At 36.7% G+C, this 72089-nt stretch overlaps 1 protein-coding gene across 1 annotated transcript; it reads right to left on the bottom strand.

Moving 5' to 3' along the window:
• Nucleotides 1-41434: 41434 nt before the first annotated feature.
• On the bottom strand, nucleotides 41435-45175 carry LOC148034047 (uncharacterized). Its single transcript, XM_087682055.1, has 3 exons — nucleotides 44366-45175; nucleotides 43317-43788; nucleotides 41435-42395 (listed from the first exon to the last, which is right to left on the bottom strand). Exons 1-3 carry the CDS (start codon nucleotides 44793-44795, stop codon nucleotides 41711-41713), a joined length of 1587 nt encoding a protein of 528 aa, XP_087538181.1. The 5' UTR covers nucleotides 44796-45175; the 3' UTR covers nucleotides 41435-41710.
• Between the last annotated feature and the right edge of the window lie 26914 nt (nucleotides 45176-72089).

Raw genomic sequence — 72089 nt, 5'->3', positions numbered from 1 at the left:
CTTGATATTGCTGTAGAATATTTGGGTAATCCTTCATGAATTTTTCATCTACCCACTGTGCATCTGTTGTGGGTAGATTCTTGAATTTTAGCAAGAATTTTCGTGTCACAAGGCCACTTCTCGTGGTTCGATCCTTGAGAAATAAAATCTTTTCAGGTTCCAAGAGTTGCTCTGTTTCTTCAACTTCTGGGGGATCTTCAGTAATGGGTTCCTTTGGTTCTGGTCCTATGTAAGGTTTTAGCAAACTTACATGAAAAGCATTGTGTATTTTCCAATGAGCAGGAAGCTCAAGTCGATAAGAAACTTCATTTATTTTCTCAATCACTTTGAAGGGTCCAAAGTATCTTCTGGAGAGCTTTGGAAAAGATGAATTTTGACCGGAACCTTGTTTGAGCCTGCTTTTATCAAACTTTAGCAAGACATATTGACCTTTTTCAAAAGCCAAAGGTCTTCTTCGTTTATCTGCTTGCTTCTTTTGTCGCTCTTGGGAAACTTTGATAGTGGCTCAAACTTGATCCATTGTGGTTTTTAAATCTGAAGCAAACTCATCAGCAGCAAAAATCTTATCTTTAGTGCGAATAATTGGAAGAGGAATCACTTTACCCTGTACTATTTCATTTGGAGCTTTCCCTGTGGATGAGTGCACTGTATTGTTGTAAGCAAACTCCAATAATGGAAGATATTTCTCCCATTGTGACTTATGTTCACTAACATAAGCTTTCAACATATCCAAAAGAGTGAGATTCATCACCTCTGTTTGGCCGTCAGTTTGAGGATGAAAAGATGAGGAGAACTTTAAAGTGGTTCCCAAATTCTCAAATAAAGCACGCCAAAAGTTACTTGTGAATTTGGAGTCTCTATCTGAAATGATCTCAGAAGGCATACCATGTAATCTGAAGATATGTTGAATGAAAAGTCTTGCAGCTTGTGTGGATTTCAATGTTTTATGACATGGAATAAAATGTGATTGTTTGCTGAATCTATCAATTATGACCCAAATCATATCATGACCTTGAGGTGTTCTTGGAATACCTGAGATGAAATCCATTGTGATAGATTCCCATGGATCTTTGGGCACTAGAAGAGGTTGCAACAATCCTGGAATCTTCTACCTATCATATTTGGATTTTTGGCATACCAAACAAGCCTCAATGAAGTTATGTGTATCTTTTCGTAATGTTGGCCAATAAAAGTAGCGCTCAATTGCACTTAAAGTGGCTGCCCTCCCTCTATGCCCTGCATAAGGGGGTTCATGACTTTCTTTAAGCACCTTTTGTCGAACAGGAAGAGTGACACAAAGGCGATTGTTCATGAGAAGGTAACCGTCTTGGATGGAATAATCTGGATGAGAATCTCCTTGCTGTAAATTTGACCAAATTGCTTTTCTCCACATCATTTAGACGGCGGCTTTCAAAGGCTACGGCATGGCCTTCTTGATTTAGCACTGCACCAATACAATCGCCGCAAGCATCTGCTTCCACCACAAATGGTTTTACCAGATCTGGAATGATAAGAACAGGTCCAGAAGTAAGAGTTGTTTTCAGCCTTGTGAAGGCTGCCTTCTCTTTTTCCTTCCATTGGAAAGAGATCTTCTTCTTTGTAAGGTCATGAAGTGGAGAAGCCATATGTGCAAAATGCTTGATGAAGCGGCGGTAATAAGAATATAAGCCAAGAAACGATCGCACCTCATGTACATCACGAAGATGAGGCCATTCTTGGATTATCCTGATCTTTTCAGGATCCATCTGAATTCCTTCAGAAGAGATGACATGCCCAAGGTAATTTATTTTATGCATGAAAAATTCACTCTTTTTACCATTTACCAAGAGTTGATTTTGTTGCAGTAATTGTAGAACAATTTCCAAGTGTTGAAGATGCTCCTCTTCATTCTTGCTAAAGACAAGAATATCATCAAAGAAAGTACCGACATATTGTCGATGCTCTCTAAAGATGTGCTCCATCATTCGATTAAAGGTGGCCGATGCATTGGTTAATCCGAAAGGGACCACCAAGAATTCATAAAGACCATATGAAGTGCGGAAAGCAATTTTGTGTACATCTTGTGGTATTACCCTAATTTGATTATAACCACTCTTTAGATCAATGCGGCTGAAAACCTTTGAGCCTCCTAGACGATCCAAAATGTCGACAATTCTGGGAATAGGAAATCGATTCTTCACAGTGATTTTGTTGAGGGCTCAATAATCAATGCACATCCTGAATGTGCCATCTTTCTTTTGAACAAGAAGAACCGGTGAACAAAATGGTGAGCTACTTGGCCTAATTAGCCCACGGTTGAGTAGGTCTTTGACTTGCTTTCTGATTTCTTCTTGTTGAGGACGGCTCACACGGTATGGTGCTATATTAGGAGGAGAATTGCCCGAGATAATATCAATATGATGATCTTCTGGCCTTTCTGGGGGAAGCTGATAAGGAAGATCTTCCGAAAAACAATCTTTATACTTTTCCAAGAGCTGGAGTTGCTCTTGGTTTTCAGCATTCATATTATCTTTTACATCAGTGACATAAAGCAGACAACATTGAACACAATCCTTAATTGCTCTAGAGACTTACATATGGCTTACCATAGGTATGGTGTCTCCAGAAACTCCAGCTTGGATTTCGTACTTCTTGCCTTTGTTGGTGAGTTCTACCTTCTTTTTCTGAGAGAAAATGGTTGAATCTACTCTATGATTCCAGGGCATGCCAAGAATCGCATCGCAACCATCAAGGTCTCCGATACAGAAGGTATCTTCGTCACTGTAGCCTTGAATTTGAAACTTGAGCTTGCCAATGTAGGGTATCACAGTCTTCACTGTGTCACCTTCATCAGCATTTAAAGCTTGGCGAACTTCTGCCGGAGTGTCCATCTCTTCATTCTTTAATCCAAGCTCTTTAGCTAATTACAAGGAAATGATATTTTCATTCGCCCCAAGATCTATCAAGAATAGTGCTTGCTTACCTTGCAACTGTCCCCAAGCTTTTAATAATTTGCGCATCTCTGGAGTGTGAGTTGTGTTTGCAACTACATCACTGATAGCATTGATTTTCACTGGTGACTTAGGCTTGTTGTCAGAAACCTTGCTTTGTCCCTTGTTTGGACATTGCTTCGCTATGTGGCCTGTTTGTCCACATTTAAAGCACTTCCCTTCTTTCATGAAGTGTTGCTTTTCCTCTTCGGAAAATTGCTTTGCTTGTGGGTATAGATTGGAGCAAAATTGAGGAGCATTAGGAGGTGCATAGGGCTTTATCTTCTTTTGATTTGATGGTGGCTGCTTTTGCCACTGTTTTTGTCCTTCATTTGGGGCTGAATACTCCTCATCATCAACTACTCTCTTCTTATCATTCTTTTGGAATGATTTGTTGCCATTGTGCTCCATTTCCCATGTCTCAACATGGTCAATGAGTTCCCTGAGACTAGAACAATGATAATGATTAAGAGCAGTACGAAGTTTAAAATGCAAACCTCCTTGAAACTTCCTAAGCTTTTCCGAACTGCTGATCTTCTTGAAATGTTGGACCTTCAAAAGTAGCTCCCAAAATCTCTTGGTATAGTCACCAAGTGACTCATTTTTCCTTTGCCAAAGCCGATCCCATTCCATTTTTACATCTCTTTTGAAATGAACAGGAAGAAATTGGCTTAGTATCAGCCGAACAAAGGACCGCCATGATTTTGGGGCAGCATGATCATATTCCAACCCCGTCCACCAAGTATGGGCTAAGTCGGTTAAATGTAAAGCTGCAAACTTAATCTTTTCTTTTTCTTTATACTTGTCACGACCATACAAAATTTGAAATTGACGAATAAACTTCAGAAGAAGATCAGGATTTCGGGAACCATCATACATACTAAACTTGATCTTCTTTTCAAGTTGAGATAGTGACTTAGTCTTCTTCTTCTTCTTATGCCTTCGTCCATGCTCGGATCTTGAGGTTGAAGATGATGAAGTGCTTGATGGGGATGAAGATGGAGACGAGGGTGAAGAATGTCGACGCCTTTGACGATGATGAGGTTTTCCATGAGAAGGGTGTGACTCTTCATTACTAGAAGAGGATCCATCAGAATAGGCGCCAGATGACTTTGAAGAAGAGGATGAGCTTCGACGCGATCTCTTTCTTTGTCTTGAAGTAGAATGGGACTGCCTCTTAGAAGTAGTTGGACTTCTTGATCGGCTCCTTTCATTGGTATGGCTTTGTCTCCTTGAAGTAGATGGGCTTCTTTCCTTGAATTCTTTGGGATTCTCAACTTTTTCTAGTTTAAGAAGTTGCTCACGAATTTGCTGATTCTCCTCTCTAAGACTTTGAATGGCTTGAAGGATAGCACTCGATTGATCCATTGAGACTAAAGAAAAAAAATATGCTCAAGCACTCAATGCAAGGGCTGAAAACAAACAAACTTATAGTTGTAAGCACTACCAGTGTTGGGGGTGAGGACCAAGCCAAAGCTCTGATACCACTGTAAACGCCCCAAACAACGTAGTATGCTTAACAATTATGATATTCGCTTGTTTTCGAGACTTAATATAAAAGAGAATGAACACTTAAAGCTGAAAGTGAAAATTACTCACAAAATTACAGCCATGAAAATGTAAAAGTAATGGAGACAAGATTGAGGGTTGAAGATGGGCAACCCCCCCCGAAGGAATGTATTTCTGCTCAACCCAAGTCCCTTAGGGAAGAGCTCAGTTACAATCAACCTGAGAGTGAGAAGTAATTCTCACTCTCACAAGATCATGCAAAGATGTACAAACACACATGCATTATCTATTATGCAATGATAAGAACTGATTTCTTTACAATATGAGAGAAGAAAAAGGGAAATTCAGCCTTTCTCCATCGGTGATCAACAGTACATGGATAGGGCTTACTTCTTGTAGCTAAAATGGAAGAAAGAGCTCGAGAAGGAGGTGTTGTAATGAATTTACAGGCTTGTTGTCTTGTAAAAAAAAACAATGATAGAAGAGGGAATATGGAGGAATTTGATAATGGAGAAGTGGGGGATGATGATGGGGATGGATGGGGCCAGTTTCTGGCTATCTGTGGGTGTTGTTCATGAGTTTACAGCAAAGAAAAATGATGATGAATGAGGAAAAACGAGCTCTTATTTATAGGAGAGGGGAGAGCTAGTACAAAAGGGGAAAGTGGAGTAGCATAAGACAAGTGTCCAGCCACATGTCATGAGATGTGACAAGTGGTGGGACACTTGGAAACTTGTGTGACAAGTGTCTTGACACTTGTCTCTTCTCTATGGCCTTCCTTTTTGGGTTGAATACTGTCAAGAATAGAAACAACCAAATTTAGCAAGCACAGTCAGAGTACAGAACTTACTATTTTTAGAATGACATCCCTATTTTTTTAGGACTAGCATTTTTAGGCTAATTCGAGGCTCCTAAATTTTAGGGATCTCCTAAAATTTAGGGACCCCCCCAATATGGGTGTCATATGAAAGCTTTTTCCGTGTACATCGCAAAAATGGTATCCGAATCTTCATGTGACTTTCCTATGCAAAGAAATGTGCATTTCAAGCTTTCAGCCCACACATGCACATTATACAAGCATTTCATGATCATGCCATCTTGTTGATTGTAACTGTTTGTTCTGGTGGATCTAGCCCACACTTCAAGGCATCAATCCTTTCTGTGTGCGAGTCTAACCCTGATATGCGTGAGTTCTAGTCACAGGCGCCCAATCGGGTCATATAGGTGGAAGTGTGAACTATCTTTTCTCTAACCCACCGCGTGGGTCCACCATAACCTGTGACCACTCATCAGTGGCCAACTCCAATGCACTTTTCTTTATATCTAATTAGTGCAAAGGAAATAAATTTAATAAATCATTATATAGACAAATTAATGAAAAAGGATACAAATTCTGTTTCTATAGAGTTGTGACACTTTATTGCGTCATTCATCAGGGGGTTGGCTCCACTATGTTGTTAGTGCTCCACAGAGGGATAACAGAAGGCTTCAGTCTCTAGAGGACTCTCTTGCCAACATTTCTTCTACTTCTTCCTTTTCAACGTCTCTGAATTCTGCTTTCATTCCACTGCACAGATGAAGGTATTCGGTTCTGAAGGTGTCAAAATGCATACGTCTAAGCATTGTGGTGGTGCCATCATCATAGTAATGCCAGCTTCTAATGGTTTCAACAGTGCATGTTGTGAAAAACACTCTGTCTACCAACTTCTAGTGGGTTGCTAATTGAACAAACAGAAGATTGTCAGTGCATCAAGCATCCCATGTATCTTGCTGTTGAGCATCCACCCATAAAGAAATTCCAACTATTTTCCTTCTTGTCTTTGTGAACCTCTACAGACCAAGACTCCTGAAGCTTCTTCATAATCTCCCACTTGATGATGTCTGGAAACTTCTCAATGAATGCCAAATCTTCCATGTATGGTCATTCTCTCTGTTTCTGCTCTTCAGTTTGTTCCCAAACAGTTTGCCACCAAGATGCAAGTTTCTGCTGCTTCAACAGGAAGAGGAAATTGTCCACCACATAGAGCATGCATCATAATGGTGATGTGTTTCTGCCATTGTGGGATGAACTTCTTGTGGAAAGTGGCTTTGATTATGAGAAATTCCAACTCTTCAGTGGAAGAAGGAACTTTACAAACATCCATTGAATTCTTCTCTTCTTGGCAATGTCATTTCCTTCATTTTCAGCCTCTTCTGGTGCTTGTTGAGGGCAAGTTTCCTCGGCTGCGCACCAAAAACATTGAGCCCCAAGAGGAACACCAAGGAAAAGGGAATTCTCTTGCAAGAAAATATATCTTGTAATACCAACAAGCTTGTTTATTAGGTTTTATATGATCACAATGAAGAAAAGAACACCAGGCACAACAAATCTTCATGCAGCATCATGTAGATCTCCCACGGATTTGATAGAATCAACCATATTCTTCAATATCTTCACAAAATCCATCAATAGAACAAAGAAAGCAAAGGAATACACCATCTTTGAATGGAAATACATCACATAGTATTTATCTTCAATATCTTCATAGTCTTCTCTCTCAATCTCTCATATACAATCACTCTGTTTTAGTAGAATTGGCTATCTCTGACTCTCTCTCTCTCTCTCTCTCTATCAATAATACATCATATCCTTACTACAATCTCTCATAATCACTCACAATAATCCTTCTTAGGTCGTGGATACCCCTTCCAAGAGGTATGTTTGATATGAAGAGTCACCAGAGCTACTACAATGTATTTTCATAGCTCACTACTGTCACTTCACTCTAGTCTTTACTTGCGTCTTCAGCAGCTACTTCTTTCACTTCTTTTAGCTCTTTTAGCTAGAAAACTTTCCCAAGCTACACATACATTCATCAAAACACATACAGAAGCATACAGAACAGTCACATTACAGTACCAGAACAGCTACAGTACAGTTATAGTACAGAGACAGAAGCTCTACAGAAGACCTACAAAAGATTACAAAAGGTCAACAAAACCTCATAACTCATACTCAAACCATTCCAAACTCTCAAAAACCATTCAATAAGCTTTCACAAGATCTCAATCTTTATCAATCATCAATCCATCCCTCCTTATAGAAGACAATCAGAACAAAACAGAAGCTATATAGAAGGTATACACAACCAATCAGAACTATCAGAACATATCAGAACCTCATATCTCTACTAATAAACATCATGAACTTCCAAAACATAATCAATATAATCCAAAACACTCTCAAACCACTTCCAAACCAATCAATCATCTCATAAAATCAACCATTCAGCTCTCAAAAACAACAAAAATCAGCCAAAAAACAGGTCATTTCAACACTCAACAATAATTAAGAGGAAGTGTTAGTTTCTTGGTGATACCACTAGTGCATTGCTACAATTTGAAGAGGAAACTTCTTTGTTGGGTATTCAGGCTGAATATGAGCATAAAGTAAGTACTAGATTATCTATGCAGGATGCTACTAATTAGTGGAGAGCATGTGGAAAAGAGAAGAAAGTGGTTGAAAATGCATTATCTTGTAGCGATATGCATGGTGGAGCAAGGTAGATGCAACAATATGGGAAAGAGACTCTAGGATTTATTCTTCGAATTCATTATACAAGAAATCATTGGGCCAGGGCTACCACTAAAATAGTAGTGAAAATAAGAGAATGTGAAACTCCTTGTGTTGCTTTACTTGACCATGGGTCTAAGATTAATGTCATTGAGCCTGGATTGTATGAGAATGGTGCATGGCCTATGGACATTGATCATGGTTGGCGTATGAGGGCTGTAAATAATTCTTCGGTAGAGCTCTATGATGCATGTCCTAATATAAAAGTGACGATTGGTGATGTACAAGAAGAAAAACACTTCTTTGTGCAAGATAATTCCTCATATGCAATGATTTTGGGATAGCCCTATATTACAAGAGTGCATATGGAAACAAATGTGCTTGTTGATGGTTCTGCTCATGCAAGATTTAGAAGCAAGGATGGGAAAAAAGAATTCAAATTTCTTAATGTTTGTGTTAATCATCCTAAGAATCGGAATATGCTTCAAGAGTCTCCTTTGCCTCCAAATGCAAGGGAATTCAAAGACCTTGATTTTCATATTGTCCTAGGCAAAGACTAATTCAAGACTTATCAATATTTAATACTTTAGAGTCTTATATGCTGCTTATGCTATGCATGGATATGTCACATAGGAACTAGATGATATTAACTTCCCTTCATACAAGCACTTCACAAACTTATCCTCGAATATTTGAGATAAACTTTATCAATTTAGTTAACCTATTATTGTGTGGCATAGCATGGTTTAATGCATCTCGTGCAGAATTCAAAGCAAGCAGTCCTTTAGTTTGGAAATACATTACTTATGACCAGTATCGTAGTTGAATTGGCAGTAATGCCCTTGCCCAAATCTCCATTGCTCATTGAGGGATTGCTATCTGCACGTGACAATTTCCACTTGGGGGCCATCCCCGATCTTCTTCTCTCTTAGATGTGCTTCGCACAATACTTCCGCACCTTATACTCAATTAGCCGGGGCCCATTGGGGAGAGAATTAAGCTTCCGGATGGAGGATAATCTCATGGGAAAAGGTATAGATTCGCGGGCAAAGGGAAAAGAAAGAATGTGTGTGGACACCCTCTAGTATGTGCACTTGAACGTGGAGTGTTGCTTGTAGTTGCATTCTTGTTTCCAATTGCTTCCAATTATCATGGCCATGTCTCTCTCTTTGTCAATCTTGGTAGCCTGATAGCCCTTTCAAAGGGGCTTGAAACTCTGCAAGAGAAGAGCTTTGAGTAGGAAGAAGGGCTCATGCATGGAAGAGGTCCTTCATGTGGATGAAAGGAGAATGAAGAGAGTTGGAAGGCCTTTGGTAATGATGATCACCTTCTTCTTCTTGCCTTCACAAATTTTTAACTCTCTCTCTCTCCCTTTTTTCGTAGCACCATCTCCTTCCCTCTCTTTGTCACCCTCTTTTTCTCTCTCTCCCCCTCTCCTCTCTCTCTCTCTCTCTCTCTCTCTCTCTTTGTGCCCATACCAAGGCGTCAAGGTCTTTCTTCTTTCCCTTACGATGGGGAGGGGTTTTATAATAGGGAGGGGAGGTTATTATTGGGGGAAAAGAGGAGTATTATTGAGCTTCTCCCCACCTCCATCTAAGTGGGCAAAAATGCCCTGCTGCTATGCAGTTAGTGTTGGGGGGAGGAAAGAGATAGTGGGGGGTATTTGGCCATGTGGCCTCCCCCTCCATCAATGATGTCATCATCTTCTCCTTCATTGTCTTCTCCGGCATCACCATCTTCTTCCTGTACTCCGTCTTCCACTTCTTCTTAATCTTCTACCTCCACTTCAACGACCTCTTCCTCGTCATCAACTTCCTTCCCTCTACGTGATCTGCCACTTCCTCTTCCTGTCGGCGATGATAGGGGGGAGGAGAATTAGTTTTTTTAATTTAATTTAACTAGTTTTTTTTTTTGGGGGGGGGGATATTATAGTGTAGATCATGATTGTAGTGTCTTAGCCACCATAACAAATGCATATATTTGTAATGATCTTAAGGTATCTCATGATACCCTTCTAGAAAATGATTTTTGACTCTGAGAAGTGCTTAAAAATAGCCAAAATTTCCAAATTTTAGGGGAAAAATAGACTTCGTCGAAGGGGCAACTGCAATCAGTACGATTTTAAGCAGCAAGGCCCAAAAAGTGCTTTAAAGACCCATTCGACAGCGCTCTGTGAATTTTCGTAATTTTTTTGCATATCAAGTGAGACTCAAGGAGATGCTGGGCAGTGGGGGACTTTTAGATGGTCAAGCAAAAATTTCTAGATCGTGAATTGGACACCGAATGCGAAGGAGGGTGTGCCCGAGAGGCCAAGGGCGAAAGGCCAAGTGTAAAGGGGCTTAAGAGAGGTAGAAGGGTATGACCCTTGGGGGCTCCCCTTGGGGCCCCCAAAAAATTGATGTTTTAGGAGGGGGTGGCGTTTTTTGGAAAACGAAAAAAAAAAAACTCCTCCATGGGGCAGCGCAAACGAATGGGGAAAGGAGGGGCCTTAAGCCAAGTCAGAGGTTGCAAATACTCATAGCAACTGATAATAGCCATGGATTGCTAATGATTTCACCTTCCAATCATTGGTCTCCGCGTGTGAAATGGTTTCTTGAAGATGGAGATCCAAAAACAGTCTTTCTCTTTCCTTCCTCTCTCTCCCTTTAAGAGGCTGTTCCTGCCCATGAAGAGGATTGAAGACCGTTTGTCCGGCATGGTTCCCGATCATTCTCGGATTGGTGGAGGGCTAGAGTTTTTTGTTCAGAGGTGGGCTGAGCATTGAATGAGGGTTGATCTGCAGTCCCGCATCAGATTTTAAAACCCACAAAGAAGGAAAAAAATCGGTAATTCTATTTTACAAAGAAAATTTGCTTATTTTTAACAATTGATTGAGTCAAGGTTGTTCTTATGGAGTGAAAATCGTTAGAAATGTTGTTCATTATTTGTTGTATGCTTCCATAATGAAAAAATCAGAAAATATAAAGTCAAAATACTAGAAATAATTTTTAGAAACTTGTAAAATACAATTTTTATGAGGAAAATGGGGTTTTTGGTATTTTCAGGTGGGATAAAATGCTAATCAAATCTATATTTTTGTTGTTCTAAGAATCAAGAGTCATAGCTCTGAAAATATATCAATTTTTAATTGGAAAATTTGAGGGAAATAGATAAAAATTAAAAAAAGAGAAAAAATAAGAATATGGCTTAGAAAAATATGAAAAAATAATAATAAGTGATTGTGGATGTATGGTGGGGCAAAGCATGAGGTTTGACTTCAGTTTTCCCTATTGTTTTGTTATAGTGTGTGATTTATTGCTCTTTACATACTAAATCATGACAAAACAATATCTATACACCTATGCAACGAAGAAGAACCTAAGCGGTGAGGGAGAGTAGAATTTTGTGCAACAGTTTGAGAGCTGAAATAATACAAATTCTGATTGTTTTTCTATGCATAGCATTTAGGAAACAGTTTATTTGGAAATTGGGGATCTAGTAGCATAAGGTTGCATTGGTGCTAAAATCTTGCAATGAAGTATACACATATTAGTTGAAATTCATGGAAAGATTGTTTGTGTACTAGCACATAGGCTGATTTTAGAACATAACTATTTGTGCACGATGAGACATCCACTATTGCATTGATCATACATGTGGTATCAAGTCCTGGAAATGCATAGAAATTATTTGAATTATAGTTGACCCACACTTGAGAGGGCAAGAATTCCCTTTTCGTAGGTTAGATGTTCGATCCTTAGGGAAAAGTATTGGTGACAAACATGGTATCTCCTGGATCTCGCTGACAAAGAGAGAAGTCTTGTGCAAATGTGTTTATATGTAAAAGCAACGCATCGAGGGGCCAATCCCCAAGATGTAGGAGAGCTGCAGTGGGGTCACAGCAATCAGCCGGTGGGTTGCCTTCTTCGTCTGTGATACGTGGCACTTATTGCCAATATATGTGGGATAACCCCTCCTGAAGGGTTTTGGGGAAGGTACCGTTGGACTTTTATCTAGCTACAAACATAATATTAGATGGATCTAGTGTGCATTTAGTTATTACAGATGCTCTTGGACCGCGAGGCCGGGTGGTGGTGGAGTTGTCCATTGTATGTATGAGGTCCGGCTAGTGCCATAGCCAGTGCCGGCCCATTTTTGGTCCCTATCACCTTCAGAGAATCCCAATGTCACCTATTAGAAATCACCATATAATGAGCCACAACTCCTACTACAAATGCTATATCAAGTCTATTGGTAATCATGCCATAGTATCAAGCTATTCTTTGTGGATACATACGAGATCTTGGGCACCTCAGCCTTCTCATCATCCGACTAGAAAGAATCTGTTTGGCTGACTAACCTTTATGCATATGATATCTTGGCCATCCCAACCTTCTCATCATCTGACTAGAAATAATCCACCTCACTACCCTTCATATGAGAAGATAATGTGTAACCAATAGGCTTAATATCTTGCATATGGAAGCACTCAAGGACTTTATGAATATGATCTTTTTGTTATTACAAGTGGGCAAGACTCTTAGAGTGATTCCATGTAATATATATACCAAGTAAATGTGAGATACATCACATGTCCTTCATCTCAAAGTTCTTCTTGAGCTGAGTCTTCAAAGCATTCATCTTATCATGAGCACTCTTAATAATGAACATATTATAAACATAGATCTATATCACTACTATGCAAGTAACCATGTGAATCTATAAAGGCATCTAACTTATGATACCATTTCATAGGTGCCTACTTATATCCATTAAGGCATTTCCTCTAACTTGCACACTAGGTGTTCTCTTTGGCTATTGCATATAGATGTCCTCATGCTAAGTCCCCATGAAGGATAACCAGTTTTACATCCATCTGGTACAAGTCCTAATCCATCTATTGTAACCAAGGTAGATACCAACCGTAGAAAAGTCATATTTTCCATATGAGAGAATATCTCATCAAAATCAACTCCCTTTTCTTGCTTAAAATCCTTAGCAATCACTCTAGTCTTATGTGCTGGGTTGGAACATCCAAGGGTACTCTTCAACTTGTACATCCACTTGTATGCTCACAAGATGCAACTTATAGAACATATCAAATACCACTTGAGTTCAAAATAAAGAGTATTTTAGTAGAGTTTACAAGATAATATTTGAAAAATAAAATTTCAAATTAAAATTTTAATTTTTAAAATAAATTTAGTAGAGTAAAAGGGAGTCATTTGTGGCCTTATAACATATAAAGATAGGGTATTTCTTAATACCCTTTGAATGCATATTATATAGACGATTTCTTATAGGTGCACCCCTCGAGCTTCCATGGCAATGTATATTTTTCATTAAGCAAAGAATCTAAATTCCATATAAGGTTTTTCTATAGTGAATCATATTCAAATTGCATGGTTACTATCAAATTTGTGCATAGTCACCTCAAAAGTAAGAGTCTCACCAACATCTCTCACTATAACATAATGCGATCTTAAAGTAATTAGGAGGATATGAGGCTTTAATGGAGTATCTTAATATTGGCTATGGGGTCTATACGTTATGTTCTATCTATTCAACATTATGATCCTACACATCAAGTGAATCCTAGGCTACAACATTATTAGCAACTACAACCAGCTATCTAATTGGGACTGACTATACTCTAATAGGAGGCTCCTTTTGGAATATTACCTTGCATACTTTAATCACATGCTTTGCCCTCATATGTAGCTTTTTCTCATGGAATACACCACCATGGCTATGGATAACTTTCCAAGTATGCAGATCCCAAAAGCGATTGCCCATCTACCCTACATCATCATGTCTAAGAAAGATGTGTTCGGCGCACTTTGGACCTAGTTTATTGTGCTTATCTATAGGAATATGGTAGAAAGCCTCACATCCAAAGACTTGTAGGTGTACATATGAGAGGGAGGATTACCAAACCATATCTACTTTCCATCTCTACCATTAAGAGTAATGCATGGAGATCTATTGAAGAGATGCATGACAATAGTAACTACCTCAATCCAAAGGTATTGTGATAAGTGTGTTGGGGGTAAAGGCCCCTCCACCTAGCCACCCATGTATTACTACACTAACATTACAGGTGGCGAGCGGCCGTCACCATCACTTTATTCTTTATTCTTTTAGTGAAAATTTGAATAAACAAAGGCCGGGTCACACATTGTGACCATTGGAGTTCCCATTTGGTCTCTCCCTCTTTCTTGCTCTTGCTCTCTTGCCATAGCTCTTCCAAGCAAGCTTCAATCCTTCTCACATTTTAGTGTGCCTAATACTATGGAATCTTTCTTAAATAGTCCTCTTCATGCACTCAAAATTTTAATTTTGGGGTGGGGTGTATGAGACAAGCAATTGACGCTTAAAATATCTCTCATCACAAAGCTACTCAAAAGCCTTGGAGACATATTCACTTCCATTGTCATACCATATAAATTCCAATTTATACCTAGATTGGCTCTGAACCAAAACAACAAAGTACTGAAACATAGATAAAACATTCAAATTTTTCTTAATAGGTAGACCCAAACCTTATGTGAATAATCATCTATGAATAATAGGGTATGATACCACAAATGCCTAAATGCATAAGAGCCAATAGCTCGTCATGCATATCAAACCAAACCTTCTATGAGCTACATATCTGTGTGCCATTAAAAAAATGATCACATGAAGTAAAACATCAATAATCAAGAGGCAAAAGATACTGCAAATCAGTAAGTACTTTCCTTTCATGGACATATATCCAAGATTGTGATATCATAGAGATACATGTGCAAGATTGATCATAGCCAAAACATAGTCAACAAACCTAGAGACAAGTAAGGGATAGAGGTTGCCAAGTTTGGCATCTTTAGCAAAAACAATACTACCATGAGAGATCTTCCATGCAGAATTAGGAAAGGATATATTGTACTTATCATCATCCAACTCTCCAGTTGAGATAAGGCTCTTAGTCAAAGCTAGGACATGGCATACATCATGAAGCACAAGAGGAGAAACATTAGCAAATTGTAGTCTAACATCACTTATGTCAATGATATCCAATGTATTATGATCTCGTAGTCTAACAAAACTCGTAAGAGTAAAATAGCTATGAAACCAATGACAATGTAGAATCACATGGAATGAAGCCCATGAATGAAGATGCCAATAATGAGAGTAAGAAGATGGAGCCTGTGATTAATTGAGTAGCATCAACTCATGAAATAACAAGTATGTAATCATTTGAACTATACTTCAAGGTTTTAATCTCTTTTTTATTCACATTGGATGACTTAGGAACAATGCTACAATAATTAAATGAATTAGCATTATCATGTACATTTTCCTTGTCTTTCTCATTATGCCTATCATTAAATGCCAAGTAGTTTTTCAAGTGCTAGGAGTAAAACAAGAGCCAATAGATAGCTGGGATAGGTATTTTGAACCAAGACAAGGTGTTCTCTTGGTAGTGTGAATTACACTAGTATCCTTTTGGATTCGTGTAGTAGCTATAGACTAGAATAGGTCCTCAACCAATGCTCAATCAATCTCCCTAAAGCACTAGAACTAGATTCTACAAGCCTTGAGCAAGCTAAGACCTAGTGCATAACTTGGAAGGATGAAAGTTTCAAGTCAAGCTCTTCTTCCTAGGATGAAGGAAGTGATGAAGAAGCTCCTTGAATGCCCACTTTGATACTAGTTAAAAGGTGGAGATATTTAAGCAAAGAAGGGAGATCGATGTGTGGGAACTATGATAGTCACAATGTCTGATTTACCTTCCCTTATTCTATTATCATAGTAAGAATAAAGAATAAAGTGACAATGACAAACAATTGCCACCTATAATGTAGAGGTGTATCAACGTAAGGACAAGTAAATTTCAATGGCTAGACATAGGCAAACTTTAACCCCTAACAATTTTGAAGTTGTGTTTTACCACCAAGTATGATGTGTTTTGATGCATGTGATCTATAAACTACATAACCATGATTTTCTTTAGGTTTTCAAAGGTTGTTCAAGAGTGTGTTCAATGGGTATTATAGTGGGAAATATGATTCTGTCATATAACCATTCTTTGAGAGACTGATGAGGAAGAAGGGGTGAATTTATACTTTTCTTCATCAATCCAAGAGGTGAGAAGAGGGGAGCATTCTTAATTCTTGTGTATATGATTGTATTTATATTTTATGTTCTCATGTCTCTCATGAAAATGTGAATATTTTTCTTTATCAGTTCACGTAGCCACAAACACTACATCCTCTTCCATAGTATATGGGGCACACATAGAATCTACTTTTTTTCATTGGTTTTTATCTTCACCATGTCGAGCTCATAGACATTTACCACAAAATGCAATGATCCATTGGATACACAAGAGGATATATAAAATGGCAACTAGTTTCTAGCTCGAAGTAGTCATATGTATCCACATAAGGGTGCTTCAAGCTAGGAATCACTTACCATTTTATGCATCATCTTGTGCACCCAATTCATCACTACATTTACCGTCCATTCCTCTAGTGCAATTCCATTTTGCAACCAATACCTTCTAGTTTTATGATAATAGTTTTAAGTTTATTTTGCAACCAATACATTTTAGTTTTATGATAATAGTTTTAAGTTTATTTTTTTGAGGTTTAAACCCTACACGTTATGACTTCCACCTTTTAAGAGTTTTTCAACTCCTAAGTACATCTACTTGAAGAATAAATACATCAACTAAAGCTATTACTATTCTCTATTTTTTTCCCTCAAGGAAGTTACTATATGTATATCCTCTACATCACCTGTATTCAAGGCCTATTTATAAATATCATTATATGTGAATTTTTAATGATTAAAACATAACCCTTTTCTATTCAATCTGTAAGTAACCCCTTTATATTACACCCTTCTGTATGTAAAAAATGTATAAAATTTGTATTTTAAAAATACCTAATTTTGAACCCATGTGATGCACACATATATTCATGAGTAACTTACCTGAAGTTTTTTCCTACACCTCAACAACTTAAAGAATAAATTAATCAACTTGTTACTATTTCAACTTTTCCCCTAACCCCAAAATAAGTCTCCCTAAAGAATCACCTTATCAATTAAAGTTGCCCTTCTTTTCTTAGTTTTTCTCAAAATATATTTCAAAGTTTTTATTCAAATAAAAAGAACTTTTTATTTAAACATTATTTTTCATAACTTCAAATTTCAAACTATTACACTTAGTTGAATTAATGCAGTTTCTTTTTTTTTTGAATGCTTAAATATTTAAAAAGTAAAATTGTGATTAGTGATTTATTTATTTAAAATATTTTAATTTATTAGATTAAAAATATCATTAATTTAAATTCTTAACAATTTAATTTCTCAGACACTTTCCACTTATACCACATGTACGTCACATGTTTCATACTAGCGAGCTTGACAACGTGGCATACACAAAATAGATCCATAGATAAAGTCCAATAAATATCAATAGGTTCACACGCATGGAGCCACATTGACTCCACATTTCCAAGCTTTACATGAGACCCAATGAGGTTTTGGCTTGGTCTTGCTATGGATGGCATGAATCCATTTGATCTCTGCTCAACTTGTGTGGTCTGTAGTCCAAGTAAACTATAATATCCTACCATGGCTTCCTACAAAGAAAGAACACCTCATCCTTGTCTGACTCATTCATGGGCACTATAAATTCAAGAATATGGATGTTTATCTCCGTCCATTAGTCGATAGTTCAAGATTTTGTGGGAGAAGGAGGTCGATGTGGAAGACATGAGCAAGTATGGTGGTCGATGGTCTACTAATATACGAGCCATTCTTATGTGGACCATGCATAACTTGGAGTACTCAGGTAAGTAGGCTTCCATCCTCATTACCGATATCTAATATGCCTCATTCAAGTTTGTGTTGACTAGATAGGGATATTGTGACAAGTCTAATTACCTCAGGTTATAATGCATGTCCATTGTGTAGGCTACAGAGTTAGCTCTCTCGAAGGTCATGAGACATGAAAAAAATGGTATATTAGAGATACCCCACTTTCTTACTAGAGGGTCGTGAACTAAGGGAAGATTTTCTTTGATAACCTCCACTAGGAATGAATGCCCAAAGCTAGTATGCATTGAAAATGGCCCACTAGAAGCCACATCCAAGCAAAATGCAATAGTTCTTAGTTTTATATGAGTTGCCATATTGACCCACTTACAAATCAACCATTTTTTGGATCCCATGTACATTTTCAAGAAAGTGGGTAGCTTATTATGGGACCATATCACAGGAAAGAGAGACATTATAGGGGTACAAATGGATTTGAAGAAAATAGGTAAGATAGAGGCGCTTCGGTCACAGTCGAGCTTTGATGGTCTCTTGCAACTACCTCGTGATCCTTGGGTCCTATGCACTAAAGAAGAGTGTATGGTGAAGTAAATTGTTAGGTTTATCTGTACCTCGAACAGTATGATGCAGTCCCTTAGGTGTGCTTTTGCTAAAGATGAATAAACTAACATGACAAAAATCCCATGATTGGCATAAGATATGGTTAAAATGCGCTTCACAACAGATTGTGGTATCATGGAAAAGTTTGAGACAAGAGAGTCGACGATAGGCCATAGATTCAAAAATTATAGTAGATGAGATGGAGTATTTTGGCAATTCACAAAGTTTTATCTCAGTGGATTATCATAGCTCCTCCATGATCATATTCGATATAGAGTGGTTTAAAGTGGTATTAGAAGGATCTAGGGCAAGTATTCAACGAGATTGATTTGGATTTCTAGAGGTAGATTGTGAGAAAAAAGGAATGATCTGCGTGATACGTTTGTCCTGCCAAGTCATTATGAATAAGTATATGATCTTTTTTGTTCATTTTTCCACAATACAAAGCAGTCACAAATATTGATTCACTCTTTGCAACACAATTATTTGTAGTATTGAATAGGTAGTCTTCTATCTAAATCCCTGGCAGCCTCGATGGTGATATGTTGTGTCATCAATACCTCAGAGTCTGTGAGTGCATGATAAAAGCAATGTCCCCATAGCATGGATGAGAAGATTATGTAGGTAGAGGGATCGATGTTGTAGGAGGTAGAGGGAGAGGAGAGCTTGGAGCATGCAAAGGAGACTTACATGGGTAATGCAGACTTGGAGGTAGGAGGCCAATAATTGTTTGAGAATGAAGTCGAATTCTCTTTCTATGGAGATCTATATATAAATCTTCCAGTATACGCTGAGCTATATCAAGAGCTTGACATGGAGCCATAGGTTTGATCATATTTATGTCCGCTTGCTCAATTTCTTGATAATTTGCTTTTAAGGGTACTTTAATATATGTGTTTTAATTAACATCCTTTTTTACAAAGTTATGTTGTCGTACTTACATCATATTTGCTCTCATTTTCTCAATTCATTGATAATTAACTTTTAAGGGTACATTAATATATGTGTTTTAATTAACATTATTTTTTATAGATATATATTATCGTACTTTACCTAAATCCTAAAAAATCTTTACACTAGCATCGTTTTCTAGCTATGTAGGTTACCTTTATGATACCTAGAGAGCAGAATGAGTTGAGGGATGATAGATAAGGAGTTATAGGAGATCTTCATGTCGAGGAAGTTAATATATGTATATCCTCTATATCATGTGCATTTATGGCCTATTTATAAATATCCTTATTTGTGGATTTTTCTTGAATAAAACATAACCCTTATCTATTCAATCTGTAAATAACCCCTTTATATTATACCCTTCTATATATATATATATGGTATTTTAAAAATAAATTATGTTTATCCCATGTGATGCACACATATATTCATGAGTAACTTACCTAAGATCTTCACATATATTTCTCTGGATTAGATGGCTGCTTTAGAGATATGATAAACCATGACTAGTCACGGTCATTGTTTGTAGAGTTGGTCATTCTACAAGGTCTACCTCAGTATGCTCTAATGCTTTGATCTCCAATAGGTCGAGTCAACGCTCTAGACTAGTCTCGGAGAGAGTGTGTGATTCTTGGATATGTTGCAAAGATATAGATGTTATGAACCCAATGTCGATTACTATTCATCACTCTTATATTGGTTTCAGAGAGGGTGGCTCATGTGGGTGTTATGGAGGTACTGATGTAGTGTCCCCATCTCATTGATTTGGTGCACACTTGTCATCTCTAGGGTTTGTCACACTTGTAGGGACATCTACTTACATGACTCTGGGTTTCACTCATTCATTTGTAGCTCGAGGGGTTCACTATATATATATATATTCTCTATATAACGTGCGTTCATGGCCTATTTATAAATATCCTAATCTGTGAATTTTTCTTGAATAAAACACAACCTTTTTTCTATTCAATCTGTAAGGAAGCCCTTTATATGACACCCTTCTATATGTAAAAAATGTATAAAGATTGTCTTTTAAAAACCCCTTATTTTGAACTCACGTTATATATACATATATTCATGAGTGACCCCCCCCCCCCCGAGATCCGTAGGTGGCACTGCTATGGGTGGTACTCTAAGAGATACCACCCTCGAGAGTATGCGAGATGTACAGGGATCTCCTGGTTATACCCAAGAGTGTGGTTATAGGTGGGAGAGGGTGCATCTTAGACATACCCCAATAAGGTATGTATATCTTGTAGATGAGAAAACAAGTGTTGTGATTACGATTGATGAGGAGATGAGAATATTAGCTCACATGAGAGATTTGTGTAAGTACTTAAGCACAAAGTTTTAGACCATTTAAAGAATATATCCAAGGGAAGCAAGGACTCTCTGATAGCATCTTTTCACAAGGAATTTCTAGTACATACATCGATGAGACAAATAGATTTTTCACTAGGTGGATGATTGATTATATACATATATACATATCACATAGATGATCAAATGTATATACAACAACTAAGAGTGAAATCTCAATGCCCAAGTGGTTGGACACAAAGGATTGGCGGAGACTCAAGGAGAAGGCCATAGACACTCGAGCACAATGACAACAATAGCAATGGAAGGTAGTGAGGGCATGATTGGAGGTAGGGGTTGTACATCAACTAGGGAGTGGTAGCCATAGAACTTATTTGGAGGATTTTGTAATTTTTCTTTTGGTTCTTCTCACTTTCTTATTTGGAGTATTATTTGTACTAACAACTTTATTTCTAACAATGCTACTTTGTTTTCTTTGTAGCACTCCATCATAAACCACGATCCTACAAGTTGGAGACTCAATATGATGATTGTGTATTCAATATATAATTCCTTTGTGGAACAATATTCAACACATGGTGCTAGGAGGTGATAGGGTAGCATGCGTGCCACCATTTTTTTCTCTACTACCATTGCTATTCCTGTCACTAACTTACTGTATATGTCGCTATCTAAGTTATTATATACGTCGAAAAGCATTGCTAATAGCGATACAAATAGCGATGCTAATTGGGACAAATATATAAAGATATATATATCAACACTTTTACAATCGATGCCAAATTTTTTTATGAATATTTGCATCATTTTAAATGTCAGTATGTGGCGTATATCTTGTAGTAAAATTAATGTAGTCTAAATAGTTGGCGACAAGGTTTTTTGCTTTTATAGTTACAAAATTTCATAAAGTATATAAAGCATGTTAGTTTGATAAGCTAAGAAGACAATCTTTTTCGCATGATAGAGATGTGAGCAAGAATATACTTGATGTTGTGCATATAGATTTTTGGGGGCCTATATATAAAACATATCTGTTGGTGATAGCAAATATCTTGTCAAGTTTGTTGATGATTGTTCAACAAAGATGTGGATGTATTTCAAGAAGAAAAAGAGTAATGTGATTGAGTACTTCAAAACTTTTAATGCTGCTATTGAAACATAAGTAGGTTTGAAATTTAATTACTTGAGGTCACATCGAGGGGGAGAGTACCTCTCTAATGAGTTCAATGACTTATTAAGGTCTCATGCGATAAGAAGACAGTTTACTTGTACATATATCTCACAAAAAAATGGGATTGGAGAAAGAAAAAATAGGCATGTTGCAAAAATTTCATGATTATTGATTGTTGAAAAGAATTTACAAAAACATTTTTTATTTAAAGCTATTGATACTTCCATCTATATTATGAACTAAATACCCACAACTGTAGTTTATGGAATGATCCTTATAGAAATCTTTACACACAAGAAGCCAGATGTGTCCATTTAAAAGTGTTTGGTTGTATTACATATGTTTACGTATCAAATGAGCTACAAAAGAAGCTTGATCCAAAGGTTGAAAAATGTATTTTCATTGGATACTCTTTAGAGTAGAAAGGGTCATGTTTTCAAGTCTTATCACAGGTGAGTTTAGAGTAAGCAAGGATGTTGTTTTTTATGAGATAAGTTGTTTGTATGTATCTAGTGGTGATCATTGGATGATGATGATGATGATCCTCATAGCTATGTGTAGATAGAAAAGCAAGAATCATGGATTCTTAATGGATCAAAAATATCATATGGTACTATATCTATAGTTAGCTCTCAGTCTGGGGAGACTAAGGAGTTGTCCCACATCTTCAAGTATAGCTACAAGTATTACAGGTAAAGAGAAAGAGAAGAAAAAAGTATCAAATGGTAATGATGCATCTATTAGTCATTTGGAAGTTGATGGAGATTCCATTATTTTAGAGAAATTGGATGCTGAGCTTCATATTTCTTCACTTAGATACCAAATGTATATAGAGCACATGGTAATGTAAAGGCTTCACTGAGTGATTTGGTGATATGTAGATCTAGCAAGATTAGATACCTGGTTAAAAGATTTTGTTTTAAAGGTTATGTAGCTCACCGTTATGCTTATATGGTAAAGGTGGTTGAGGATGTTGAGCCCACTTGTTTTGAGGATGATATTGATCATTCTCATTTCGATACATCAATGGATGAGAAGATGGATATATTAGAGGCCAATAAGACTTTGGATCCACTACCATTGCCTAAACGAAAGAAATCTATTGTTTTTAACTAGATCTATAAAATTGAGCATAATGCAAATAGTTACCTTAGTAGGTATAAGGCTAACTTAGTTATAAAAGGCTATGCTCAAACATATGGTATAGATTACAAAGAGACTTTTAGTCTGGTTTCTAGGATGGCAATTGTTAGATGTGTGATTTCTTTGGCAACAATCAAAGATTGGATTTTATAGCAAATGGATGTAAAGTATCCCTTCATGTATGGTGAATTACAAGAAGGGGTGTATATGGAGTAGCCACAGTAGGTTATGAGGATCTAGAGCATCCCATCAATGTGTGTAGATTAGGGAAGATACTCTAAGGGCTCAACAAGCTTCTAGAGCATGGTTTGACAAGATCTAAGAGTATCTTGTGAACATTTGTTGTTTTATTTATGATATTGGTCACTCACTTTATGTGAGATAGGGAGATATAGGTTTGATCTATATGGATGACTTGATTGTTACACGTGATAGTGATAGTGATAGTGGGATTGCTAAATTGAGAGACCTTTTGAAGAAAAAGTTTGAGATGAAGGATTTGGGTGAGCTAAGGTATTTTCTTGGTATTAAGATGATCGGATGTGATGATGGCATATGATTATTCCAAAGGCAATATGGCTAAGATATGTTGTACAAGTATAGTATGCTCAATGTATAATCCTCTTTCAATGCCATTGGAGCAAAATGTAAAGTTGTGTATTGTTGGGGATGAGATAGAAGACCCTACTATGTTTAGAAGGATAGTATAACAAGTCTGATTTATATGATCACAATCACAAGGTAAGACTTTAGTTATATTGTTGGCCTTGTAAATTAGTTTATGTAAATGCCTAGAAAGCCTCATTTGGATGTAGCTAGATGCATATTGAGATATGTGAAGTCTACTTTGCATTATGAACTTTTTTATGGGATAGGTAAGGATATATATGTGTTTGGATACATAGATGTAAACTGGGTTGGTAGTATGTCTGACAGAAGATCTTCCAATAGATTTATGTTTTCCCTTCAAAGTGCAGCAGTATATGAGATGGTATATGAGGTATTGCTATGGCAGTATTTGAGGTGGTATGGCTATAAAATTTATTGGGTGATTTGGATATGTAGAGAGATGGTCTAATTGTCATTCATTGCGACAACATGACCAACATAGAGTTAGCTAGGAACCCAATATTCCATGCTAGGACAAAACACGTTCAGGTGCATAACCGTTTTGTAAGAGAGAATGTTCTTGCAAGAGAGATTAACTTGCTATATGTTAGCATGCAAGATGGAATAGTGACATTTTCACAAAGGCATTGAATGTAGAGAAGCTTTGAAAATCTTGAACCTTACTTGGAGTTGCAGAGATCGAATTGAGCTTGAGGGGGGGTGTTGAGATGGCAAGCTCAATATATGCAGATATTGATGATAGACCACTTGGTTAGATAGGTCCACACATCTATATTTAGTATATTTGTGGTCATTCTAATCCTCACATGGCCAAATTGACTCATCACTTATTATATTGGGTTTGTTGCACCTACCTACAATTAGCATAGTTATAGTGCTTGTCAATTAGTATAGTCAGTTTTGCATTGTTTGACTTAATAGGATACTTTTATTTATGCCATATGTTATCTATGCTTTGTGTACATTATATTTTGTGTGAAAGAAAAATAAAAAACAAGTAAGAAAATGTTTTGGTCTCCATCTCTCTTCTTGTGTTCTTGAATGAGCTTCCTCTTTTGTGTATGGTGTGCATTTGGCACAACAGCTCAAGCAAGTCCCCCCACCATAGAATTCTTAACAAGACTCTCTTAACAGGGTGATGCTTCTCTTAATCTCTTTGTCTCATTTAATATAGTGGTTACTATTGACAATAGAGACTTATTTGATAGAACCCCAAGAAGGCTGTAAACATTTTTAGGAAAGGCTTGGTTAATTGGGGTTACCTATGGGATACTAGATGCTTAGAATGGCTTCCTTGCCATGTAGATTTTCTCTATTAGAGAACGAGAATATGCAATGGCTAATTACCATATTTTCAAGGCTCAAGAAAGATTGGCCATCTTCACATGAATTGAGATTAAAGGATAGCTAGAACCATTTTAAATTGAATTATGTGTAAGTTTCTAAAGTTAGGTCATTGTCAAGACTGATTCGAAGCAACATTGGGTGGTTAAATCTATATGGCATATTGGTCAAAATACCATAAACCTTGTCTTTGAAAAAAGTATGAATTTGAACCCTACAAACTTGGAGCGCTACACCATTAGCATAGCATAAATGGACTCTTTGGAGACTTGCCATGACAAATTCATGACTAGGATAAATTTTCTAACTAGAGGAAGGTGGATGCACACAATTCTCTCCGCAAAAATCTTGAAGAAACTATTTTCTTTATGGTTTGGGCCTGTGGTTTGGTTAGGAGAACTTGGAAGAAGTTGCAAGATTGACTGCTGAGATCCCAACTTTATTAAGTTATCACATGCAAGTTGGCTTTCCTAGGCTAGAAGCAAAGAATGTCTCTGACAGTTTTCAAACTCTGGCACATCATTATATCCAATGTGATGGTCAAAATGTGGGAAAAAAGGAGTCAATTTTTGTTTTAAGGCAAACTATGGATTGGGTCTTACCATTCAAATCATTTTGATAATTTTCACTATGGGTCATAGGCCTTTTGAAAGTTAAAGACAAAAATGTTGGCTAGAAAATAGTCATTAGCACCATCCAAAGCTATACTAGAGCTTGATCACTTTTGTAAGGATATATATATTAATATGATATATCATCAATTCAATTTCTTTTTAAAAGATTACTAAATAGCTCACTCTATTTTACTATTTGGTACTAACTACAAAATATAGTTTATAATAGGTCTTAAAGGGCATTAGTGTTGTATGCATTGATTTGTACCAATATCTACGACATTCTTCAAAAGTCTACTTACATATAATATGCCATGCCATAAGATAAGTGAAACATAGTTACTTCTAGTGTTATTACCTTTATAATTCATTTGTCGAATAGTATGACTTGCACTTCTAGGTAATATACATATTAAAATATTTGTAAATGGTTAATTATGACATAGATAAAGGTTTAAATAGATCCCAACAAGCTTTTTTGAAATCGTAATGGGTGAGTAGGTTTTTCCAAAAGCTTAGCTTAAGCTTAGTGGGCTTTTAGAAAATTACAAGGCCACTATTAACTTTCTTATGATGTTCACGCCCCTAATAATGTGAATAAATGTAAATATTATTAACATACACATTCATGGAAAAGAGATTTGTGATAATGTTATTTAACAATATCTGCTAGTGAACCATTGAGATTTATTATGTACTCTGACCATAAACCTCACATCTATATATACACTTCTATGAGTACTTCTACACAAGTGGTGCCTATTTCATATCCCTCTTACACTCCCTCTAACCAAAAATTACAATCATTTGGAATAGATATAAAGCTTGGACACATAAGGTTGTTTAGATGGTGCATTTTGAGCCACGATGCACCTTTAATCTCAGCTCATTATGTAGTGATCACTACCTTTTCAGGTAAATTGCAAAACATGTGATAAAGCATGCCATAAAGTGGTATTCAAGAATCTAAAGGAGATATCACTTGGATTTGTTGACCTATCGTGATATGTAGTTGTGTATCGAACTGTCCCATATGGGGTTTTGAATGGACTTGAAATGGTTAAGCTCAAAATTTTTTTCTAGTAACTCGCATTAGCCTAGTATACATAGTCAAGAATCCTCGAGTATTGTTGAAGAAAAGAAGACAAAATATCTATCAAGTTCTAGCATGACTTGGCTTTATGAAAAATAGTAAGTGAAACTTGTGGTGCACATTCTAGTAGTTTGGTTGTGCCTCTAGCATGATAGGATTGACGAGCAAGGCTAGTTGTGTTCTTTAGTGCATGTTTTAGAGCTTCACCAAATTGAGGAATTCAAGGGAAATTAAAACTTGTCCTCAAACTTGTAATTTATGTTGCTCAAAATTTGTTCACATGAAAGCTAGCACATTGAAAGTCATTGATATGACCTTGAATGTCCTTTCCTATGGTTATCTTAGGGTACTCCCCGTTGGTATGCAACAAAGTAGTGTGAAAACTCCTTCTTGAGCTCTATGAGGGTTGCTTGCCATTCTTATGGGTCTATTTATTAAGATTTAATTGAATGACACCATTTAAGTTAACTATCCTAATCAAGCTAATCCCATTTATAAAGCTGACTATATTGATCAACTTATCATGACTATTAAATCTTTGTTTCTTTTCTAGCTACAAAGAGTTAAGTACTCGTTAAGTAAGCATGGGAAGGTTGTGTATTGTTTGTGCCTTTAATGGCAATCAGCCATTATAATATTTAACAACCACCCAGATCCCACTCTACCCCTGTTTCTTCCCCTTACCCATCGAGAACATGATTAGACTACTCTAGAAAATGAGTATAATGCAGTCAAGAGTGCAATCATGGTTTATTGTAGAGATTAAAAGCACCTTAATAGTGGATACCAAATTGGATCCAAGTGAAACAACCATTGGTAGTAAAGCCAATAGCGCACTAAAAATGGGCACCAAAGTCATTATCCACCAGCATAATTCAAGCTTCGTGTGAAATTCTCTTGAATTAACCATCAAGGTTAGCTAGCCCAATTGGTAGTAAGAAGGTGTGTTGAACTTGATTTGGTCAATGATTCCATTTTGTTGGGCAGCAATGAAGGCACCATGTACACTAAATGTAACAGCATTGTTTATGGCTCCACTTTCATGGCCACCAAGATGGATGTGGTAATGAGAGCACAAGCTAAGCTAGTGGCTCTAAGACTTTGGGCACCCCTCGACTACAAGTCTCAATGTCAACCCTCACATTCAATTGAATTATCTAAGACTGTCTAGAAGGCACTTTTGAAAGTTAACGAAAATGCCCAACACCGAGGATTATAGTAGAATATGTCATTGTAGTATGCATTGCTAGCTAGGCTTCCATAGCCAAAGCGGCCATTGAGAATGTACTAGGGGGTAGACTAACCTCTCCTCTTGTTGTAACCTCTCTTCTTTATGAGGTATGCAAGGGGCAGCGGCTTATGGGACCACGGTACTCTGCCTCAGGGACCTGCGTCTTGTTCCTGCCTTTTCCATTAAAACTACTGTTTTCCCTCAAAAGAAACCAAAGCTCTGATGATCATCAGATCCCCCGGCCCCCGCGCCCGGTCTGATCATCTATCTCTTCTCACAAAGGAGACGATAGCAATTTCCTGTATGATAAAGTTGACGTGGGATTTTCCCTAATAATCAGTTTGATTGATAAAGAAGAAGGGAATCTTGACCGCTCAGTTTTTATGTATGACATGGGCCGTATGGGCGCCCCTCAGAGAGAAAAACCATTTCAAAGCCACTGGCAAAAGACAGTAGCGTTTTCTCCTTTTAGTTTTGATTATTTGTAAAAAATATGTTGCTTTTGTGGGAACGCAAGTCTCCATGCCTCCGCGCCTTCCAAGGAAGGGATTACGCCCTCTTGACGGAGACAATCGAGAAAAAGAAAAACAAAAGAATTGACGCAAAGCCATAAAGCAAAGAGAGGCTTTTGAAGCAGTCAACCCCCCCACACACACACACTTGTAGCGTTCCAACTTTCGAGCCTTTGATTTTGGCTTTCGCACAACCCCTACAATCTACGTCTCAACTTTCAAGTGGGAGCTAACTTCCCTTACTATAGCTTACGTTACGTTACCTACGACGATCCAAGGTTGAAGTCACATGCTAGATTGCTTCTAGCACTTGAATAGGTCATGGCCCTAGTCTTACCTCTAGGGATGTCTCATGCCATGTAAGAAAATAAACAACACATCTTCAATCATTGAGGGATGCCTTTACATGCATTCATATTCAAAGCAAGTGGTTTAGTTCCAAGGTAGAACAACATATAGAGATGCTTCAATAAAGAGGGTATTTTCTCTCTTGGGGGGTTTAAGAACTATCTCAAGATGTATATATGGGATTTGTTTATAGGGCTTAAACACACGTGATATAGGAATTTTCTTAATCGTGATTGCCCTACACTCATGGCTTAACAAGCTACCATGGAACCCTTTATCGTATAGAGCATCCTAGATGAGGTTGGATACAACATGACTTTTACCTCGATTTATGAAATGCTCTCTTCCATGTGGTCATGTTGTTGCATTAATCTACATGACCATATGATCGTTGTAATTGAAGCTACATCTATGAAAATAAGGTGTTTTGGCATCTCTGATTGCAACTCATATATGAGTTTCTTCCTTCCTTGGAGTGGAGAGATTTATATGAAGATTTGACATGGTGATTTAATACATGCACAAAACTTTACATGGTGTAGAAAGTGCATACTATATTCTAAGCAAGTAACAAAAGTAGTGTGTGTTTATATGCACCACATTGAATGTAGAGTATCAACCAACCAAGTAGGTCTCATCACATAAAGTTGTATTGCCTTGAAGAAATAGGGTATATAAAAATCCCTAACGCGCTCCATCTCATTTTGACAAGGAAACCTATTTACTTTAGGGAGAGCCCTCAAATTTGTCCCTACCCACTTATGCCCATCAAACACAAGTATGACAGTGTGGCTTCTACCAAAGTTGCTCAAGGGCACAACAACGATAATCATGAGAACCATGACAGCAACATGGTCCTTTAGGCAAATGTGTCGACAACATTTTAAGAGTTGCAACGTAAGATAAAAAATTTCCCAAGAAAGAGAAAGAGCCACGAACCTCCTCCTCTAATTTCTATGACTAACTAAGCAATTGATGAAAGTTTGGCCAGAGAAATATTGGTGCCTAATATAGGCTGCAGCCTTACCGAAGGTACCAAAGCAACATCTACCCTTCAATGATTGGCTATTGGCTAAACCGCCCACGTGCAAAAACTGCCATGTTCAAACCCTGTAAGAGCAGCTGTCTCTCTTCTTTTTCATTGGAATCGATAAGCACTCGGAACAATGCAGCGGGTACATGCGACATATCGTGTCTCTCGCACATGCATACACCAGCACGAGTCTGAGAGACTACAGTGATACCTACTGGCCTGCTGGATCTGAGGCCCGTCCGGGTGCATCGACCTGTGGCGCTGCGCCGTCTGAAGAGTCACGTTATATCGAATGGAACCCTGTCAATGCGCTACAGCATTAACGCGTCATCTGATCACATCACCTCGATATGTAAGCATGGCCCATATAAATCAATGGGTTCTCCATTTTTGAATGCAGTTAATAGAGTATGATAATTGCTAGTACATCGTCTGAAGATGCAGCGTAGTGACCATAATGAACATACCAACAATGTCAAGAATAAATGTTGTTAGCATGGCGGTTTACATGAGGATACGTATGTATATCTCTACATACGTATATAAGGTATATATGAGACGATATTATTATGACTTTATGTATAAGTATATAAACGTACATATATGTATGTTATCTACGTATAATCCATGCACCTGAAAATTGAATCGGTTCTCTCTCTCTCTCTCTCTCTCTCTCGGTGTTCGGAGACCAACTGATAAAGTCCGGATTTGTAAGCCAGTGGTGGACTTTGCTTTCCCTCTTGCTTCTGGCCTTTGCATCATAAAGGATGGCCATCATTGCAAAATTTTTTCGCAACACAGGAATCATCATCATCATCATCGGCTTATGTAATGCATGCAATTGTGCCTTACATGACTTTGACAAAGCGTCCCCTTCCTTTTTCTTTGGACATGCAGCTGTACTGTGACTGTAAGCGTCTTCCTCACGAAATCCGATTCACGAGCGCGCGACAGAGAGAGAGAGAGAGAGAGAGAGAGAGAGAGAGAGAGAGAGCGGGGGCGGGGGGAATCGTTTGGCCTGAGACGTCATCCCTCCTCCACTTTGAGCTGAAAAGGTGATTCTCTTATACTCATTGCAACCTTTTGAGTACTAAGGTACTACCAAAGTATTTTTCAACTAGTGTGCACCCGCAGGGTGGGTCTTATCCCCTGCATATTAAACATAAAAGTTGTTTGGGCCCTTTAAACTTTTCACAAAATTAAAATCGAGATTTCATAAGCTTTATCCGTCGTAAGAAACTCAAAGGCTGTAATGGGTTTTGTGCTGTTCAAACACCCCACTATCCACATACCACAAAACCAAGTAAATTGTTTATTTGCCAAAACCAAAATAGGCACATTGGCTTTGAGATCTTACCTCACCCCACTATCGCTCCTCGTGTCATGGTAGGACTAGGCAGACAAAAGAGAAATGTCCCTGACATTGTTTTTGAGTAAATACTATAGAATGTATATATTATTTTATTCGCATTCAAGATACCAAATCTTCCTCTTTTAAGAATCTATAGACATAGGCGTACTTCATGGATTATGTAGATTCAACATACATATATTATGAAGATATACTAGATTAGTTCTTAAAGTGGGTTTTTGAAATCATGACACTTCAAAGTAGAAAACGTTACCATCTAGCCCTACCATTAGCCCATCGTGTAGACCCTGTATTATTAGTTTGATGTATGCTTACCTAGTAGAGAAGAACCTCTTGTCTTATAATGTTAGTCTAATAATTAGCTTCTTAGCATTGGCGACTTACCATGTCATCACACAAGACACACACGCGCACACACACACACTAGATACAATCCATTTTCAAAGGGAAGGATTTTTATATCATATGTGAAAAACAAAGAAGACAGTTTTTGACGCCAAATAAATAAGTATAGTATGTCTTTAAACAATACTTGGGCAGGCAATTCAAAATTGGGGCTTTATTGTGCATTAAACCTGTATATCATGTGCTTTTAAGGGCCATTTATTAAATACCTTATTTGTGTGTTCCTTATCACTAAAATGCACCTCTTTTCTTCACAATAATAATCATCACCTTTTGTAACTATATTTTGGAAATTCTATAGTTTGAGAATTCCCTTAGTTTGAATTGGCATGATAGGCACCTATATTATTCAATTCCCCTTCCCCCACCTAGGCTATGTTGGGGATCAATAGGCATTACTTTCACAAGTTAATTCTAAGTAATCTTGATTTCTTGCTTGACAGGAGCTCTCATAAATAGAACTAACATGTGAAAGTGATACCTAGAGACTACAATGTACCCAAGGGAAGGAAAAAAACATCCTATAGTAGTTGTGATGATTTCTTACTTTGAGAGGAGCTCTCATAGACACAAGTGACTTGTGAAAGTGATATTTAGAAACTAGAATATCAAGGGAAGAAAAACACCTCCTATGGCAATTGTTTTCAAGTTCATCTTATCAACAACAGGCTAGCTTGAAAGAGAGAGGATAGCATTTAGATATTTAAAGATTGCTTTGGGACACTTAACGTGAGAAGTATCAAAGGTATTTATATGCAAGGCTTAGAGACTTGAAACACAATCCCTTAGAAAATGGCAATGCATTTTCCATATCCATGAACAAATATGCATATGTGGTGTATAATGATTTGGTAATGTCCATATTTCACATAAATAATGTACCAAAAATTTTGTTATGCATAGTGTCCATCATCTCAATGAAAGCAAGGCATGTAACATCATGAAATATTTTAGCTTGAATAATGGATGGTTCAACCATAAAGTCCTAAAGTGATCCATGGACATGGTACACAATTCTTTGAGTTGTATAGAAATAGCTTTAGAAAATTTATCTTTTCAACCCATTAAAAGTATTGGTTACATTCGTAATATTCTATATGAAACCAAGTAGAGTGCTGGTTAGATAGATGAGCTAGCCATGTAGATTATCTAGTTGTCTATATGTCCAAATCATGTCCTCAAAAACTCTTTAAATCATGTGTTGATTCAAATGGGGTCGATTGGAGAGTATTTTCTCTATTTTTATCATTAATGTTTAAGAATTACTTTGATTATGAACTTGAAAATCATTATTTTACCATGGTGAGCATTTAGGAAACAGTACTACATTGTATCTCCCAAGTTATTTGTAAACTTTAATCGATTGAAGTGTTATCCAAGCTACACACATCACACTTTACATTTAGAAGTTCTAGTAATGAATGATAATGGCACAATAAAATTAGACACTCACTGTTGGGATAAAAATGTAGACATGTTAGTTATGGACTAGTATTATCAATTCAAGGAACAAAAATAGAGTTGAAACTTTGATACCTCCCCATAAGATTCTTGCTATAAAATTTCAATAAGTTGTAGATAACCTTGTATTTGCCTTGAATAACTTGTACCTATCTTTCAATAGGATTTAAGTGTCCCCTTGGGTACATTGGAGCTATATTGGGGATCATACTTAATATTGATCAATGATGGTTAAGCCACAAAGGGATTTTGTTTCAACATTGCTTCTAAATTTGATGGTTAATGAAGATTTATTGTTGACTAAAAGGGCTGGCTACAACACCCTTCTAGCCACATGGATTAAGAATAATATCTTGCCACATTGAATTTAAAATCAATCCAACTAGTAAGTTTAAAGGACTACACATCATGATTCAATAGACTCTAGACACGTCTCAAAAAACAAATAATATATTGATTGAATATTCAAAAAATACAATGACAATATGACTAACATAGAACTACAGTAAGCAATAGGATAGAATAACAATAGGAAAGCATTGCTACTATAAATATTACTCAATGTGAGCCACATAGGATCAAGAAAGAAAGTTTCTATAAAAGCAAGTTTTATACAATGCACAAAAAAAGTGTATATAGAGTACAAGGCCAAAAAAGAGAACATTGCGTCAAAAATCCAAACTCCTACAAATGTTTGCTATTTGAAAGCTCATATTGACAAAATGGATCACTAAAAGAGCTTTGCAACATAACAAACAGTCAATCCAAATCAAGTAATGTCTAATAAGAACTAAAAATTTGCTACACTATCAAAAGAGTTATGGCATACTAGACCACCACTTGTATATAGCTTGTTGATGAGTGTCATCACACCATGTCTTTTTGCATGTCTTATTTTGAGACTAGTGGAATTGGAATTTGTGATGGAGTGATGTAGAGCAAACCAAACAATAAATTGAGAACTTACAAAATCCTCTAAACAAGTCATATGGTTGCTACTTTAAAGGTGATGCATGATTCTTGCCTTTAGTCGTGCCCTTGTCACCTCTTGGTTCTATTGCCATTGCTGTGGAGAGGAAGAGGGCTCCTGTCTAACCTTCCATTAATCCTCTCAATCTAGATACTTAGGTTTTCTCTGTCATTCTTTACTGCCTTTTACACATTTGATTGCTAGCAAGACAGGTAGATGTCTATCTAATGCTCCACCATCCATTTTGTAGAGAAATAACCAATCTCACATAAGGTATTCAAAACTTCTCACGTAACGATGTTATTACATAGTCCTTGCTAGTCTCTAGCATGTTCTATCTATCCAATAGATTTTGTCAAAGGACTTGTTGATGCAGGCCGTACATGCATGCTATGAGTCTCTTCCCTTCATCATTCATATACACAACATCACTGGATATCTCTACCAAGTACCCTTAGCTTAGTGGAGTAGATCTAATAACATCCCCTCCCACTTAGGAGTAAGCTATTGAGCATAACTAGGAGATCTTTAAACATCAGGTGTACCTATAAGAGTCGCATCTACAAGACTGCCACACTGGCAAAAGGTCATAATAGTCGCAATGCCTATGGATGTAGCCAATATGGGTGATGTGTGCTCATTCGATCTAGAGGAGGGGGATACTGCATTTGTATCTCTCTAGTAGCAACTAGAGCCACCCTCCCCAGAACATCAACAAAAGGTAGGAGTACTAACTAGTTGTAACATCATACCATTTGTATATCCACACCATCCTTGGGAACTAGACCTAGTATGATGAGGAGAGAAAGTCTCTGGGCCTCCATGGCATCCACTAAAGCCATGAGCTATACCAGTCAAGCAATTAGGCATACATAAGCCACCTTCCTTTTTGATGGCCAACATAAAGCATCGACTACCCCTGTTAGAGATTGATATGTCAAAACATAGCAAGGAAAAATGTAAGAATGTCAACCATGATAACTCAATATATGATCCATCTCTAAAGTGCACTATCTAATCTAGACACATATGAACAAAAACATGCTCCAACTCCTCAGATATGAACTATTGGCTTATAGTGCTCTCTTGATCAAGTGTGGTGACTCGCATAACCAAAAAGAAATGGCAATTAATTTAGTGAAGTACAATAACAACATATATGTGTAGTTGCATAAAAGTTTAAAAACATGGAATAAAGTATCAAGAAAAGCAAGGGATCGATTAGTCTAATAGTAAGATATCATAAAAATGATGAGTTCTACAACTCCATAATGTCACTTCACATAGCTCAATATAGACTAGAAATTCTATTCAAATGTCTCCACAGAAAGAAATGTCTAGTTTGCTTTCAAAGAATTCTTGTAGGCTCCTCTTCTCCACTAGTTGTGGTGGATCTTCGGAGCTTGTCTCCTCCACATAATGCAAGCCCTCTTGGTCCTCCACTTCCTATAAGTATTTCTCCCCTACTTGTATACTATCCTTCTTCACCACATCTAGGGATATTGCTTTCATTATATACTCAATCCATTGGAGGTGTTACAAGGACAACATATAAACAATGAGGTTGTTGTGGCTTATCATAGAAGATCAAATGTATGGAATATTCAAGAACTAATCACCAATAAAATGTATTTCATGTGGCCTTCAATCACTTCAATAAAGTTGAAGTAGAGATACGAGAGGGTGATGCAAATTTTGGGATGCATCAAAATAATCACTAAATATCCCATTTATATGGGTGATGTAGCTGGGTCTCACCTAGCTCATGAAATGCTAATTTAAACCCTGGCACTGTCTCCATAAGCTCATTAGAATCAAGAATAGTTGTAATTTGGAACTTCTACAAAGTGTAGTATGCACCATCTAACTTGCATCCGCTAAATGTTGGTGGACGAATCCACCTAATGATATGCTAGCACTGCTACCTGCGCAGCAGATGACATTTCCCCTCTTTGCTAGTGAAGCCCAAGCCTCTAGTATACTCTTCACTCCTCAAAGCCCCATTAGCTCTTATACCATGTAGAAATTACATAACACAATGTACAAAATTTGAGTAAGGAGAAGAGAATGATTAGTAAATATGGGAAGAATAGAAACAGCTTTAATTTTAAACAAATTGAGACAAAGATGACTCTATTCACCCATGTGCTTCCACTATGAAGCTTAGATGGCAACCTAGATAGATAATAGGCAAAGATCTTAAGGGTTAGCTAGAAGAACTATGATTGGGTGAAAGATAGATGATAATGGCTTTGGAGGGGCCTTCCTATTATAGCCTAGGAAGGCCATTTGGTCAGCTTATTAGACCATATTATGAACCTTCCCTAGTCATCTAGGGAATATTCCCTTTACCATCACGTGCTAGTAATATTCCTCGGAAATATTTTCAAGAATGTTCCCTTTACCAAAATAGGAGTTCCTAACAACTCTCACACTCTGTAACTCAATATATTGTGCCTCTAGTTGCTTTTAGCATAACTAGTCTATCTAACCCAAAGTCTAGATCCACAAAGGTTATCTTTTTGCCATCCAATCACTTAGATCTCATTTGACAAACAAGTTAGGAATGTCCATACTCACACATGGCTTCTACTCATAATGGGAGCCTTACAACTTGTCTGTGCTCATACATGGCTTCTTCTCATAATGAGAGCCTTACAACTTAAAGCACCATGGATCATTGGTGGCACCTTACGAGGATGGAGCATTGAGTATATCTAACACTACCAATCTCTCTCTATACTACTATGGCGAGGGGCTCCAACCACTATCAAAACAACCTCTACCATGATGCTGATGCCCATGGAAGCCACTACTACCTATCTCATGGAATAGCTCATGCACTAGGGATCGTACAACACAGGAACCTAGGAAAGGAAAATCTAATATTATTGAAGTTACTAGAGACACTACAACTATTTTTTGTCCAGAAGGTGAAGGGGTGCTCACATACTCATATAGCTCCATTGGGGTGGGAGAGTGCCCAAAAAATGCCCCTACCTCAGCCATCATTCTCTCTCTCTCATCCTCAAGGTTGAGGTCTTGAGATGATGACCCAGGGAGGTCAATCATAAATATATGTATGTATCTGGTGGGTTTAAGATAAGGGATTTTTAAAATACCATTTTTATATAGCTTTTACATACTAAAGATTCCCATATAAAGGGATTACTTACTAATTGAATGAAAAAGGGTTATGTTTTATTAAAGAAAAACTCACAGATAAGGATAATTATAAATAGGACTTGAACACATGTGATATGGAGGATATGTTGCAGATACTAATAATTGTAGGAAACTTTATCGACTATTATATTAAGGTGTGTAGAGGAGAAAAAATCTATAGAAATCTAGCTCTCCAAGGGCTAGATCCTTCTCTCTATGTCTATTATTGTGTTAGATATATGGATCATTGTTAAAACTAGTATAAACACCCATGTATGAATAGCTATAGTATAACACTTAAATACATAGCATAAGAAGAAACTGCAAAGTACGTAAATGTAGGAAGACAATAGAATGAGGTTCTAAAAATATAGCAATAAGTAGAAGTATAAATCCAAATGATACAAGTAAAGGAAACTGAAGAAGATGCCTTCATAAGTTATAACCCCTAATTCTAGAATAAAATATCTAATTAATGGAGAATGACAAGATTCCTAATTGGAGATCTCATCGTTGTGTGATCCATCCTCAACCTAGTGCTACAAGAAGAAACCAACATAGATCATAGGACATCTATAATGAAATATAGAATGCATGCTTGTTATTAGTATATAATAACTTGCTACCTCTTCTCCCCATAAAAATAGCTTGTCCACAAGCCACATGATCCCATGGTGTTGTCATTGAATGACTAGTGAAGCCATAATACAAAAACATAGATACACATAATCTCATGGTGATGTCATTGAATGACTAGCCATACTACAAAAATATAGATACACAAAATTGAATGTTAGATAAAATAGATGTAATATGGAAATGATATATTGAATCCAAACCTATAACAAAAATAGTTTGAGTCCTAAACCTATAATCTAACCATGACTCCCAATATTTGATCATGAGCCTGTTGCAACATAAGCATGATTTTCTTCCATTGCCCCTTATTAAGCCACATAGGCTACTTTCACCCATCATGATAGGCATCATGCGCCTCTCAACAAAGATAGCCTAGGTATTTATAAATGCAATTAGATATGTAAGTGTTAGAAAATTGATTCACTATTGATCAATGGCTCTGGAAACTCTATGTGCTTTCTATATATGATATAATATTTGTGGATCAGGTCTTGCTTTCTCCACTTCTTGATGATGCTATGGTGATATTCCTACACAACAAGCTCACGTAACCTACTGATTAGTTTCCCCCTTCATCATTCGGGATCAATTGACTTGGATATTCACTGATCATGTACCTGCATGCCATGATGAGGGGCCTTAAGGACACTAAGCTTGCGAGGTGTGATAATCTCCAAGCAAATGAGGCCATCACCATATTGGTTACCATATCATCGGATGAAATCTATCTTGGAGCAATATTGATAACCTTGAAATTAAGGTTAATGTAGCTAAATTGAGTGGAGATAGGGATGTGATTTGGGGAGTCACAAATAGACTGGTCAGAGATGAGAGCTTAGATGAGTATAGTAGTAGGTAGCAAATCCTAGAACTAACTCAGTAGAATTAAAACCCATAAATCCATGGTCTTGTAGGTCTAGTGTTGGTTCCCCCTAGTATAGGTAAAGATGCTGAGAAGTCATGGTTAAGAAGAGGACCAATAAAATGATGAGATAACATCATCTCCTCCACAAGAATTACAATTGAAAAAACTATGATAAACTAAGGAGTGGTGATGATGAATGCATAAAAAATGTACAGTGCTATGAGGGAACTATTCCAACACTATGTATGAAGTGGATTAGAACAACGACTCATACACTATTAGGAGAAATCATTATGTGGAGTCAATGTCCATAGTAGTGATAAGGTCATATATCTCCTTGTCATTGTAGAGTCATGTCATGCTAACAAGTATAATAGCTACTTGTGATAAACAAACAAATCAATATATAGTGTTTTCTCTCACTTCTTTCCTCTCCCCTTCATCTCTCCCTTTCATTCTTTCTACTTCTCCCTTTCTCACACTTCTAATACCCTATTTTCTCATAACTTTAGTGGCTAAGATATATTATCACAACATTTTTAGGTTCGCATAATTGTCTCATATAATTTGTCTCATTATATTCAAATATGTAGTTTGTCTTAAGATAATATATAGGTAGCTTGGGTTTCTACCATTTGTAAGAACTTAACTATGCAAGCAAGCACTTACTTATCATCATTCTAATGAACACTTAGGTTATCAACAAACTCTCTCAATTTCATAGGGAGCTTACACCTCTTCATTTGTATTAGTGTGCAACTCAAATATGTTAGTGTACAATCCAACCATTCTAACAAAATAATTATTAGCTTCAAATAAGCTATGTTTCTTATTTAATTTGTGAGGGCATGGAGCAACTTGCATCATGTAGAGCCACTGTTCTCATCTAGTGGATTAGAATGAAAATTAACATGCATACAAAGCAATGCATATGAGAAAGTTGCACAAAGTGAATGTGACTTTAAAAATTAGAAAGTAATAAAGTTTATAATCCTATTCGCAATGTTTGGAGATAAACAATGCATCATGTAGATTTGTCTAGAATTTCATAGAGTCCACCTCCACAAATCCTAAAGGTCCCCTTCATAGTTGTGCTTGGACCCTCCATCACCACTTTGTACCACTAAAAATCTAAGATGAACATTTTGAAACTATGGTAGTGAAGTTCCAAAATCTCTTGGATCTTCTCAAAATAGTCTATTTCAACTATTACTTTCTAACAACCCTGAGGGGTTCACCTTATAGAACATATAAGATACCATGTGAGTTCAAAAGAAAGGGTATTATATTTAGTAAAATTTATAGAATCATATTTATAAAATGGATTTCTAAATTACAACTAGAAAAAAAATCTATAAGTTTAGTAAAGTAAAGGGTGTAACTTTTAAGGCCTTAGCATGTAAAGAAAGGGTATTTCTTATCTTTGAATGCACATTATAAGTAGACTTCCAGGGTAACAACTCTCTTGTTAAAACTTCACCATTACATCACAATCAAATGTGTGTCATATTTTGTCTACATGCTCCACTCAAAAATATCACCCATTACACTATAAGGCAAAATATGACTTCTATAGAAAAAGAAAATCAAAGATAAACCTTCAATAAATGTTTGATCTTATGCAAGCATACATATTAAAGCAACCTATCCCAATTTTTGCTTACCCTATGTATGCAACCCTTGGAGAATTGACACTCCTCTATGCTTGCATTGACCCCCTCCTATGTAGCTTCTCATAGCTCTTCATACAACTAGGAAGGGGTCACAAAGGTAGCTAATGCCTCTAGTACTCTAGATAGTGCACATGTTGTGTTTTTAAAGAATGTGTCGAAGGTGTGCCTTGTGAGCTTTAAGTGCTCCTTTGCAATCTTATACTGAGGTTGTGAATTTATCCATCCAACTCAAGAGTTCCTCCTTCATGAATCAAGTGTACTTAGATGCTCATAAGGGCATACTATTGCAACATTTGAAGTGTGTGTGGGTTAGGTTAATGGGGCTATAGACTATCATCTAACAATTCCCAATTATATCCTTTTCTTCCAAGTAAGTTACATAGAATTTTTAAAATAATCAATCTATATAAATATCAAATGATATTAAATATAAAAAGCTTGGGACATTTTGATATTTTTATCTAGTAGACATAGTTATAAATGAAGGGTTCACTAAAGAGTGACAATGAGGGGCTAGTAGACTCACACTCAAGGATGCACTATTTTAAGGTTTTCAAAAGTATAAAATACAAAGGAAATTGGCATGGATCAACTATTTCAAAGAAATTTAGCTTAATGTTTAAATAAGAAATCAATATCATACTTGGACCCACTTTTAAAAATGGATCATTTTTGCAAAAATGTCACTAAATTGGAGTGGGCTAAATTTTATTGTTGAGGGATATCATGTTATTGTCCTCTTTGTCATAAACCAACCAAGGTAGTCCAAGTCAAGAGGGTGTGTCAATTCAATCTCTCTCTCTCTCTCTCTCTCTCTCTCTCTCTCTCTCTCTCTCTCTCTCTCTCTCAACTTTTTTCTTTGAGGGACAATTTTCTCTTGCCCTTCTCATGCCATTTTCCTTTACAAGCACACACACATGCATGCATGCATGAAACTCTTTTTGGTAAAGCATTGTTACCAAAATATAACCCATAAGAAGTTGAGCCTAGCTATTAATGAAAACATCATAATGAAGTTGCTTTGTTAGAAGAGACGAAAGAATTTGGTTTGACATATATTATTGCAATTCACTTGTAAATGACAAACCAGTTTTGCTTTTCAGTGGATATGTTAATGTTGATAAGCTTGAGTAGATTAGATGATGGAGTTGTTCCCATGTATAGATGAGGTAAGTATATTGATTCTCAATGCACATTATTGGTGCATGCGTATAGCTTATAAGATGTCATAATAGCTATGAGATATCATAATTTATATCATGATTTAAGTACACATAAGAAAGGGTGTAATCCTCATAAAACCCTTTGTCGATAATTTCCAAGGGTTTATTAAATAGAATGATGTAGCAAATGCTGATTTGAACCTCCAAGACTCAAGAAGTCACGCGTGGTACCTTCATAAGTCGTTGTTGGCTGGAGAGTATGTGCTGGGGCAGTCCCTGTTAGGGTAGTATCAACCTGATGTGGCATTGGAAAAATGCATTGATCAGTCGAATTGGGGTGGCGAAGGTCAATGGAATTACTGAATACTATATTGGGGTCGCTTCTGTGATTAACGGAGATATTTGGATGAGGTCCATTGAGACCTTTATCACAAAAGGAACGTATAGCTCTGGAAGGCCCAAGTGATAGCTCAAGCTGAGGGTGAATCAAATCAGATTCATTTATAGCAGTACGCACACTGGAGTTGTTGTAGGTAGCATTGATCAGGCAGATTCCAGCTCCCGTGATAGCTTCTGCAGGCGGCCGGATAGTTAAGGCCAAATCATTGTCCAAGCTGCAGCTGGATGTGATCTCCGGCTTCGAGTTTAATGCAGTGCCTCCATACGAGGCTAATTCTGCAGTATTAATGTCTGCTTCTGCATTCTTCAAGTGATCCGAGGAGTCGTCGCCCGTGCTAATATTTTGGTTTTGGCCAATATTGCTGTCCATATGATCTCCTGCTACCATCAATATGGCTCTTTCATCTGCCAAAGCTTTACAGTAGTCGCGATGCTTATTATAATTGTCCTTCCTGAGAAAGTAACAGAACAGATATGGGTGAACAATGGCAGCATCAATCAACAATCTAATACGGCCTCGACGGCAGAATACTACAGTACTACCACAATTCCCGCCTTTCAGACTTCGAAAGTACACTATCCAAATAATTAGTAGTAACGTGATTTTTGAATGGAGTGGGTTACACTCTCCATCTGTTTAAACGTAACGCAATTGCACACTAGTACTGCAAAATTTTAAATTATGGAGCACTAGGTTAAGAGTTTTCCTATGAGATGAACGGCTAGATATTATAATACATTTGTTACAGCACTCGATTTGAGAGCAAGTTCACATATCTAGGGATTCTTCCCAAGGTCTCCAAAACAGACACAGAGTTCAGATCTGATATTTCGAATGAAATGGGCGCGTGGAGAAAGCTGACTTGGGGGTGCGGTGGGAAAGAGACAGAGACACACAGTGCCAGGCAGCTGAGAGAAGGGGGAAGGAGGGGGTGCGCGCGCGCGCTCAGGGATTGCTTAGAACACGACTTGAACATGGGGTGATGGGTGACCTAAAAACATACCAGAGTCGGGAACACGCTAGGTTATGAGACAAGGTTGCTATGTTAAGCACTTCAGGCCGTCGCAGCTCAGTCTAAGTGAAAGAGGGTAAAAGAGATCGATCATCAGAACTGAAGCATAGCTGGATCAGTGCTATTGTGGAATTAGCAAGCCAGCACAGCGAGGGTTGTGGAGTGTTCTGCACACAGGTATGGGAGAGCGGATGAGAGATGAAGTACGCATGCATGCACCAGCAGGCGCTGCGAGGGAGTGGGATAGACGGTACTCGATTATCAAGTGTCAGCCCAGAAGATATCAAGTGCGTGTCTGGGAATGCTGATGATGAAAGAGAGATGATTGAATTAATTAGAGAATTAAGTTGGGTTAATTACCTGTTGAAGACCTCGCCGCAGTCGCGGCAGCGGTAGTCGCGGCTGCCGCAGATCTTGGAGTGGGCCTTCCAGTCGGAGTGGACGGCGTAGGCCTTGAGGCAGCGGCCGCAGCGCCACTGCCGCTCGCCGTGCTTGCGGCTGTAGTGCTTTCGGATGCCCGTCAGGTCGCTCAGCGCGCGCGAGGGGCTGTGATGAGGGCAGCTTTCCTCCGGGCACACGAACACCCGCCTCGCCGACGAGGATGGCGTACTACTCGCGCCGCCGCTCATCATCATGCCCGGCCGGCTGCTGCTGCCCGGCGCCGGGACGTAGCCCGCCGTCGATACCAGGAGCTTGCCGGGCAGGTTGTGCTGGCGCAGGTGCAGCTGCAGGTTCTGTTCTCTCGGGAATCCCTTGCCACACACCTCGCAGAAGAATCGGTTGGCTGCCATGAGAGTCCGTGGCGACAAAGCCACCACTTCCAGCTCTTCCTCTGCAAGCATTTTGGTCTTTGAGAAACATAAACCCTCTCTCTCTCTCTCTCGCTCTCAAAACAAGCAGACACACAGACACATATGTAGCTTGACAGAACAGGTTTTACTGGGAGACATTCTAGGTTGTTCCCATGTAGTACACGTGCTCTTCCTGCAAGCTTATCAACTCCTGCAAAGGGAGATACACCATTCCATACGTCTGAACCCCTCGTGGTGGAGGATGAGGACCAGACACTGCTTGCGTCTGCTAGGTTTTGGATAGCTTCCTTTTAAAACTCAGGTGTTTGTTAACTCCCTCGCAAACACTTATGCAGATCTCTTTGTCTGATTTCTAGAGCTGAGAACCTGCGACAAAACTCTCTCTCTCCCCCCGGTCCATGATCTAAACCCTTCTCTGTGTTTTATAACCTTCTTGTAAAATTCTCTCTCCCTTCTCTCTCTCTCTCTCTCTCTCTCCAACCGCCCACAGGTCCATGATGTAAACCCTTCTCCTTGTGTTTGTTACTTTCTTGTAATTCATAACTTAAACCCTGTCCATTCTCTCTCTCTCTCTCTCCGTGTCGTCGAGTACTGCACCTGGAGATGTGCTCCGGATCCTCTTCCTCTTTCTCGATTTCACCTGCTGCCCGTCCTGATCTTCTCCCTCGTTCGCCCCTGCCGCCTCGACCCTAATTCGACCGCTGTTGTACTCATCTAGACGTTCCGTCATGATAGTGGCAGCAAGCAAGTCTTTGACCCGAGTGTTGATAGGCTGTAGCTGCGGCGGCGGCCATTCTCGCAGCACATCCCCGTAGCTGAAATCAGCTGGCGATTCGTCTTGCAGGGGCGGAGGATTGATGATGGAGCTCATCATACACTCATTCGGCGCTGTTGAGAAGCACTCGTATGTTCCGCAGCTATGCACCCTCCCGTACGTGTGATGATGATGATGATGATCGCGAGAATCGATCATGGCAGACGCCTGCAGATGATGCACATGATCACGGTGATGATCAGTTCGTATCATTTCTGCTGAAAATTAAGTGGCGTGAAGCGAGTGGCAGCAGGCGCTAGTCTAAGGCTCGAGAGGGAGGTATATCACATGTTTTACAGAGTTGACGTTAATTAGAAATACAATAGCTACACGATGAAGGTTGTCTGTCACTTTGGGATATCGAGAATTTGTGAGAGAGAAACTGTCGACAGTCGGTGCCACAGCCACCGAATGGATGTATTGTGTGTACAGGGCCTTGCAAATACTGCGGTTATACGCATTCATGCATAGATGCATGTCATCCATGCCTTGCTGACGTATCTCTCCGCACTTCGACTAGACACAGAGAGAGAGAGAGAGAGAGAGAGGGCGCATGTCACAGTTCTCCCGAGGTCAGGACTCAGAAGACCTCGAATGTCGACATGTCCTGCTTTTTCAGCTTTGACATTAAGGGCAGGTCATACGCATCAGCTTTCTAGAAGTCTATCTCAAAAGCAAGCCTAATACATACCCAGATTCCATAGGAAATAATACTCGCAACTTCGGTAGCCCTCGCTGCAAATACACCGAGGAAGTGGGTATGGCAACACGTCAAAAATAAATTTTTGGAGCTTCATGTCACTGGATACGAGCATGCATTCAAATACATGAGAAATCATTCAAGATTGAAGAGCAATTTATGTGGTGCCATGCCCTATGGCCAAGGAAAAATTTTTCAAAAGCATGTGACTACTAGAATTTTAAAAAGGAGTTTCTACCTTTCTTATATCTTACTGACATCAATCTTGCCGAGTCAATGATTTATGCATGATTTATGTGTAGCTTATTGATCGTGGTTCTTATGAAATCATGGTATTTATGATATAGTATTAGAATTCACTATGAAAACAAGATGAATTTTTAAAATTTTATTGTGGATTTTGTCTATTTGCCACATGATCAATGAGTTGTTGCACAATCACATGTGTAACATTGGTCATATATTATGTCTAGTACATAGATGGAACGATACTAATGTGTTTTGTATTGCAATAAGTACATTATGAGACAGAGTTATGTGGAATAAGTATTTTGAGGAAGTGCATTTTAATGTGTGAAAATGGAGTGTTTCAAAGTTTAGACATATTGGTTTTTAATAGGCACTCATAAATGCAAGGAGTTTCATATGCATGTATGCAATTGATTTGTTTTGGGATGTGTTTATTGTAAAAAGCCTAGAAAGTCTAAGATATTATTTTATCATGTAAAGTTATAGATATATTATCATGTAAAGTTGTTAGAATATATGATAGTAGATTTATTTTTCCAAAAGCAAGTGGTGCAAGGAAAGAAAAAGTAAAGAAAGCCAAAAACATAAAAGATGCCTTCAATATATTCTAAAAGCTTAATACAATACATAATTACATGCATGGGGGAGATGGTTACCCGTATATGGGGGAGATTGTTTCCAATGATCTTGTATCATACACATCATGTCTATTCTCTTCTCTCTTGCAGTTTATTCTCTCTCAATTTTCTATCGATATTTGGTTCTGGTATGATGAAGGCTAGCAACATTTGTATTAGAATGCAAGCATTGGTGGACACATCAACATCCAAGAGAAGCCATGTATCCATCTTTGAAGGCAACATGCATCATCATCAACATCCAAGATTAGTCTTTTATCCACTAAATGAAGACTTTACACATAGGTTTCTAGCTCAAAGTTATCCATCAACATTAGTTGTATACTTCTCTACAACATTTGGTGAAAAGAACTTCTTCAAGGCTTCTTTCTCTTCTTTTATTCCTAAAAACCACAGTAGGAGTAGTAAAACCATTATCTATAGTGGTAGTTTAAACACTTGTGGAAAGGAAAGGTTGTTTTAAAAGCCACTACATGTAGCCCTGGGCCCTCCCCCGCCTTTACATACCTAATTCTTTTTCAACAAGTTCTCTACCATTACATTATAAAATGCAATTTCAGTGTGAGAAGCTAAATGATTATTTTCACACTTGGGAGGAGTATATATGTCCCTCTCCCTACATGTGGCACTTAGAGATATTATTGTATATCTAATAACCTCTTCACATACACGAAATTCCACTCTATGGGATTTCTATAGGCTTGTCATGCATGCAACTTAATCGCAACTATGTTAGGTCTTATCAGTACGAATGAAGTAAATATGGAATCGCCTCTTTTTAAAAATTACTTTACAAAAACAAATCAATCTTTTTTAACATAATTTCAACAAAGTTACTAAAGTGCTTTAAGAGCATGATTGGCAACAAAATCCAACTACTTAAGATTAAGATAATTACATTGCTCTAATTTTAAAAGGCATATTCGAAGAGGAATAAATGAAGAAGGATAAAAAAAATTAGTTGTAAGTCTCAAACATCCTAATCTTTCAATAACAATTGCAACATGAACAAATCTTTTGTCTTCTATCATCCTAAACTTTTTCTATCAAATAGACCTTTTTATTTCCAACCAAAAAGCGACAATGAACAAAGGTATTCAAACAACAAGGTAAAACCTCAAACAAGAAGTCTTAATGTTCAACCTGAAAAAGCCCAAATTTACTTACCAGCATAGTTGTGGAAAACTAGGTCATTTTCATTCAAATCATGGACTTCAACTTCCACCTGACAATAATCAAAACATAGCCTTGTTGCATAACATTGAGAAGGAACCTAACTATGCTTCTAGCTGGACTATAAACACATTGCAACAAGAGGTATCAACTAAAGAAAAACTAGATGTGGCTAATTCTTTATATGCTTTCCTTAAGATGAAGGGTTCTATGAAAGATTTGGATGTTGGAATTAGAGACTAGTCTTTCATGTTGCAAGGTTAAACCAACATTTCAAGGGATTAGATACAGTGGAACATGAAAAATCAAAGGGTTAGAAATTTTTGCAAGTATATGCATAATGAAATGCCATTTCCTAGTTAAAGTCTAACATCCCTCACCATCCACTTGCAGTGTTGAAATTTGTGTTCTTATTGGTTGATAACTCGAAAATTGAGTGCTGCCTAACTAGTTGTCATAGTTTTCCTTCTTTTAATCGCAAGATTGATTTCTATTAATACAATGTAATGTTTATAGCCACCTAATATAATGTAAATGCTTAAGAAGACTTGTAGCCAAGTTTATCATAGTTTATCTAGCATTGTATTCTACCCCACAAGGAAATTTTGAATCGCCTTAATTGACATGGTATTTGCCTTCCTGACTTGCAAAAATAAAATTTTGGAGCTTCATGTCAGCGGATACGAGCATGCATTCAAATACATGAGAAATCATTCAAGATTGAAGAGCAATTTATGTGGTGCCATGCCCTATGGCCAATGAAAATTTTTCAAAAGCATGTGACTACTAGAATTTTAAAAAGGAGTTTCTACCTTTCTTATATCCTACTGACATCAATCTTGCCGAGTCAATGATTTATGTGTAGTTTGTTAATCGTGGTTCTTATGAAATCATGGTCTTTATGATATAATATTAGAATTCACTATGAAAATATGATGACTTTTTAAAATTTTATTGTGGATTTTGTCTATTTGCTACATGATCAATGAGTTGTTGCACAATCACATGTGTAACATCGGTCATATATTATGTCTAGTACATAGATGGAACGATACTAATGTGTTTTGTATTGCAATAAGCACATTATGAGACAGAGTTATGTGGAATAAGTATTTTGAGGAAGTGCATTTTAATGTGTGAAAATGGAGTGTTTCATAGATAAGACATATTGGTATTTAATAGGCACTCATAAATGCAAGGAGCTTTCATATGCACGTATGCAGTTGATTTGTTTTGGGATGTGTTTATTGTAAAAAGCCTAGAAAGTCTAAGATATTATTTTATCATGTAAAGTTATAGATATATTATCATGTAAAGTTGTTAGAATATATGATAGTAGATTGATTTTTCCAAAAGCAAGTGGTGCAAGGAAAGAAAAAGTAAAGAAAGCCAAAAACATAAAAGATGCCTTCAATATATTCTAAAAGCTTAATAGAATACATAATTACATGCATGGGGGAGATGGTTATCCATATATGGGGGAGATTGTATCCAATGATCTTGTATCATACACATCATGTAAATTCTCCTCTCTCTTGCAGTTTATTCTCTCTCAATTTTCTATCGATATTTGGTTCTGGTATGATGAAGGCTAGCAACATTTGTATTAGAATGCAAGCATTGGTGGACACATCAACATCCAAGAGAAGCCATGTATCCATCTTTGAAGGCAACATGCATCATCATCAACATCCAAGATTAGTCTTTTATCCACTAAATGAAGACTTTACACATAGGTTTCTAGCTCAAAGTTATCCATCAACATTAGTTGTATACTTCTCTACAACATTTGGTGAAAAGGACTTCTTCAAGGCTTCTTTCTCTTCTTTTATTCCTAAAAACCAAAATAGGAGTAGTAAAACCATTATATATAGTGGTAGTTCAAGCCAAAGTGGTTTTCCTTCTACGAAGAAGAGAAATAGATCAAATATTACAAATTTATTTGTACTAGTCTCACAACCCAAAACTAGCAATCATGTCACCTACCCAACCACCAACTCTACTTCATCCATTGATTAACCTCCGTGATTCATCGATGACATATCTTTTTTCTTCTTCCATGCCGCCTCGATTCGAAAAATTTCAGCTTAAATTTTAAAAAACTTATTAGTTTTAAAACAAATACTTGTTTTTTTGTAGCAATCATTTAAACACTTGTGGAAAGGAAAGGTTGTTTTAAAATCCACTACATGTAGCCCCCCCCCCCCCCCCGCCCCCCCGCCTTTACATACCTAATTCTTTTTCAACAAGCTCTCTACCATTACATTATAAAATGCAATTTCAGTGTGAGAAGCTAAATGATTATTTCGACACTTGGGAGGAGTATCTATGCCCCTCTCCCTACATGTGGCACTTAGAGATATTATTGTATATCTAATAACCTCTTCACATACACGAAATTCCACTCTATGGGATTTCTATAGGCTTGTTCATGCATGCAACTTAATCGCAACTATGTTGGGTCTTATTAGTACGAATGAAGTAAATATGGAATCACCTCTTTTAAAAATTACTTTACAAAAACAAATCAATCTTTGTTAACATAATTTGAACAAAGTTACTAAAGTGCTTTAAGAGCATGATTGGCAACAAAATCCAACTACTTAAGATTAAGATAATTACATTACTCTAATTTTAAAAGGCATATTCGAAGAGGAATAAATGAAGAAGGATAAAAAAATTAGTTGTAAGTCTTAAACATCCTAATCTTTCAATAGCAATTGCAACATGAACAAATCTTTTGTCTTTTATCGTCCTAAACTTTTTGTATCAAATAGACCTTTTTATTTCCAACCAAAAAGTGACAATGAACAAAGGTATTCAAACAACAAGGTAAAACCTCAAACAAGAAGTCTTAATGTTCAACCTGAAAAAGTCCAAGTTTACTTACCAGCACAGTTGTGGAAAACTAGGTCATTTTCATTCAAATCATGGACTTCAACTTCCACCCAACAATAATCAAAACATAGCCTTGTTGCATAACATCAAGAAGGAACCTAACTATGCTTCTAGATGGACTATAAACAATACATTGCAGTAAGAGGTATCAACTAAAGAAAAACTAGATGTGGCTAATTCTTTATATGCTTTCCTTAAGATGAAGGGTTCTATGAAAGATTTGGATGTTGGAATTAGAGACTAGTCTTTCATGTTGCAAGGTTAAACTGACATTTCAAGGAATTAGATACATTTCAAGGCATTAGATACATTTCATGGCATTAGATACAGTGGAACATGAAAAATCAAAGGGTTAGAAATTTTTGCAATTATATGCATAAAGAAATGTCATTTCCTAGTTGACCTCTCCAATCATTGAACAATATTATTCTTGGTCTACCATTTACATAACAATTATTCTAACATTGACTATCATTCTCATACTATCACTTTTGAATTTCAAGAATAAACTATTTCTTTGATTAGTGAGAACCTTAAGAATGACTTATTTGCACTTAGATTAGTCATGCACAAGCTAAACTAGCGCTTAGAAAGTAATAGAAGTCATGTATGATTTTTGTCTTTGAAGTAGAAATCCTTGAATCTTTTGTATTGACCCTCACAAAGAAAAAGTTATTAGATTCATATAAGCATTTTTTTATAGATGAATGTCCACCTAAATGGTCACCATCTTGAGGAGACCTATATCACAAGATAGAACTTTTTCGTGGGGTCACTTATCCATACAAAGATCCATATGGGTATAGTCCTTTGTATTAAAAAGAAATCTAAAGACAAGCAAGTGAATTACTAAATAAGGGTTGGATTCATCCTAGCTCTTCTCTATTTTGGTGCACTTATATTTTTGGTTGAAAACAAAGATAAAATGTATAGGATGTGCTTTTAACTAATCCAAGGACATGTATAGCTATGAGAAAACATATAGGATGTGCATAGATATTTCAAATAGTTCACATGTATAGAATGATTCTATCAAAAATTTAAACTTCGATAGTGGAATTGTAATTTAAATACATACTATTATTTTTATCAAAATCAAGTAAATAATGAGATGCAATATTTTTTGTAGTCCTATGAATCAATGCATCAGCAACCATATTAACATGATATGACTTGTCTTGGATCATTGGCTAGATGGAAATTTTAAATGAAAGAAATATATTTAATGGTTGAGGCCATTACTCACAAATATACTCAGGGGATCACTCATGAATATATGTATATATAACGTGAGTTCAAAAGAAGGGGTTTTCAATACACCAGTTATATACATTTTTTACATACAGAAGGGTGTCATATAAAGGGGTTACTTATAGATTGAATAGAAAAGGGTTGTGTTTTATTCAAGAAAAGTTCACATATTAGGATATTTATAAATAGGCCATGAATGCACGTTATATAGAGGATATATATATACTGAACCCCCCGAGCAAATATATAAGTATTCCATGATGGTCGAAAGTAGGGATTTAATAAATATCAATTTTACATATTTTTTACATATAAAAGGATACCATATAAAGGGATCATTTATAGATTGACTAAAAATAGGGTATGCTTTATTTCTTAGAAATTCATAAATAAGAGTGTTTTCAAAATAGTCCGTGAACATATGTGATATAAATGGTTTACATATAGTGGGTCACCTAAGATTTAATGTGTTGGTCAGAAATAAGAGATGGGTTAAGTGAATAATTAATGATTTTTTTATTAGTTTTGGTAAGGACTTTGAATCCCACAAGATAAGATTTTCAAATATCTAAAGTATTAACTACAGTTAATAATTCTTTATCATATGTACTATAATTTTGTTTAGAAGGTTTAAGTCTCGAAGGGCTGATTATATAAACTCTCTATTTCATATGCATTCAATGCCTATTTAAAAATATCATTATTCGTGAATTGTAAAAAATAAATATAATTATTTTCTATTCTATCTATAAATAACCCCTTTAGATGATATCCTTCTGTATGTAAAAAATATATAACAATGGTTTTAGTTTGATAATCCCTTCTTTTGAAGCCATGTACTAGGCTTACATTTTTATGAGTGACCTCCCATAGGTTTGAGTTTGCAACTTTTATAGACTATAGGGTGATCATTTTATGTTAGAACTGCACCTATGCCCAAACCACTAGCATGAGTAATGATAGGAAAGAAAGCTTAGAAAAAATATGGCAAAATTGAAGGATAGATACATGAGTGAAAATGTATTTCAAAGTGTCAAAGCATTTCTGTTGAGTAGGAACCCTTCGAAAAATAATATTTTTGCGTAAGAACATACTTAAAGAGAAAGTAATTAATGAAAATTTTAAAATCCTTATACATATCGTATAGTTTTTTTGAAACCTATACAATTAGGGGAAGTACATTAATTTCATTACAATTGAAGAATGGTGTTCTTACATAATTCTGTTATATAGGGAATTTTGAGAGAACATAGGAAATCTTCATAGTGACCTATGATTCCCTAAAAGTAGAAGTAGGAAATTATGTTCCTATATACTCTTATATAGAAAATTTTTAAGAAGGTAAGAAACTGTCTATATTGACCTTTAATTTCCTACTATTAGATGTGGGACATGTGATTCCCTAGTTGTACATAGGGAATACATGAATTGACACATAGGAAATATTACAACATTTCCTACATTTCACAAGTTTTCCTATATAGGGATTTATTAAAAGTCCCTTGTGCTGGCAAGTAGCATTGGGATGCCATGAAGGGTATTATAAGGTACCTTAAGGGCACTACAAATATTTGTATATGCACCTATGGTGGCTAGGATATAAGAGTTGTGGGATACACCTGTGATTATGTAGGACATGCAGATAGTAGGAAGTCCACCTCTAGCTATGTCTTCACCTTTGCTAGAGATACTCTTTCTTGGATGTTGAGGGTGAAAAATACACTACCCTATATATACTACACAGATAAAGTATGTTGCAACCACTGAGAATTGCAAGAAGGCTCTCTTGTTAGTAGACCATCTAGTCATAGAACTTGTAGTACTTTTGGATTCTATGAGTTCCATCAAGTTGCAATCTTCTATGCAAAGATAAAATGAATTGAGGTACACTATTACTTTATCAGGGAGGTAGTAGAGGACAAGTCTATTGAGATTTCTCAAGATCTTCATTGTCGAGAATCCTATAGATCTAGTCTCACTAAAAGTGATGCCAGGAGGCATATTCCACGGTGGATTCCGTGAGGTTTTACGGTGGTTTCCGTAAACTTAGATGACCGGGGCTCATACGCAAAGAGGATTCTTTGTGCGAGAAGTTGATGGGGACGCCTGTCCTTTTCGGGCGTTTCATTAATTTAGTGTGTACATGGGTGATTCCATAGCGGGTGATTCCGCAAAATGCATATTAAATTAATAAACATTTATGAGTTTAGAGTGCGCACTCGTAATAAATTAAGGTTGGGATTTATTTCTAACCAGTTGATTTATTTATGTAGCTGAAGACTACTAGGTATTCACTTTTGTCGGTTTAATTGTATTATTTTACTAACGATTGTGAATGCTTCAGTTGATGTGTAGAGATAACAGCAGTGGCGGAGGAAAGCATTGGAGTCTAGCGGATTTTCGACTCTTGGACTAGATTTTGATAGGCGCCACGCCTATATTTTGTTATGTTTATTGAGACATCGATTATTTATTATTATTTTGTATGTGCTTATGCGCCCGGATATGTTATTTCTATTTGGACATTGAGATTGGGCGTGCCAGACTCTATGGGCACCGTCCATTAGCTTTATTTTCCTATTTTTGTAGAAAGCAAACTCAAAAGCTAAAAAGCTTGTCATATTTTTGTAATTGGGCTATTATTGAGCATGAAGATGGGAAATATACATAAAATACATGCTTTGTGAAGCGCTCACACAAGGCATGGGGGAGATTGAACCCAATTTGTCTCTTGCCTCTTGTCGTGCATGCTTTTACATGGGTTTTTGTGCAAAAAAAAGTAGAGTACTTTGTTCTTGGGGACCTTCCGGGATTCACCATGTGAGCTATCTGCGTCCGATCTGCGCACCAGTGGTATCAGAGCGGAGCAGAGATCAAGAGCTTCCAATCGCTACCAATCTCGGGCGAAGGCGGAGCTCCAGGAACAAACGGCCTCTACAGTCAATCTCGTCACGAACCGTCGATACAGGCAGACTTCTGGCGATCAAGAACCCCTGTTTCCACTGTCAAATCGCGAAGGACCAAGCTCTGCAGGCGGAGGACCACGCAATCATCTCCATCAACAAGTCATTGAAAACCAGTGAGAAAGCTCTTAATCCTCTTCACTAAAAGCTTAATTACAAAGCTTTAAAAGCTTAAAAGAAGCTTAAGCTTCTCCAAATCATCTCGAAACATCAGAAGACCCTCCGAATTTCACGCGCGGCCAAAAAACGCCCCCCCTCCCCTCACAAAAAAAAACAGCGGCCTGTTAGTCCACCATTAAGCTATTAAGCTTAATTACCCAAGTCAAATTAAGCCAAGTTCTGCAAATCACACAGGACAAGGAAGTCCACAAACTCCAGGTCCTACTCTGTCAAAGTCAAGTTCAGCAAGTCGACGGAAATCAAGTTCTGCAAGTTCTGCAAGTCGGCCTAAGTCCAGCAAGTCAACAACTCTGCAAGTCTGCTAAGTCTGCAACTCTGCAAGTCAGACTAAATCAGAACTGACTAGTGCTTAAAACTCATAGAAGACTTGTTCGTATGCAAAAACTCTAAACTGGAAAGTTGTTCGCAGCAAGCTGTTCTACCTATCTACAAGTTCCTTGAAGTACTTTCAGCAAATGGAGACAGAAATATTGCAGAATTTCTGAAAATTGAAGAAGAAATATCCAAAAAAACACATAGCCTTGTAACCCCAAATTTGAGCTACGCTCATCCCGCTAACTGATTTTGAGTGAGAAAGGTTTGTTGAGTTTTACAGGATGACTACCCCACATATGGATGATCCTATGGCTGAAGACGACCTACCCGAGCCTACCATGGAACAAAAGCTGGATCTTATCATGCTGCAATTGGAAGAAGAGCGAAGGGCTAGGCAAACCTTGCAAGCGCAATTGACAAAGCTACAAAGAGCGTCCACCGATAAAGAAGAACCTCAAGCTGAAGATTTGATTCGCCGTACCATCGACACCACTCTTGAAGCACAAACCATTCGCAAGGAATCCAAGATAAGTAAACGAAGTTTCAAGTTTCGCACTTTCAATGGCATAAGAGAAGGAAAGACTGTTTTATCATTCATTAGCCAGTTTGATGACTATTTCCATGAGGAAACTTATCCCGAAAAAGATAAAATCAAGTGTGTTACTAATCATCTGATAGACAGAGCATCACTTTGGTGGACTGTAGTCCGCAAGAGTATAGAATGTCCTGCTACTTGGGAAGATTTCAAGAAGAAGTTCATGCAAAATTTCCTTCCACCGCAATTTCATGAGAAGGTTATTAAGCAATGGGATTTACTTCAACAGCGAGATCGTGAGCCTATTCCACAGTATACAGAGCGTTTTTGGAATGCACTCCTACAGCTACGCATGCTTGAAGACGTACCAGAGACGACACATAAGCGGAAGTATATGTCTGGACTTCTTGGACATTACTACGCTGAAGTGAACATGTTCAAGCCTGCTACCCTTGAAGACGCCATCTCCTTAGCTCACGACACTGAAGATAAGTTACGCGGAAGAGATCGACGACCACAGCCATTCCAAGCAAACGGTAATTATGGATCTAAACAATTCAATTCCAATTTCAGAAGGTTTAATCCAGGTCGTTTCTCATCACCATCTTTCCGCAAGAATTGGCCTAAACCACCTGCATTACCATCCACTGTCAATTCAAATTCTAAGCCTATTCCACAAGCAAATCCAAATATACCCAGACTCCCAGCCATTGCAAATAATGTGACCAAAGCTAAGCCAATAGTATGCTACAAGTGTCACCAGCCAGGGCATCTCGCAGCAAATTGTCATTCAAAGAAGCCATCAGCACATATCAACTACCTTGGAGCCATGGACGAAGAAGAGCATGAGGATATGCCAGATTTTACTGAAGAAGAGGATAATATTACTACTACTTCCGACACTTTACCAGGTATGCCTACTTCACATTCATTGTTGACTATGAAATGTATGGTGCATGGAAAAGAAAGAACTATATTGCATGATGACGGTAGTACCCATGACTTTATTTCAGCAAAATTGGTAAAGGAATTAAAATTGCATACTGTACCTACGCATTATCGCATAAAAGTTGCATTTTTAGGCACTAGGTACAATGGCACACAAGAAGTTCAAGATTTAGAAATTCAAATTGGTCCATACATTGAAAGAAGAAATTTCTTAGTTGTCCCATTACAGTCAAGCGACATTATTCTAGGAATGCCATGGAGACACCAACATAATCCCAATATAGATTATTTCACACACACAATGAATATTAATTTTCAAGGAAAATCTATTACATTATTTGGTATGCATGCATCTCATATTTTTCCACTGCTTTCGCATACTCAAGCAAAACGTGCACTACGCAAGAATACTAAATCATATCTCATTTGGGTGAATGAATTGCATGCAAGGGAAAATCATATGCACCCTAGGCATAAGGAATTTCTCGCATATTTTAAGGACTGTTTTGCAGAAGACCTACCACCAGGTTTACCTCCATCACGTCCAGAAGACCATAAGATTGACCTAATACCTGGCACACAACCACCTTGCAAAGCCCCATATAGGCACAATCAAATAGAGCAAAAAGAAATCCAGAGTCAAGTTGAAGAATTACTAAATAGAGGCTTAATTCGACCTAGCAGCTCTCCATTCGGTGCACCTGTGCTCTTAGTCAAGAAAAAGAATAATACTTATCGTATGTGTATTGACTACCGAGCATTAAATAAGATCACTGTAAAGAATAGGTATCCTATACCTAGAGTTGATGACCTTATGGACAAACTGCAAGGATCTTCTATATTTAGTAAAATTGACCTTAAGTCTGGATATCATCAGGTGAGGCTAGATAGATCCGACATATTTAAGACTGCATTCAGGACACAGTTTGGCCATTACGAATTCTTAGTCATGCCATTCGGATTAACTAATGCACCTGCCACTTTCAGTAGAATGATGAATCGTATTTTTCTAAAATATCAGTATTGTGTGATTGTTTTCTTTGATGATATTTTGGTGTTCAGTCAAAGTGAAAAAGAGCATTATAAGCATTTATCATTAGTTTTTCAATTACTGAAAGAAAATCAATTGTTTGCAAATCCTGAAAAGAGTGAATTCTTTAAGACACAAATAGAATATCTAGGTCATATTGTATCAAAAGAAGGAATTAAAGTTGATCCTAAGAAAATTGATGCAATATTGCATTGGCCTGTTCCTAAAAATGTACATGAACTACGCTCATTCCTTGGTCTTGCTAGTTTCTATAGGAAGTTTGTACGTAATTTCTCATTACTTGCTTTACCATTAACAAAACTTCTTAAGAAATGCATTGTTTATCAATGGACTGAAAATCAGCAGAAATCCTTTGACTTACTCAAACGTGCATTAACCAATGCCCTTGTTCTACAATTGCCTGATTTTAATAGACCATTCTTTCTAGTTGTGACCGATGCTAGCGGATCAGGAATAGGAGCCGTATTAATGCAAGACAACCATCCAATAGCATATTCTAGTTCTAAGCTGAAACCCTCTGAGCTTAAATATTCCACTTATGACAAGGAACTCTTAGCAGTTGTACAAGCATTAAAACAATGGAAGCATTATTTAATGGGTTCAGAATTCATGATAAAGACCGATCAGCAAAGCATTAGACATCTACTTAGCCAACCCCAAATTTTTGACCGTCATATCAAATGGGCTTCATTCATTCAAAGTTTCCATCCTATCATTCAATACCAACCTGGAAAAGAAAATGTAGTTGCCGATGCATTGAGTAGAAGACCTGCAATTCATAACATTTCTATCATATCTTTTGATTCTTTGATTGCTATGAAAGACACATATCACCAGGATATTACTTTTCATTCTGATTGGCAAAAATTAGTTCAAAATAATTTCATTCCTGTTTATTCATTGTCATATAATGATGGATTCATGTTCTTTGAAAAGAGACTGTGTGTTACTATTCCATTCCGATCTTTTGTTTTGAATGAAATTCATTGTCCCCCATATCAAGGTCATAGAGGTATCATTTCTACATTACGCATGTTAACTGAAGATTTTTATTGGCCGCATATGGATGCAGATGTATCTAATTTTGTTTCTGAATGTTTGATTTGTCAAAGAATAAAGAGACATCATGGTAAACAGTATGGATTATTAATGCCTTTGTCTATTCCATCTAAACCTTGGGAACATATATCTATGGATTTCATTACTGGTTTACCAAATACTAAATCTAACCATGACATGATTTGGACAATTGTAGATAGATTTAGTAAGCAAGCATATTTCATTGCATGTAAGAAAACTTTAACAGCATCACAAGCAGTACATTTATTTTTGAAAACTATTTTTACTAACCATGGATTGCCAAAAGTGATTATTTCAGATCGAGATTCTAGATTTTGTAATAATTTTTGGATTACACTGTTTGCAAATCTAGGCACAAAGATTGATTTCTCATCTGCATTTCATCCAGAAACAAATGGACAAACAAAAGCCACAAATAGCACTATTTTAGATCTTTTACGTGCATACACTATCTCTAAACCTCAGACTTGGGATACTCATTTACATTTATTACAGTTTACTTACAATAATACACCGCACACATCTACAAAGAAAGCACCTTTTGAAGTTATTTATGGATATAGATTATCTACACCTGTTGCATCTTTGTCTAATAGAATTCAGAGTGCTGATGATATTGCTGTTATGCATAATACTATTTTTGATGAGGTTAAGGATATGATTGCTAAAGCCCAACAATCATATACCAAACAAGCCAACAAGAAAAGACAAGCTATGAATTTCAAAGTTGATGATTATGTTTGGCTTAGAATAGAAAAGCGTAGACTGCAAAGTGTAGATAGACATCCAGTTGTCAAATTAGCTCCTAGATTCTACGGACCATTTAGAATCATTCATAAGATTAATGACAATGCTTTCAAGTTAGAACTGCCATCTCATTGGAAAATTCATAATACATTTCATATTAGTTTATTGAGACCATTTAGAGGCCAATTACCTATCCACCCTGTCTATGAAAACCCACCTTTACTAGAAGAAGAGACTGAAATACTTGAACCCGAAGCCATCATAGACACTGACTACATGACCACTAGAACTGGCCGAAGGTATTCTAGATATTTAGTAAAATTCAAGAACCATCCTGTAGAGGAAGCACAATGGATGCATGCTAGAGACTTAAATGCTTTCCCCACTCTATTAGCTCCACATTGAGCTAATAGCAATTGAGGTCAATTGATATCCCACCCCGGGGGTATGATGCCAGGAGGCATATTCCACGGTGGATTCCGTGAGGTTTTACGGTGGATTCCGTAAACTTAGATGACCGGGGCTCATACGCAAAGAGGATTCTTTGTGCGAGAAGTTGATGGGGACGCCTGTCCTTTTCGGGCGTTTCATTAATTTAGTGTGTACATGGGTGATTCCATAGCGGGTGATTCCGCAAAATGCATATTAAATTAATAAACGTTTATGAGTTTAGAGTGCACACTCGTAATAAATTAAGGTTAGGATTTATTTCTAACCAGTTGATTTATTTATGTAGCTGAAGACTGCTAGGTATTCACTTTTGTCGGTTTAATTGTATTATTTTACTAACGATTGTGAATGATTCAGTTGATGTGTAGAGATAACAGCAGTGGCGAAGGAAAGCATTGGAGTCTAGCGGATTTTCGACTCTTGGACTAGATTTTGATAGGCGCCACGCCTATATTTTGTTATGTTTATTGAGACATCGATTATTTATTATTATTTTGTATGCACTTATGCGCCCGGATATGTTATTTCAATTTGGACATTGAGATTGGGCGTGCCAGACTCTATGGGCACCGTCCATTAGCTTTATTTTCCTATTTTTGTAGAAAGCAAACTCAAAAGCTAAAAAGCTTGTCATTTTTTTGTAATTGGGCTATTATTGAGCATGAAGATGGGAAATATACATAAAATACATGCTTTGTGAAGCGCTCACACAAGGCATGGGGGAGATTGAACCCAATTTGTCTCTTGCCTCTTATCGTGCATGCTTTTACATGGGTTTTTGTGCAAAATAAAGTAGAGTACTTTGTTCTTGGGGACCTTCCGGGATTCACCACATGAGCTATCTGCGTCCGATCTGCGCACCAGAAAGTCTATCAATGAAACATTTTGTCTTCCTTAGGAAGATGATGGATGTAGGATAAGATAGTATCTATTCCTTATCTTATTGTACTTTATGTGCATTTATACTTTGTCACTTTTTTTTCTTCTCTCCTCACTAGGGACACATTTCCCTTTAAATGAAAGGTTGTTGGGGGTAAAGGTGCCTATGTCTACCCACCCATGGATTCATTACACTGATAGTATCCTCACACCTATACATTGTCGATGGTGGGCACCCAGTACTATCACTTTGTTAGTTATTCTTTTAGTGACATTTGAATAAGGAAAGGCTAGTCGCACATTGTGACTGTTGGAGTTTCCATATATGGTGTCTCTCTCTCTTAATTCATTTGCCATAACTCTTACTTCCACTCAGGCTCTATCCTTTAGTCATATAGATTACTCTCCTGAAGTCACTTACATAAGGTCCAAAGATTTCTTGCATGTCCCACTAGAAAGAGATGGGAGCATTCTTCAAGCTGAACCACATTAGAATACAAAAAATACTCCACGTGCTGTAATGAAGTAATCTTGAGTTGATCTTTAGCAACAAGTTGTTGATTATATCTGCCAAAGCTATCCAAAAAAGAATACATCTCATTGTCAGCTACCTCATCTAAGATGTTGTCAAGGTATGGAATAGAAAATTGATCTCGGATAGTAATAGCATTCAATGGCATATAATCCACATTTAATTTTCTTTAGAACAATGAAAATTTAGAAAATCCATTTTTCTCAATCTAGTGGAGCAATAAATTTGAGTCAAAGGAGTCGATCAATATGTCTCTCTTAACCCATATGACCATGTGCAAATTCATAGGATACCTTTGTATACAAATTTGAACAATATCTAGTTTGAGTGGAATCTAGTGTTGATAGAACCTAAGGTCAACCTTGGGGAATCTACCTTATAGAATATGTAAGATACCACGTGAGTTATCAAAAGAAAGGGTATTATATTTGGTAAAATTTACATGATTATATTTACAAAAGGAATTTTTAAATGATAAAATTTAAAAAAATCCATAAGTTTAGTAAAGTAAAAAATACTATACTAGGAAATTTGGGAATTCGCGTATGGTTTAAGAATTCCGAATATAGTTAATATTTGGCCACATAATCAATAACTATATTCGGCCACATAATCAAATCTTATCCCTTACTTGAAAGTGGAGTCTAGCCTAATTACTATGTAAGTTGTCTTTCCAATTCCCACTTTGAAGCATGGGTTAAGATTTAGCCACATGGCCAAATCTTTACCCCTTTTTTGAAAGTGGGACTTGGGAGATTCCCAAATTCTCTAATATGGTGTTAAAAGGGGTTTTTTAAGGCCTTATAGCATGTAAAGAAAGTGTATTTTTTAATATCATTTGAATGCACGTTATATAGATGATTTCTTATACATGGGACCCCTAGGGGTCCAATCTTATCATTTCTAAATAATCCCATACAAACACATTCTTAAATTTGGCTAGGAGGGCAATTAGCACTAATCTTCACTAGCTTGGTAGGAGCTTTTGAACTAAGATAAAATATGGAAACTGCATCCACCATGAACCTTTTTATTTGTGCTTCAAACTCCCTTTACTATCTTAGTACTTCTACTACGTTTTATTTGGCTATAGCTACAACTTGAGCCGTTTTTTCTCTAGAGTCATGAATCATGATTTTTGTACCCTTGGAAATTGGACTCTGTGTTGGTATCCTCTCTTGGTTAGAATAAAGTGGGGATTGTGAATCCAAGTATTGATGATTAATTTGCATGACATCCACAAGACTAAAGGGTTTCAAATGTGCATTTGCTACTAGGAAAACAACTTTCTCATCGTCATTCAAAATATTCACCATCTTAATTATCTTAGCTATCACTAGTTTGCAAGTTGTTGGTGTAGCCAGAATTCTATTTAAAAATATTTTGATTTTGTTGCGACCTTAGTGAATTGCCATCCAATCACAATCCCAATGATGACTAAGGTGCACTTCCTACGCTGCTCAAGCAAGAGGTGGTAATCTTCACTTGCATGCTCCATATTCAGCACCACCAAAGAAATAAAAAATGGTAAACTTGCTACTTTCATCACCATTGAGCAATAGTTCCCAAAGCCTACACTCTCTACTAATTTTCCATGCATGATAAGAAGGGGGCTAGTTCCCAATTCATCAATTTGAAATCTTGACAAGTGGGCACCACTGTGATAATTTTGACTCTTGAGCCACTATCAAGAGCAACACATTGTTGATTAATCAAACCTTAAACTAAAGAGAAATCATTAGAATAGTAGGTCTCACAATGGTCTTATGGAACCAACTCTTACTACACCTTGTGGACTTTCTCCTCCAACACGATTGTAATCACTCATAGAGCTATCACTACTTGTTTAGGTAATAAAAGCCAATTCAATTGAATCATTTGCAACAAATAGTCCTTGAATATTGGGACCAAATTTAGGAAATATCCCAAAGGAATAGTGATAGAGAGCAATCCCCATCTAATTTGCATTTCAGAATTCATTGGAATCATTTGTGAAGAAGACTAGCGGGCCTTAGCTTCTAGTGCCAACAATAGTTGGTTTTCTTATGTTGTGGTGGCCAGTATTTACTCTAGCTATAGATACTACATTTTTGCTAGACTTGCTTTTGATGTCCCTTTTTCTCTCATGGGTATAAAATCCAAACTAAGAGTTGGCTTCTATAGATTATTCATCACTAGCTAGTGCTCCTACGGTCCCTTTCACTCTTGCAAGTATTGAATTTGTTACAAGAATTGGATGCAGATACCTCATCAGTGCTGATTCTTTTTATGCCATCCACTCAACCACCTCGTGTCAATCTTTCTCCTATTTTGCCCATGAAGTTCATGTAGGCTTCTCTATTTCTTCTTTGAACTCTTTTATTGACCAGGTAATCACATTTACTTTTAGCTTAGGTAGCCCTTTGATTTCCACCATATTGATTGAAGGCGGAGGATTCTAACCCTTACTTTACCTCTTTTAATGAGAATCATGTGCTTGGTCTTTCAAACACTTTGACCTCTAGTGTCCTTCCTACATACAAAAGAAACATTGTTTGTGTGAGGGGCAATAATTTCCTCCTCATCCTTCTTGATTTCTTTCTCCTCCTTGGTGGCACATCCCAGTAGTTAGGTAATCCTATTAGGTGGAAGTGACTATTGATACCACTATTGTAGATGGTTTAAGGGTATTCTAGTTGGTAGGCTATGCTCCTCGTGTGCTTTGCCAGTTTACAAGTGGCCCTTCTCCCACACAATGCCATGTCCCATTTGACTCCTCTCATTGTACCAGAAAACCTCCATATCCTAAGTTTCCATGTGGCAAATACTGCGCCATCACTAATTGAGGCCACAATTGGCCAAATGACTTGGATTGCTACACTTGGTATACTAAAGGGTTTTGATTGCAGGTTGATGAGTGAACCATTGCAAACTCTCATGAATACCATAGTGGACTCATTGATTCACCTCTTCATTGTAGTCTATCCACAATGGCTTCTTGATTGATCCATGATTAAAGCAATGCTCCTTAAGAATAATCCATCTTTATAACTTCTATCAATGCAAGCTTGCTTTGAGAAGAAGAAGGTGAAAAAGAAACAAAATATGAAGAGCTTCACACACTAGTTCCTCACTCTCCCCATCTCGTTCTCTCCCTCTCTCAACACAAGGAAAAAGCCAGAAGAGAGCTCTCCTAAGATTGCACAACACAAGAATTAGCTTATTCATTCATTCCTCAACTTCTACAAATGTGATGCCCTAGAAAAGCCATATTGAAATTTTTTGTAACATGCATGTTAATAGTGTCTAGAAATGATCCTTAGGTAAATTTAAGAGTGTGGAAAAAATTTGGTAATTACATAATTTTTATTAAAAAAATTATAACACAGAAACATGTCTTGTCTTTGATGTTTGATTGTACCCAAGTGGAGCAAATTTAATTGAAAACCATCACAAAGAGTTTGATGAGAACATTGAGGGGAACATTTTATTCTCCCTATTCTTGGTCAAATTCCTCACAACTTTGAAAATATCAGCCTTTAAAAATGAAAAATGATTTTTTTCAACACTTTCATCTTTTTCGTGTGCCCTTTCCATTTTGAAATATCACATATTGTTTCTTGGAAAATGCATTCTTCAAAAAATCTTTTTTCTACATGCATGGAGTCATTCAAAGAACAATTGATTGAGACATGCCAACATCTATTTCTATGAAATTTGAAATCGAGCTTGTGAAGAAGAATGATATTGTGAGTGAGATTGAGAGTGAGATTGTCATTGTGATTGAGATATTTTATGTATATGAATATATCTCGAGGATGGTGAGGTGGATCTAGCTCCTCATTGGAGTGCATGTTTTGAATGCACAACTAGTAATTACTCCTTGTAACTTTGTTAAATGTAATATAGATTTCCTCCTCTTCTCTCTCTACTATCTAATTGTCAATTTTCCATCAAAACAAGTATTGAAATTCCCTTAAAGTTTTGATTTTTTTTTGCTCGCTTTCCCAAAAGAGATTATCCACTCCTAGATGAGTGCTAGCCCCATGGATTTCCATAGTTTGATTGAGAAAACCTAATTAGAGCACTGTGGTTAGGTTGGTCTTAGTAAAGTATGGAAGGGTATAGTGAAGGAAAGTTGTGTTGAAGCTTATTTTATCATTGTTGTAGAGGAAATGAGGGTTGATTTTTCTAGTATATCTCTAGTGGAGGAGAGGGAGGAGGTAAATTTATAACGGTCATCAATGTTGTTGGGGATCTTTGTGTTATCTCCAATGTCACAAACCTACAATTAAAATATGTGCAACCTCCTCGAGGAAGTTACTATATCTATATCCTCTACATGTGCTTTCAAGGCCTATTTATAAATATCCTTATTTGTGAATTTTTCTTAAATAAAATATATCCCTTTTCTATTCAATCTGAAAATAACCCCTTTATATTACACCCTTCTGTATGTAATATATATATATAATGGGTATTTTAAAAATACCTAATTTTGAACCCATGTGATGCATAGATATATTCATGAGTAACTTACCCGAGGCAACCTCTGGGGAGTATGCATGCCTTATTGTGCTATGAGGATTTGTGTGTGTCAATTCAATAAGGAGTTGGGTCAAGCTTGAAGTATTGTCTCATACTTGATCATCTAGTTGGTGAGAAGGGAAGTGCAGTGCATTTCTCATGGTAGTAGATTTGGCACATGACCTTAGGGCATTTGCCCTTGATGGGCCCTGAGACTATGTGCTGAGGAAAGGGCTAGGGAATGAGAAACAAAGCTTGCTAAATGAGGCCATAGGATGCACCCAACATGAGGGCCCTAAGTGACATGATTGTGGGTGTAACTATTCTACATCAATTTTGTTCTTGTGATGAAAGGTCTAGGGGATTAGGAACAGAGAATTTAAATGAGGCTATAAGGCAAACCTAACTTGAGGGCCCTTAGGTTACATGATCATGAGTGTACCTATTCTAAATCAATTTTATTCCCTTTTTAATTTTTAATTTTTATTCTCTTTTTTATTTTTTTATTTTTCTTTATTTTTCTCCTTTCTCTTATATTACTAAAGGGAGTGACTTTAAATATTTTTTAATGAAGGCCCTACCCATCATGTAACTTTTTTGAGCTAGCCTTACTACTAATGGTATTTTTTATAGAAAGAGATAACTACAACTTGCAAATTAAAAGATGAGACAAGAGTGAAAGAACAAGTGGAAGCAAGAACTATGGAGATTCAATCAAGAGAGATCAAGACTGATGTATGGAAACTCTAACAATCACAATGTGTTACATGGCTTCCCTTACTCTATTGTCATAGAAAGAATAAAGAATAAAGTGATAGTGATGAGCAACCACCATGTGTAGTGTACACATATGCAAGTAATAAGTACAAGTAAATGAAGGTGGCTAGGCATCAAAGACCTTAAGCTCCCACTTAAAGATAAATATGTTTGACTATGGTGGATAAAACATGAAAAAAGTGACAAAGTAATATGTGTACATAGAAGCACAACAAGATAAGGAATAAATATCTCATTATATGCCCATCATCTTCCTAAAGAAGACATAGCATTTCATTGGGAGACTTTTGGTAAGAAGTTCTACAACATTCTCATCAATCAAGATCTTAATAAGCTCAATTTTCTTGTTGTCAATCACCTCTCTAATGAAATAATAATAGACCTCACTGTGCTTGGTCTTTGCATGAGAGATCAAATTGTGTACCAACTAAATGACACTCAAGAGTCTAAATGCAACAATGTAGGAGGAATATCCATACCAAGGTTTGCAAATAGATGGCTAACTATAAGGCCTCCTTGTAAGCCTCAACGGGTGCAATGTACACAACCTTGGGTACTAGACAAGGTTGCACATTTTTGCACCTTGGGTATGTAGGAAATAGCACCTCTAGCAAAAGTAAAGATATAGCTAGAGGTGGACTTTCTAATATCAACATGTCCTATATAATTAGAGTCTATATAGCCCATAATTTGAGTATCCTAGTGCCACCATAACAAATGTATATTTTTGAACTATCCTTAAGTTATCTCATGATACCCTTCATGACATCCTAATGTCGCCTACTAGTATTGCTATATAACGAGCTACAACTTTCACTACAAAAGCTATGTTAGGTCTGCTAGCTATCATAGCATACATCAAGTTGCCCACCATTGATACATTTGCAATCTTAGCTATCTCAACCTTCTCATCATCTTATAGGGGACAAAATCTAACTAATTGACCTTCACGTGATAAGGTAATGGAAAACCAATAGGCTTACTTTCTTGCATATGGAATTGCTTGAGAACTTGATGAATGTACTCCTTTCATGACAAGTAGAGGAATCTCTTAGAAATTTTTCATGTAATGTATATACCAAGGTTGTCAAAGGCATATCTTATGTCCCTCATATCAAAGGTCTTCTTGAGCTTAGTCTTCCAAGCATCCAACTCATCACGAGTGCTCCCAGCAATCAGTATGTCATTAGCATATAGTACTAAAATAATAAGGCTACCATCACCTACCTTCTTTGTGTAGAGAAATAGATCCATATCAATATGGGAATAACATTGTGAATGTACAAAGGTATCAAGCTTATGATATCATTCCCTAGATGCTTGCTTAAGTCCATAAAGACTCTTCCTCGACAATTTGTGCATACTAGGTATTCCCCATCCTTTTTCTCAAATCCCTTTGGCTTTTGCGTATAGATATCCTCATATAGGTCCCCATGTAAGAAAGTTACCTTAACACTAATCTTGTAATTTGCCACAAAAGTGCATACAATGCACTTAATTGGCTTAGGCCTTATTTCACTATATTTGAAACAACATGTGCATGTAATATCAAAAGTAAACATACCTTTACAATATTCTAAGATAGCATAATAGAAGATTTAGAATAAATATCAAGTACATATTTATTTTTTATAAAATTTTTATTTTTAAAAGTGCATGAAATTTGATCAAAAAAACACTTAGCAATGTTATTTGAAGCTCTTGAAGTTGACAGTTTTTATCTAATTGTAAATCTCATAATGGAGATATATACTATATATCAAAGTATTTTTTATCAAGGTTAGAGCTTGATCAAAAAAAATTTGATATGGTTTTGATTAGAAATGTTAAATTTTTTTATTTTCAGTGAAAATGGTGTCAAAGGTCGACATAGAGATGTACACTTCTTAGCTTGTTATGACCATTTTAAAACTACTATTCTATATTGATTATATTTCTCTCAAACCATTACTTCTTGATCTTTCTTATTGATGAGAAATTGAATTTTTTGTAAAGGGTCAAACTTTCCACAAAAGTGGCTTTATTGCTAAAGTCTACTATTAGCATTCATTTGGTACAAGTTTGGATCAATCTATGCAACTAAGGCCAATATCAAACAAAGGGTTTTAATCTTGACCAGATGGGAGACAATATCATCAAAGTCAAGTCCATTTTCTTTTTTAAAATACTTAGGAAATAAACATGCCTTGTATACTTTCTTTAGGGTGACTAGGGGTTCTCTTCAATGTATACACCCACTTTCAGGAAAATGCATGTTCACATCTAGTAAGAAAATCAAATCCCATGTATAATTTTTCTGCAATAAGTGAACTCAAACCTCATGGCCCTCTCATGAGAGTGACTGTCACCTTTTCTCATAGCCTCATCATAAGTGATGGGTTCACTAGATAGCATAATGCCTAAAGAACTCAAAATAATCAAGAACACTTGAGGCTTTAATAGAGCATCTCAAAGATGTTATGGGTCATATACTACTCATCTCACAATCTAGTATCATGATGCTGTAGAACAAGTAAATCTTGGCCCCCTATATTATCAATAGCTTTGTAGACCATCTAATGAGAACTGGCTCTATTGTAATAGGAGGCTCATTCTAAAATATCACTCTGCATACTTCAACTACTTTATCTAGTCTCATATCATCTTTTCCTTATGGAATTTAATGTCATGGTGACTATGGATAACGTTACAAGCCTATGGATCCGAAAGGTCATAGCCCATCTCACCTACATCACCATATCCAAGAAAGATGCATTTGACTGACTTTGGATCCAACTTATTGTCTTTGACTTTGCAAATATGGCATAAAGACCCATATCCAAAGACTTTCAAGTGTGCATATAAGCTAGGTTTATTAGACTATACCTCGTTTATAACTCCACCACCAAGAGTAGTGCATAGGGATTTATTAATCAGATGAATCACAATAGTGGCTACCTCAGCCCAAAAGTACTGTGGTAAGCCTAACTTAGTATACTATAGACTCTTTCTTGAATAGTCCTATTCATGTGCTCTAAAATACTATTATTGGGTGGAATATAAGGGATAGTTAACTGACGATTAATATCTCTCTCATCATAACACTACTCAAATGCCTTAGAGACAAATTCACCCCCATTTTCAAATCATATACATTTTAGCCTATGCCTAGATTGATTCTTAGCCATAAGTAAGAAATTACTAAAAAGTGGGTAACACCTTTGATTTCTATTTATAAGATAGGTCTAGAGCTTATGAAAATAATCATAAAAAACATGATAAAATACTCGGCACCACCTAATGACTAACACTGCATGGAACCACAAACATTTCAATACACAATGGCTAATAATATCTCACCCGTATGTATAGAAATATACTTTCTATGCAAGTTACGAGTTTGCTTCCATATAGACAATGATCACAAGAATCAAAACATGAGTAGTCAAGAGGCAAAAAATGCTACAAACAAGTGAGGACTTTCATTCCTTAAAAAGACATATACCAGAGATAGCAATGCCAAAGAGATACTCGTGAAAGATCAGTCATAGCCAAAACATGATTGACATACCAAGATAAGGGATATAGTTGTCATATTATTATCCAACAGGCTAGTTGAGATAAAAAAATTAGTCATGAAGCACAAATGGAGCACCAATATCAAATTGTAGTCTCATATCATGTATGCTCACTATGTCACATGTATGATCATCATAGAGTCTTCACTAAACTTGGTAAGTATAAAACCAATGAGGATGTAACACCATATTGGTGAATATGGGAATTTCCCATAAGTTTGGGACACGTGGTCAAATCTTTGGATTTGACATAACTTGAACACTATAACTCCAAATTGAGCGCTTTATGGCTCAATAGATTCCGTTTTTCAAGCACTTTCCAATGATAGGTCACATCATATGGTTTTGAGAAACTTATGGGTATGTTATCCAGCGCCACCTTTTTAGGATTCAAAAAATGGGAATTGGAAGATTCCCAAACTCACTAATATTGTGTTATGTGGGGTAACATGAAAAGAAGCCCCTAAATCAAAATGCCAATACTAAGAGACTAAGTAAATTGAACATCAAAAAACTAACAAGCATCAACTGATAAAGAAAAAAATATGTAATTGTCTAAGCGATAATCCAAGAAATATATCTCTTCTATCTTGACATTATACTTAGAAATAATTGTGAAATCCTCAAAATACTTAGTATTAACAATTCAAGAAATAAGAAATGGGTAAGAAGCTCCCCCATTCTTTCACTCTTTCTCTTAGATAGTGCTTGTGGAGGCACTAGAAGGATAGCAAAGCAAAAAGCTTAGATTTTATGTTTAGGTGTGTAAGTAGAGCAATATATATTCTACAAATAGAGCCTTCAGGGCTTACCGCTTATTTTTCGAGCATCTAACGTTATTTCAGGCCTTATTGTAAACCTATAAGGTTGTGGATAGTAGTATCAGGGTATACTATAATTTCGATTGTGTGGACTGAAAGTGAGTACACAAGTTATAGATTTTAAATCTATAAGTTTTGAGGTATTTGTCTAGTAAGAAAACCTAAGCTTTATCTAAAAAAAGGTTGCAAATTACATATACTATTGAGCACTCAATAAAATAAATTTCTTACTCCGTTCTTGTCTCGGGAAAGTTACTATATGTACATACTCTACATCACGTGTGTTCAAAGCCTATTTATAAATATCCTTATCTGTGAGTTTTTCTTGGATAAAACATAACCCTTTTCTATTTAATCTATAAATAATCCCTTTATATTACACCATTCTATATTTAAAAAATACATAGAAATGGTATTTTAAAAATACCTTATTTTGAACCCACGTGATGCACACATATTCATGAGTAACTTACCCGAGGTTGTTGTATACTTGTTATAAAAGGTTGCAGAAGACTTACTTGCTCTTTTATATAAATTTTATGAAAATGGCAGAGTAATGGAAACCCCATCATTGAGAAGATAGACAATAATAATTATCCATCATAGAAGTTTTGTATACTAAAAATTCCTCATCAAAAAAGGCATTTAGAGTTCATTTCACGGGAAGAAAAGGAGCTAGAGATAAGTAATCTTATGACTACAAAAGAATTAAAGGTGTGAAAAAAAGGGATGTAAAAGCCAAAAAGGTAATGTATTGGCTATTTGCATTCATTAATAATACTATACTGGAATGTATCAAAAATCATGAAAGTTCACATGTAGCTTGAATGATTTTTGAGAACATGTTTTCAGTAAATACAAAGGCATAAAATATTCAACTTCAACAAGAGTTAAATAATTTAAAGAAAGAGAAGATGTCTATAAATGAGTATATGTTGAAAGTGAGAAGCATTGCAAATACATAAGCAACTATTGATGCAATATTAGATGATGATGATTTAATGTCACCTACATTGGGTGGCCTTAATAATGAGAAGACCTAAAAATCATTTATCACTCTTGTGTATATATGGAAGTTGTTTCCAATTTTTGATGAGTTGGTCTCACTTATGATTAGTAAAGAGATCAACATGCTAGGTGAATCATCTAAAAAAAGTGGTGAATAGATCCAAGTATTTTACTCAAGTTCAGGATGAAGATGTGACAGATTCTCTTTGAAATGACCTAGTATGAAACGTTGTCACATGGGATTTACGC

This window comes from Lygodium microphyllum, chromosome 7 (genome assembly GCF_053477565.2).
Source record: "Lygodium microphyllum isolate KBCC chromosome 7, Lygodium_microphyllum_v1.1.10, whole genome shotgun sequence".
Classification (NCBI taxonomy): domain Eukaryota; kingdom Viridiplantae; phylum Streptophyta; class Polypodiopsida; order Schizaeales; family Lygodiaceae; genus Lygodium; species Lygodium microphyllum.
Note: the sequence above shows the minus strand (reverse complement) of the source record. Positions and strands in the feature narration are given on the sequence as shown.

What these genes read in the sequence shown, in the direction of transcription:
- LOC148034047 (XM_087682055.1), bottom strand. Translation starts at nt 44,795, where the DNA reads ATGATACGAACTGATCATCACCGTGATCATGTGCATCATCTGCAGGCG. An exon ending in GATCCGGAGCACATCTCCAG is followed by an intron (nt 43,789 to 44,365) that starts GTGCAGTACTCG and finishes AAATGCTTGCAG; the next exon opens with AGGAAGAGCTGGAAGTGGTG. An exon ending in TGCGGCGAGGTCTTCAACAG is followed by an intron (nt 42,396 to 43,316) that starts GTAATTAACCCA and finishes TTACTTTCTCAG; the next exon opens with GAAGGACAATTATAATAAGC.